The sequence below is a fragment of the Delphinus delphis genome, chromosome 8, assembly GCF_949987515.2.
Source record: "Delphinus delphis chromosome 8, mDelDel1.2, whole genome shotgun sequence".
NCBI classification, from domain to species: Eukaryota; Metazoa; Chordata; class Mammalia; order Artiodactyla; family Delphinidae; genus Delphinus; species Delphinus delphis.
The window spans coordinates 32,346,542-32,418,630 of NC_082690.1; the positions used below are offsets into that span (position 1 = coordinate 32,346,542).

At 40.5% G+C, this 72,089-nt stretch overlaps 2 protein-coding genes and 2 pseudogenes across 2 annotated transcripts; 1 reads left to right on the plus strand and 3 right to left on the minus strand.

Annotated features, from left to right (window-relative positions):
- Positions 1-4,772: 4,772 nt before the first annotated feature.
- UBTFL1 (upstream binding transcription factor like 1) lies at positions 4,773-5,906 on the minus strand. The gene is given in 4 exon segments (XM_060019643.1): positions 4,773-5,200; positions 5,203-5,295; positions 5,298-5,552; positions 5,555-5,906. Coding segments are annotated over 4 exon segments (1,128 nt in total).
- A 20,495-nt stretch (positions 5,907-26,401) lies between these two features.
- On the plus strand, positions 26,402-32,298 carry LOC132430222 (tripartite motif-containing protein 43-like). Its single transcript, XM_060019644.1, is given in 6 exon segments — positions 26,402-26,812; positions 27,702-27,797; positions 29,138-29,302; positions 30,023-30,045; positions 30,573-30,670; positions 31,799-32,298. Coding segments are annotated over 6 exon segments (1,293 nt in total).
- Positions 32,299-35,136: 2,838 nt separating this feature from the next.
- Positions 35,137-36,227, minus strand: LOC132430223 (MAU2 chromatid cohesion factor homolog pseudogene; annotated as a pseudogene).
- Positions 36,228-51,311: 15,084 nt separating this feature from the next.
- LOC132429003 (lysine-specific demethylase 4D-like) lies at positions 51,312-53,260 on the minus strand (annotated as a pseudogene).
- Positions 53,261-72,089: the final 18,829 nt, after the last annotated feature.

Genomic DNA, 72,089 nt, shown 5'->3' on the forward strand with positions numbered 1-72,089 from the left:
TCTTGGGTCACAAATGAACCCTTGGTGAATTTAAGAAAATTGAAATTGTATCAAGTATCTTTTCCAACCACAACACTATGAGAGTAGATATCAATTACAGGAAAAAAATCTGTAAAAAGTACGAACACATGGAGGCTAAACAACAAACTACTAAATAACCAAGAGATCACTGAAGAAATCAAAGAGGAAATCAAAAAATACCTAGAAACAAATGACCATAAAAACACGAAAACCAAAACCTATGGGATGCAGCAAAAGCAGTTTTAAGAGGGAAGTTTATAGTAATACAATCCTACATCAAGAAGCGAGAAACACCTCAAATAAACAACCTAACCTTAAACCAAAAGCAATTAGAGAAAGAAGAACAAAAAAAACCAAAATTAGCAGAAGGAAAGAAATCATAAAGATCAGATCAGAAATAAATGGGAAAAAAATGAAGGAAACAATAGCAAAGATCAATAAAACTAAAAGCTGGTTTCTTGAGAAGATAAACAAAATTGATAAACCATTAGCCAGACTCATCAAGAAAAAAAGGGAGAAGTCTCAAATCAATAGAATTGGAAAAGAAAAAGGAGAAGTAAGAACTGACACTGCAGAAATACAAAGGATCATGAGAGATTACTACAAGCAACTCTATGCCAATAACATGGACAATCTGGAAGAAATGGACAAATTATTAGAAAAGCACAACCTTCTGAGACTGAATCAGAAAGAAATAGAAAATAGAAACAAACCAATCATAAGCATTGGAATTGAAACTGTGATTAAAAATCTTCCAACAAACAAAAGCCCAGAACCAGATGGCTTCACAGGTGAATTCTATCAAACATTTAGAGAAGAGATAACACCTATCCTTCTCAAACTCTTCCAAAATATAACAGAGGGAGGAACACTCCCAAACTCATTCTGCAAGGCCACCATCACCCTGATACCAAAACCAGACAAAGATGTCACAAAAAAAGAAAACTACAGGCCAATATCACTGATGAACATAGATGCAAAAATCCTCAACAAAATACTAGCAAACAGAATCCAACAGCACATTAAGGGGAACATACAACATCATCAAGTGTGGTTTATCCCAGGAATGCAAGGATTCTTCAATATACACAAATCAAACAATGTGATACACCATATTAACAAACTGAAGGATAAAAACAATATGATCATCTCAGTAGATGCAGAAAAAGCTTTCAACAAAATTCAACACCCATTTATGATAAAAACACTCCAGAAAGTACACATAGAGGGAAATTACCTCAACATAATAAAGGCCGTATATGACAAACCCACATTTAGCATCATTCTCAAAGGTGAAAAACTGAAACCATTTCCACTAAGATCAGGAGCAATACTAGGTTGCCCACTCTCACCACTATTATTCAACATAGTTTTGGAAGTTTTAGCCACAGCAATCAGAGAAGAAAAAGAAATAAAAGGAATCCAAATTGGAAAAGAAGAAGTAAAACTGTCACTGTTTGCAGATGACATGATACTATACTTAAAGAATCCTAAATATGCTACCAGAAAACTACTGGAGCTAATCAATGAATTTGGTAAAGTAGCAGGATACAAAATTAATGCATAGAAGTCTCTTGCATTCCTATACACTAATGATGTAATATCTGAAAGAGAAATCAAGGAAACACTCCCATTTACCATTGCAACAAAAAGAATAAAATACCTAGGAATAAACCTACCTCAGAAGGCAAAAGATCTGTATGCAGAAAACTATAAGACACTGATGAAAGAAATTAAAGATGACACAAACAGATGGAGAGATATACCATGTTCTTGGATTGGAAGAATCAACATTGTGAAATAGACTATACTACCCAAAGCAATCTACAAATTCAGTGCAATGCCTATCAAACTACCAATGGCATTTTTCACAGAACTAGAAAAAAAACTTCGCAATTTTTATGGAAACAAAAAGATCTCAAATAGCCAAAGCAATCTTGAGAAACAAAAATGGAGATGGAGGAATCAGGCTTCCTGACTTCAGAACATACTACAAAACTACAGGAATCAAGACAATATGGTACTGGCACAAAAACAGAAGTGTAGATCAGTGGAACAGGATAGAAAGCCCAGAGATAAACCCACACACATATGGTCACTTTATCTTTGATAAAGGAGGCAAGAATATACAATGGTGAAAAGACAACCTCTTCAATAAGTGGTGTTGGGAAAACTGGACAGCTACATGTAAAAGAATGAAATTAGAACACTCCCTAATACCATACACAAAAATAAACTCAAAATGGATTAAAGACCTAAATATATGGCCAGACACTATAAACTCTTAGAGGAAAACATAGGCAGAACACTCTATGACATAAATCACAGCAAGATCCTTTTTGACCCACCTCCTAGAGAAATGGAAATAAAAACAAAAATAAACAAAGGGGACCTAATGAAACTTAAAAGCTTTTGCACAGCAAAGGAAACCATAAACAAGAGGAAAAGAGAGCCCTCAGAATGGGAGAAAATATTTGCAAATGAAGCAACTGACAAAAGATTAATCTCCAAAATATACAAGCAGCTCATGCAGCTCAATATCAAAAAAGAAAAACCCAATCCAAAAATGGACAGAAGACCTAAATAGACATTTCTCCAAAGAAGATATACAGATTGCCAGCAGACGCATGAAAGGATGCTCCACGTCACTAATCATTAGAGAAATGGGAAGCAAAACTACAGTGAGGTATCATCTCACACCGGTCACAACGGCCATCATCAAAAAATCTAGAAACAATACATGCTGGAGAGGGTGTGGAGAAAAGGGAACACTCTTGTACTGTTGGTGGGAATGTAAATTGATACAGCCACTATGGAGAACAGTATGGAGGTTCCTCAAAAAGCTAAAAATAGAGCTACCATACGACCCAGCGTTTCCACTACTGGGCATGTACCCTCAGAAAGTCATAGTGCACAAAGAGACATGTACCACAATGTTCATTGCAGCTCTATTTACAATAGCCAGGACATGGAAGCAACCTAAATGTCCATCAACTGAGGAATAGCACATATATACAATGGAATATTACTCAGCCATAAAAAGAAATGGAATTGAGTTATTTGTAGTGAGGTGGATGGACCTAGAGACTGTCATACAGAGTGAAGTAAGTCAGAAAGAGAAAAAGAAATACCATATGCTAACACAGATATATGGAATCTAAAAAAAAAAAGGTTCTGAAGAACATAGGGGCAGGACAGGAATAAAGACGCAGATGTAGAGAATGGACTTGAGGACACAGGGAGGGGGAAGGGTCAGCTGGGATGAAGTGAGAGAGTGGCATGGACATATATACACTACCAAACGTAAAATAAGTAGCTAGTGGGAAGCAGCCGCATGGCACAGGGAGATCAGCTCGGTGGTTTGTGACCACCTAGAAGTGTGCGATAGGGTGGGTGGGAGGGAGATGCAAGAGGGAGGGTATATGGAGATAAATGTATATGTATAGCTGATTCACTTTGTTGTAAAGCAGAAACTAACACACCACTGTAAAGTAATTATACTGCACTAAGGATGTTAAACATATATATATATATATATATCAGTAAACCAAAATAATAAAAGCAGTGTCATATTTGTACATTAATTCCAAAAAGTTTAGTAGCCTATGGACTAAAATACTTATACACACAACACGTACAAACTCATAACGTAATACACATAAATCAAGTGTATGGTGAAAACATTATTCACTTACAACCTGGAGCATGAGGAAGGGATTGGGGCAGAACCAAAATAAATTTAGACATGGCCTGGAAAATTAGTGCCAAGAGTCAAAGGAGACTGATTTTAAGGAGGAGTTAATTCAAATGGAAATGATGAAGTTCTAAAAATTAATTTCTAATTTTTGAAATCAGTAAGAACAATCTCAGTGACAGCTAAGCGATAGATATACATATAGAAATGCTGCTGCTCGCATGCCCCTGCCACTAGCAAGATAGGGAAGGGCCAACTTCTCACTTCACAGAGCAGGGAGAGAGACATCAGGAGCTTGACAATCTTCTTAAAGGCAACTCTCCTACCTCCAGTCAATCAAATCTTCCCATTCCCTGTTCCCATGCAGAAGTCCTAAGGGACAGGATCACAGAGAAGGGAGGAGTCACAGACTCCTCGGGGCTCCCTCACAGCTCTGGCAGCAGAAGGTGAGGAAAATAAAACTTCTCTGTTCAGGAAACTCAGCCTAGTCCAGAGTGTACGGCAGCCCAATCAGATCATTGTTTATTCCAAGAGTATTCATGGCATTGACTGTCTCTGGGGGTGGACTTGGGGTACAGAGAGGAACCAGAAATTACTGCACGAGATGTCTTTTTCCCAACTGGTCATACTTTGTATTGAAGAGGGAAGGAAAGAAGGAAGGCAATGAAAGGGCACAGGGAGAAGAGCCCTTCCATTTGATGAAGATGCCATGGCCTTTTTTTTTTTTTTTTTTTTTGCGGTACGCGGGCCTCTCACTGTTGTGGCCTCTCCTGTTGCGGAGCACAGGCTCCAGACGCGCAGGCTCAGCGGCCATGGCTCACGGGCCCAGCCGCTCCGCGGCATGTGGGATCATCCCAGACCGGGGCATGAACCCGTGTCCCCTGCATCGGCAGGCGGACTCTCAACCACTGCACCACCAGGGAAGCCCAGATGCCATGGCCTTTTGCTGGGGAGTTCTTTGTTCAGGTTGTGAAAAAAGCTCAGCTGGAATCGGAGCCAGAGGATTCCCCTGAGGTAGATGAGCTGCAGCCACTGTCCTCAGACACAATCTTCATCTTCACCTACTGCTGTGGTCTGAGGAGTTGCTGCCTTTCTCCTCTTGTTCATCTTCCTTATTTTCCTCTGATCTCCCTGAGGCAGGAGAATATTCTCCAATCATATCTGATAATTCTGTCTCTGGAACCTGAAGCCCCTGGCCCAGTCTAAGCCCTCCCTGCAGATTCCCTGATGATGGGGACTGCAGATCCATCCTCCTAATCTTGGGATTAGGGTCTCCCATCATGTTCATGTTCTTACGCTTCAAATAGGTTGTCTCTCTGTAATAAGCATGTTCTTCAGGAGACAGACTCTTGAGTCAGAGATCAAGGTCCACCTTGTACTGTTTCTGCAGTTCCTCAGCCTCCTTCTTATAATGCTCCTTCTGGTTCTGTGGGACACGCTGCCAGCATCTACTAATCTCTACCACGTGCTCCCTCAGGGCAACCCTTTCAGCTCCCTACTCAACCACAAATCCTGGTGGAACTTGTGATAGCCATTCGTAGGTGGCTTCTTGGGCTCTTCATGAATAAACTGTTTTGGGGGGAGACCACTTTTTGCACATTTCCCTGAAACTTCTTTGGCACTTTGATTTGGCTTCCTTTGGGGACATCAGATTTCGTGGAGCTCTGGACCAGATCAGGGTGCTGTTCTCTGAACAGAGTCATTTTCTCCTTAAACTTCTGTTTCTCCTTCTAGAAATCTTGACTATATTTCAGCTTCAGCTGCTCTGGAAGCTTCTTGTATTCCTCAGACAGAACCTTGGTCAGCTCCTGGTTGCTCAGCTTAGGGTGTTTTTGGTGTACTGGAGTTGCATCTTTTTGAAAAAGCAGAGGTAAGCTGTCAAGGGCTTCTTGGGTAAATCAGGACGCTTCTTGTGTTTTCTGCATTTGTAAGGATTGTCAACATTTTCCTTTGCTTCCAGGACTAATTCTTTCAAAGTGCAAAACTTTCTCAAGTTATAAGAAATTTCTAACCATTTGAGTTTGCACATTTCCCCAGGAAAATCTTTAAAAGCTACTTTTTCCCAGTCCATCAGTGACTGGGTTGTTTTGAACATGTGCCTGTCATTGGATGGAATGTTATTCACCATATATTCCAATAACTTCACAATATCTTCTTTGGACCTGTCATCCTGGCCTTTAGGCAACACCATTTCTTGTTCTTTGGGATACTTATATCATCCCAGCAGTTCAAACACCTCAGCAAATCTCCAGCTTCTTCACTCTCAAGATTCAGCTGGTGAGTTATTTCTGTAAGTCCTGCAGTGTGTGTGATTTCTATGTTTCTGAAGAGAAAGAAAAAGAAAGGTTCTCTCCTATGTGATACACAAGAAAAGCACACCCTACCTGGGATATGTCCCTTCTATCATTTAATTTACCTTTAAAAATGTAAATGAAAACAGGCCCAAATTCTGAGTTGAGGTTCATGTTGAGCATTAAGAGCTCCTTTCATACAATTAAAAATCCTCAGGCCCTGTTCCAACATGCCTTCCAATCAACCTCACCACAGCTTGTTTTAACTACAAATGAACAAAACTAAAGACTGGCTACTCACTCAAGGGGCATAGGATAAGAGAAAACGAAGGGAACTTTAAAAATTAAAATGCTTGAAAAGGAAAGGGCTTTAAAATAGCAATGAGATACCACAACACATGTATAAGAATGGTCAAATTCCCAAAACAAGGACATCACTGAATACTGAGAGGATGTGGAGAATCAGGAACTTTGATTCATGGCTGATGGGAATGCAAACTAGTACAGGCATTCTGAAAGACAATAAGGCAGTTTGTTACAAAACTAAATATCCTCTTACCATGTAATTCGGTAATCATGCTCCTTTGTATTTGCCCTAATCAGTTGAAGACCCATATTCATTAAAAAAAAAAACCTGCACAGCGATGTTTATAGCAGCTTTGCTCATTATTGTCAAAACTTGAAAGCAACCAAGATGTCCTTAGGTAGGTGAATGGATAAAGAAATTCTGGTACATCCAGACAATGGAATAGTATTCAGTGCTAAAAAGAAATGAGCCATGAAGCCATCAAGACACATGACATATACTTGAATGCATATCCCTAAGTGAAAGAAGCTAATCTGAAAAGTCTACATGCTTCATGAGCCCTACTATAGGACATTCTGGGAAAAGTAAAAATATGATGACAGTAAAATAATCAGTGGTTGCAAAGGGTTGAGGCTGGGGGTACTAATGAATAGGTGATCACAAAAGGTTTTTAGGGCAGTGTAACTCTTCTGTATATTATAAAGGTGGACACATGATTCCACATGTTCACTATACATCAGTCAAAACCTACAGAATATACAACACCAAGAGTGAACACTAACGTAAAACCATGGACTTTGGGTGATAACGAAGTGCCGGTGTAGGTTCTTCAATTGGAATAAATACACCACTCTGGTACAGTGTATGGTGATGGGCGATACTGTGTGTGTGTTTATTTGGAGGAGGCAGGAGGTATATGGGAACTCTCTGTACGTTCTACTCAATTTTACTGTGAATCTAATCTTCTCTAAAACAGTAACACTCCATAGGATTCCAGAGCATAGCTACCTTCTAAGAAGGGTCCTGATGGCCATGGACTGAATGTGCAACTGAGGAGCTAGAAATAGAAATGAGACAAGCCTAGGAGACCCTCCAGACTTGCATCCTGCTCTGAGCACTTCATGGATCAGTCATGAACACTTGAACCTTAAGTTAATGACTGATTTATAGACTAATGGACTCTGTCCATTAGAATAAATGCATTCTATTGAGCCATAATTTTTGTCTTTAAATGGAAAGGATTTAGTGAAAATTATGTAATATTTAGAGTATTTATTTTCTTAACTTTATCAGTCTTTAAGCCATAGTGAAAGCGTTACCTCCTTCAGAAAACTCCCCACAAAATACCTGGTACTTACTAGAATTTAAACAAGTGGAAGAACTGTAACAGCGCACAATTTTCTCGTATCCATTTATCCAATTAGTTGGATAGAAAAGACAATCTTTTCTAACTTCATATCTGTGGTACATAATAAGATCTTGCCCCAAACACCTTGAACAATCTCTTAGGATATTCCTCTAGTGTAAAACTAAGCCTTCTCAGATATATGGTAACTAAGAAAAAAGGTGGAAAATTATATAAAATCACCTTTACAAATGAAAAGTGGAATATTTGAAATTTGAATCTGGAGAGGAAAAATTGTTTTCTTTCCAATTATTGTAAAAGATAAGATAATGTATTTAAAACAATGAAGGTTGAAATACAGTTCTGCTGTAGTTTTTGTGTGTGGTACTTTTACGAGCCAGGCATTTTTCCAAATAGCTTACATTTATTATTATCCCAGGACTTAGATGAGGAAACTAAAAACATTAAGAGAGTTTATTTACTTACCTAAATTACAAAAAAGGTAAAAAAATCCCTAAAAGTAAAGATTTTAAGAAGAGCTTTTCAGTTTTAAAAATAGATTCCATTCATCAGAAAAGCGGGAAACAATTTATCACAGATAGCTCAATCGTTTAATGAACGATTTCATTAAATCGTTCATTAGTTAGGGGATACTAACAATATTATTAGCCTGGTGAGTGGAACCTACAAGGAGTTGAGGTTCCCAAAGGCTTGTAACAGTGGGAAACTGAACCTGAAAGGGACAGACAGCTTCTAGATGAAATTCAGGGATTACTAATATGTTTTTATATCTTGAGAAGAGGTTTCAGTTCAGAGTTTCAGGTTGAGTGTGTGATAGGTTTAGAGAAAGCCACAGAAAATAAACTTGTAAACTGCAGAATGAAGATGTTATAAGAAACAGGAATTGTACTCACAATACAGCTCTTGGCTGAGCTACATCTTTTTTTAACAAAAGAGAATAACTGATATAATTAATCTAACGAACATATCGTGGAAGTACGATAGGGAGGTGAAAGGAAGAGAAGTGTAAAGATGTATGTAAGGGCCAAGGAGCTAAAGACCTAGATATCTCATTTCTGGTAACATCAGTAGACATTGTTTATATTAATGTATATTAAATACAATCATATACAATAAGACAGGTACTCTCTGTTTTGGTAGAGATATAAAGATGACGAAAACATATCTCTCAACGGAAGCTCACAGATACGAACAAATAAGATATCAATAAAAACTGCCATTATGGAGAAATGTGCAGGTACTTTAGGAGCTGGCAGCGGAAGCACTTCTTTGCATTTTGTCTCCTGCACTGATACACAAAAATAGTCTTCTTACCACCCATTGATAGAGCAACTTGAGAAAAAAAAATGACATTACACACACAGTATACCTACACTAAACAAAATTATTGTTCAATATTCTATTCTATTAAAAACTCATTCCTATCTATCACTAATAAAAATAATTCATTAGCAGTGTATTAGTCTCTTTTTAACTACAACCTTCAGTTTTGAGAATTCAAACAATTGAATTTTCTCTTCTCGTTGACATTGACACCCGTGAATTTAAGTGACCTTAATGTAAAGGGAATCCATTTCTTAGACTAGCAGATCAATATATTGCCAATCATATCAGATTGACTATCCTATCACAAGTGTTGTCCCATTTGGAAATATGAAAATTCCAAGTTAAAATAAAAACCAGTGCCATCTGATATACCGTGCTTTCAAATAAATGACAGAAATTAATCAAAATTCCCACTTCTATATCAGAGCGAGTGCAGAAGTTCCTCTGCTTTCTGGTATTCAGTGTGTCACCAGTGTTACATTTTCACAGCCATCACCAGTTGCTGGATTGTCATGGGGCACTTTAAAGACCGAAGCTGCAAACTTTCCTGAAGAAGCATTACTCTTCACCTTCTACAACGCAGGTTCCCAACCAAGTTTTAGGTATCATGCCAAATGGAAAAACTACCTGTCTAGGATTTCCTCTCCAGAAACCCACATCTTACTTTTACACCATAGAAATCATAAATTAGCAGAAACATTTGTATTCCTTTATAAATTTCAAACATTTGTAGGGATTATAATTCTATGGCTCCAGAGTAAACTGAAAGTAATTACATAGTTTTTATTAACTAGGAATATTTCATACACCTGAGAAATTCTTAAGTCTGCTGTTAAATTAAAAAAATTTTTTTATTTTTAAGGGAAAGAAATATGAATTCCTTTACTCAGAAAATTTTACTCACAAGAAGATTGTAGAATGGGTCTCATCAATGCTGGTAGGAAAATCCATCCAATCAGGTCAGGGGTTCTATCCTCTCTTGGATGGGTCAGCAGCTGTAACTTTCAGAGTTTTCCATAGTCCAGCCAACTCCAAATGACTCTGAACAGAAGAAACATTGCAGGTTAGTCCTTGAATGGAAAATAGAGGCTACAGCCCTGAATTCTACCTCTTTTCCTTTCTCACCTTGACTCTATGGAAATTGTCACTTGCAAAAACACTGCTCAAAAAATAATTGAGAATTATGGGTACTACTTATGTAACTATTTTATCTTGTGCTTTTTGGTTGGTGCTAAGGGGAAATAGACTTCTGCCTATCCCCTTCTGAAATACAGAATAGGTTTTGGGTTAAATTTATATTTCCATAATTTCATCCACAGAATTAAATTACATATATTATAAGTGGATTATAGTAACCATAGAGTAGGATCATTCATCTTTAAATTTCTATTATAGAATTAATATTTAAAAGGCATCCATTTTTTTGAGATATATCACAAAATATTATCAGTCAAATCAAATATCATGGGCAATAGTTAAACCTTTTCATATTTTCTTCCTTCATTATATACACACACACACACACAACTCACTGTCATATATATATGCACTCATGCATGCCAATTAAATATTGTAGAGGAGAACTTTTAATTCAGTTTCATCCAGATGCTTCTGCTTTCCTTGGTGCTAATACTGAGAAAATGATATTTTTCAACACAAAGAAAAATCATTAGTTGGGTATAATATTCACTGATGGGGTAATTTTTGTGGTGTGTCTGTCCTATCCTTCTTAGCAAATGATTTCTTTCTGTTATTACCTCCAATACTTGGGGGGAAATGTTGACTCTTCCTTTGTATGTTGGTCTGTTATGAATTAGGGACCCATTGTTAGTATTGCTAGTATTTAATTTTTAAGGACCAGCCTTAGTGCACTGGACACAGAAGACATTGGATGTCAGAACTGGTGCTTATCTTGAGATCTCTCCAGGTTCTGCTGTTTCTTTGCTGTTTGTTTCACTTTATGACACAGCAGTTCCCACAGGACAATACAAAGGGCAGACATATAATTGTTCCTTCAGTTACCCAAATATTAGTGGGAGTCACTCTGCTTCTTTTTTTTTTTTTAACATCTTTATTGGGGTATAATTGCTTTACAATGGTGTGTTAGTTTCTGCTTTATAATAAAGTGAATCAGTTATACATATACATATGTTCCCATATGTCTTCTCTCTTGAGTCTCCCTCCCTCCCACCCTCCCTATCCCACCCCTCCAGGCTGTCACAAAGCACTGAGCCAATATCCCTGTGCCATGCGGCTGCTTCCCACTAGCTATCTACCTTACGTTTGTTAGTGTGTATATGTCCATAACTCTCTCTCGCCCTGTCACAGCTCACCCTTCCCCCTCCCCATATCCTCAAGTCCGTTCTCCAGTAGGTCTGCGTCTTTATTCCTGTCTTACCCCTAGGTTCTTCATGACATATTTTTTTCTTAAATTCCATATATATGTGTTAGCATACGGTATTTGTCTTTGTCTTTCTGACTTACTTCACTCTGTATGACAGACTCTAGGTCTATCCACCTCATTACAAATAGCTCAATTTCGTTTCTTTTTATGGCTGAGTAATATTCCATTGTATATATGTGCCACACCTTCCTTATCCATTCATCCGATGATGGGCACTTAGGTTGTTTCCATCTTCAGGCTATTGTAAATAGAGCTGCAATGAACATTTTGGTACATGACTCTTTTTGAATTATGGTTTTCTCAGGGTATATGCCCAGTAGTGGGATTGCTGGGTCATATGGTAGTTCTATTTGTAGTTTTTTAAGGAACCTCCATACTGTTCTCCATAGTGGCTGAACCAATTCACATTCCCACCAGCAGTGCAAGAGTGTTCCCTTTTCTCCACACCCTCTCCAGCATTTATTGTTTCTAGATTTTTTGATGATGGCCATTCTGACTGGTGTGAGATGATATCTCATTGTAGTTTTGATTTGCATTTCTCTAATGATTAATGATGTTGAGCATTCTTTCATGTGTTTGTTGGCAGTCTGTATATCTTCTTTGGAGAAATGTCTATTTAGGTCTTCTGCCCATTTTTGGATTGGGTTGTTTGTTTTTTTGTTATTGAGCTGCATGAGCTGCTTGTAAATTTTGGAGATTAATCTTTTGTCAGTTGCTTCATTTGCAAATATTTTCTCCCATTCAGAGGGTTGTCTTTTGGTCTTGTTTATGGTTTCCTTTGCTGTGCAAAAGCTTTGAAGTTTCATTAGGTCCCATTTGTTTATTTTTGTTTTTATTTCCATTTCTCTAGGAGGTGGGTCAGAAAGGATCTTGCTGTGATTTATGTCATAGAGTGTTCTGCCTATGTTTTCCTCTAAGAGTTTGATAGTTTCTGGCCTTACATTTAGGTCTTTAATCCATTTTGAGCTTATTTTTGTATATGGTGTTAGGGAGTGATCTAATCTCATACGTTTACATGTACCTGTCCAGTTTTCCCAGCACCACTTATTGAAGAGGCTGTCCTTTCTCCACTGTACATTCCTGCCATCTTTATCAAAGATAAGGTGTCCATATGTGCGTGGGTTTATCTCTGGGCTTTCTATCCTGTTCCATTGATCTATCTTTCTGTTTTTGTGCCAGTACCATACTGTCTTGATTACTGTACCTTTGTAGTATAGTCTGAAGTCAGGAAGCCTGATTCCTCCAGCTCCTTTTTTCGTTCTCAAGATTGCCTTGGCTATTTGGGGTCTTTTGTGTTTCCAAACAAATTGCAAAATTTTTTGTTCTAGTTCTGTGAAAAATGCCAGTGGTAGTTTGATAGGGATTGCATTGAATCTATAGATTGCTTTGGGTAGTAGAGTCATTTTCACAATGTTGATTCTTCCAATCCAAGAACATGGTATATCTCCCCATCTATTTGTATCATCTTTAATTTCTTTCATCAGTGTCTTATAATTTTCTGCATACAGGTTTTTTGTCTCCTTAGGTAGGTTTATTCCTAGATATTTTATTCTTTTTGTTGCAATGGTAAATGGGAGTGTTTTCTTGATTTCACTTTCAGATTTTTTGTCATTAGTATATAGGAATGCCAGAGATTTCTGTGCATTAATTTTGTATCCTGCTACTTTACCAAATTCATTGATTAGCTCCAGTAGTTTTCTGGTAGCATCTTTAGGATTCTCTATATATAGTACCATGTCATCTGCCAAGAGTGACAGCTTTACTTCTTCTTTTCTGATTTGGACTCTTTTTATTTCCTTTTCTTCTCTGATTGCTGTGGCTAAAACTTCCAAAACTATGTTGAATAATAGTGGTGAGAGTGGGCAACCTTGTCTTGTTCCTGATCTTAGTGGAAATGCTTTCAGTTTTTCACCATTGAGGATGATGTTGGCTGTGGGCTTGTCATATATGGCCTTTATTATGTTGAGGAAAGTTCCCTCTATGCCTACTTTCTGCAGGATTTTTATCATAAATGGGTGTTGAATTTTGTCAAAAGCTTTCTCTGCATCTATTGAGATGATCATATGTTTTTTCTCCTTCAATTTGTTAATATGGTTTATCACATTGATAGATTTGCGTATATTGAAGAATCCTTGCATTCCTGGAATAAACCCCACTTGATCATGGTGTATGATCCTTTTAATGTGCTGTTGGATTCTGTTTGCTAGTATTTTGTTGAGGATTTTTGCATCTATGTTCATCAGTGATATTGGCCTGTAGTTTTCTTTCTTTGTGACATCCTTGTCTGGTTTTGGTATCAAGGTGATGGTGGCCTCGTAGAAGGAATTTGGGAGTGTTCCTCCCTCTGCTATATTTTGGAAGAGTTTGAGAAGGATAGGTGTTATCTCTTCTCTAAATGTTTGATAGAATTCACCTGTGAAGCCATCTGGTCCTGGGCTTTTGTTTGTTGGAAGATTTTTAATCACAGTTTCAATTTCAGTGCTTGTGATTGGTCAGTTCATATTTTCTATTTCTTCCTGATTCAGTCTCGGCAGGTTGTGCATTTCTAAGAATTTGTCCATTTCTTCCAGATTGTCCATTTTATTGGCATAGAGTTGCTTGTAGTAATCTCTCATGATCTTTTTTATTTTTGCAGTGTCAGTTGTTACTTCTCCTTTTTCATTTCTAATTCTATTGATTTGAGTCTTCTCCCTTTTTTTCTTGATGAGTCTGGCTAGTGGTTTATCTATTTTGTTTATCTTCTCAAAGAACCAGCTTTTATTTTTATTGATCTTTGCTATTGTTTCCTTCATTTCTTTTTCATTTATTTCTGATCTGATTTTTATGATTTCTTTCCTTCTGGTAGCTTTGGGGTTTTTTTGTTCTTCTTTCTCTAATTGCTTGAGGTGCAAGGTTAGGTTGTTTATTTGAGATGTTTCCTGCTTCTTAAGGTGGGCTTGTATTGCTATAAACTTCCCCCTTAGAACTGCTTTTGCTGCATCCCATAGGTTTTGGGTCATTGTGTCTCCATTGTCATATGTTCCTAGGTATTTTTTGATTTCCTCTTTGATTTCTTCAGTTGTCACTTCATTATTAAGTAGTGTATTGTTTAGCCTCCATGTGTTTGTATTTTTTACAGATCTTTTCCTGTAATTGATATCTAGTCTCATGGCATTGTGGTCGGAAAAGATACTTGATACAATTTCAATTTTCTTAAATTTACCAAGGCTTAATATGTGACCCAAGATATGATCTATCCTGGAGAATGTTCCATGAGCACTTGAGAAAAATGTGTATTCTGTTGTTTTTGGATGGAGTGTCCCATAAATATCAATTAAGTCCATCTTGTTTAATGTATCATTTAAAGCTTATGTTTCCTCATTTATTTTCATTTTGGATGATCTGTCCATGGGTGAAAGTGGGGTGTTAAAGTCCCCTACTATGAATGTGTTACTGTCGATTTCCCCTTTTATGGCTGTTAGTATTTGCCTTATGTATTGAGGTGCTCCTATGTTGGGTGCATAAATATTTACAATTGTTATATCTTCTTCTTGGATCGATCCCTTGATCATTATGTAGTGTCCTTCTTTGTCTCTTCTAATAGTCCTTATTTTAAAGTCTATTTTGTCTGATATGAGAATTGCTACTCCAGCTTCCTTTTGGTTTCCATTTGCATGGAATATCTTTTTCCATCCCCTTATTTTCAGTCTGTATGTGTCTCTAGGTCTGAAGTGGGTCTCTTGTAGACAGCATATGTAAGGGTCTTGTTTTTGTATCCATTCAGCCAATCTGTGTCTTTTGGTGGGAGCATTTAGTCCATTTACATTTAAGGTAATTATCGATATGTATGTTCCTATTCCCATTTTCTAAATTGTTTTGGGTTCGTTATTATAGGTCTTTTCCTTCTCTTGTGTTTCTTGTCTAGAGAAGTTCCTTTAGCATTTGTTGTAAAGCTGGTTTGGTGGTGCTGAATTCTCTCAGCTTTTGCTTGTCTGTAAAGGTTTTAATTTCTCCATCAAATCTGAATGAGATCCTTGCGGGGTAGAGTAGTCTTGGTTGCAGGTTTTTCTCCTTCATCACTTTCAGTATGTCCTGCCACTCCCTTCTGGCTTGTAGGGTTTCTGCTGAGAGATCAGCTGTTAACCTTATGGGGATTCCCTTGTGTGTGATTTGTTGTTTTTCCCTTGCTGCTTTTAATATGCTTTCTTTGTATTTAATTTTTGACAGTTTGATTAATATGTGTCTTGGCGTATTTCTCCTTGTATTTATCCTGTATGGGACTCTCTGTGCTTCCTGGACTTGATTAACTATTTCCTTTCCCATATTAGGGAAGTTTTCAACTATAATCTCTTCAAATATTTTCTCAGTCCCTTTCTTTTTCTCTTCTTCTTCTGGAACCCCTATAATTCGAATGTTGGTGCGTTTAATGTTGTCCCAGAGGTCTCTGAGACTGTCCTCAGTTCTTTTCATTCTTTTTTCTTTATTCTGCTCTGCAGTAGTTATTTCCACTATTTTATCTTCCAGGTCACTTATCCGTTCTTCTGCCTCAGTTATTCTGCTATTGATCCCATCTAGAGTACTTTTAATTTCATTTATTGTGTTGTTCATCGTTGCTCTTTTCATCTTTATTTCTTCTAGGTCCTTGTTAACTGTTTCTTGCATTTTGTCCATTCTATTTCCAAGATTTCGGATCATCCTTACTATCATTATTCTGAATTCTTTTTCAGGTAGACTGCCTATTTCCTCTTCATTTGTTAGGTCTGGTGCATTTTTATCTTGCTCCTTTATCTGCTGTGTGTTTTTCTGTCTTCTCATTTTGCTTATCTTACTGTTTTTGGGGTCTCCTTTTTGCAGGCTGCAGGTTCATAGTTCCCGCTGTTTTTGATGTCTGTCTCCAGTGGTTAAGGTTGGTTCAGTGGGTTGTGTAGGCTTCCTGGTGGAGGGGACTAGTGCCTGTGTTGTGGTGGATGAGGCTGGATCTTGTCTCTCTAGTGGGCAGGTTCACGTCTGGTGATGTGTTTTGGGGTGTCTGTGGCCTTATTACGATGTTAGGCAGCTACTCTGCTAATGGGTGGGGTTGTGTTCCTGTTTTGCTAGTTGTTTGGCATAGGTTGTCCAGCACTGTAGCTTGCTGGTCGTTGAGTGAAGCTGGGTGCTGGTGTTAAGATGGAGGTCTCTGGGAGATTTTTGCCGTTTGATATTAGGTGTAGCTGGGAGGTCTCTTGTTGACCAGTGTCCTGAAGTTGGCTCTCCTACCTCAGAGGCAGAGCCCTGATTCCTGGCTGGAGCACCAAGAGCCTTTCATCCACACGGCTCAGAATAAAAGGGAGAAAAAGTAGAGAGAATTAGTAGAAGTATGAAGAATGAAAGAAAGAAAGGAGGGAAGGAAGGAAGGAAGGAAGGAAGGAAGAAAGAAAGAGGCAAAGAAGGAAAGAAGGCAAGAAGGAAAGAAAGGAGGAAGGGAGGGAGGGAGGAAGGAAAAAAGATAGAAAGAAAGAAGATACAGTAAAATAATTTAAAGTATAATAAAGTTATTGAATTAAAAAATAATTATTTAGAAAAAAAAAGGGACGGATAGAACCTTAGGACAAATGTTGGAAGCAAAGCTATACAGATAAAATCTTACACAGAAGCATACACATACACCCTCACAAAAAGAGGTAAAGGGGAAAAAATCATAAATCTTGCTCTCAGAGACCACCTCCTCAATTTGGGATGATTCGTTGTCTAAAGGAGTGAAGGAAGGAAGGAAGGAAGGAAGGAAAGAAAGAAAGAAAGAAAGAAAAGTATAATAAAGTTATTATAATTAATTATTAAGAAAAAAATTAAAAATAAAAAAAACCATGGACGGATAGAACCTTAGGACAAATGGTGGAAGGAAGACTATACAGACAGGATCTCACACAGAAGCATACACATATACATACACATTCACAAAAAGAGGAAAAGGGTAAAAAATCATAGATCTTGCCCTCGAAGCCCACCTCCTCAATTTGGGATGACTCGTTGTCTATTCATATATTCCACACTTGCAGGGTACATCAAGTTGATTGTGGAGCTTTAATCCGCTGTTTCTGAGGCTGCTGGGAGACATCTCCCTTTCTCTTCTTTGTTCTCACAGCTCCCGGGGCTCAGCTTTGGATTTGGCCCAGCCTCTGCGTGTAGGTCGCTGGAGGGCGTCTGTTCTTCGCTCAGACAGGACGGGGTTAAAGGAGCCGCTGATTCGGGGGCTCTGGCGCACTCAGGCCGGGGGGGAGGGAGGGGTACTGCGTGTGGTGCGGGCCTGCGGCGGCAGAGGCCGGAATGACGTTGCACCAGCCTGAGGCCCGCCGTGCGTTCTCCCGGGGAAGTTGTCCCTGGATCACGGGACCCTGGCAGTGGCGGGCTGCACAGGCTCACGGGAGGGGAGGTGTGGAGAGTGACCTGTGCTCGCACACAGGCCCCTTGGTGGTGGCAGCAGCAGCCTTAGCGTCTCGCGCCCGTCTCTGGGGTCCGCGCTTTTCGCCGCGGCTCGCGCCCGTCTCTGGAGTTCCTTTAAGCAGCGCTCTGAAACCCCTCTCCTCGCGTACCAGGAAACAAAGAGGGAAGAAAAAGTCTCTTGCCTCTTCGGCAGGTGCAGACTTTTCCCAGGACTCCCTCCCGGCTAGCCGTGGTGCACTAACCCCTTCAGGCTATGTTCAAGCCGCCAACCCCAGTCCTCTCCCTGCGCTCCGACCGAAACCCGAGCCTCAGCTCGCAGCCCCGCCCGCCCCGGCGGGTGAGCAGACAAGCCTCTCGGGCTGGTGAGTGCCGGTCGGCACCGATCCTCTGTGCGGGAATCTCCCCGCTTTGCCCTCCGCACCCCTGTTGCTGTGCACTCCTCCGCGGCTCCAAAGCTACCCCCTCCGCCTCCCGCAGTCTCCGCCAGCGAAGAGGCTTCCTACTGTGTGGAAACTTTTCCTCCTTCACAGCTCCCTCCCACTGGTGCAGGTGCCGTCCCTATTCTTTTGTCTCTGTTTTTTCTTTTTTTCTTTTGCCCTACCCAGGTACGTGGGGAGTTTCTTGCCTTTTGGGAGGTCTGAGGTCTTCTGCCAGCCTTCAGTAGATGTTCTGTAGGAGTTGTTCCACGTGTAGATGTATTTCTGGTGTATCTGTGGGGAGAAAGGTGATCTCCGCGTCTTACTCTTCCGCCATCTTCAAGGTCCCCCCCACTCTGCTTCTTAAGAAATAGAAATATTTGGCTCAAAATGCTCCATGCAGATAATGTTCAAAGTCCTCCCTAACATTTCTGCTAAATCTGTGGGACTCATCTTTTCTTAGACAGAATCAGAATCTGTTCAGGCTCTGGAACCTATCATAGACCTAAGTTAGCCACAACTGTTCAGAATTATCCTAGCTTCAGATAAATAATAACTCCCTTTCTTTGATTTCAATATTTAAAAATCACAAAAAAGTCTTCTAAGCACATAAAATTAAAAGTATTACCTATTATAATTTTTATATTGTCCCATTATAGCTTTTCCAGATTCTTGGTACTCACCGCCTTCCCCCATGGTGCTTGGCTCTCCTCTCTTCAAATGTCCCCTCTGCTCTTTCCACAAACACAGATCCCCACTCTTTTTATTTCTAGGCAGTTATTGTTGTCCTTATATCATAGGCACTGACTCATAGTCACGATTTAGGCACTGAAACATAGTACGAAATATTACACACAGAAGACAATCCCATATGAGATTTTAGACATGTCTTTTTTTCTGCAGAAAGAATTGATTCTCAAATTTGATGGGACTAAGCTGGACACAAGTCATCCCTGAGATCTTCACTGAGAGGATTTAGCTGTGAATGTATCATCCCATGAGGATCTACTCGCAAACCATCACAACAGAAAAGAGAAAATGCCAGGCAAGTGCAACGTGAAAGCCTGCTCCTGAAGTGACATCCTCGATAGATACCGCAAAAGAGAAACAGGGGCATAGAGCAGAACTGAGAGGAAAAGCAGACCCAGCTGTGGAAATTCAGAGACTCAGGTCTGAATCAGGTTTCCACCTATCACACACACAAAATTCGTGGTAGGAAAACACTGATTTATGTGGATATTTTGCAGATACTCAATTATGTTATATAAACCCTTCCAGAATTTGCCTTTTTCATTAGAGAAATATGTCATGAAGTACTTTCATATCAGTACATGCAAAGATTGTATACTTTTCATCTTCTATTTAACATTACACTGTGTGGATTTAACAGTTCATATGGAGATTCAATTATTCATGTGTTTATCTTTTTAGTAAACTTTTAAATTTTACTCTGGATTATTTTTAGAATTGCAAAAAAGTTGAAAAAAAGATACAGAGATTTATCATATACACCCTCACGTAGTTTCTTTTTCCCCTAAAATTATCATCTTTTATTTTATGCAACATTTGTCAAAACTAGGAAATCAACATTGACTACTATTATCTCCAGATTTTTTAATTCCAAACTTTATTTAGATTGCACCAGTTTTCATATTAACATCCTTTTCCCATTCCAGGATCCCATCAAGGATGGTCCTTTGTGCTCATTCCTCCTCTGGTTTGTGACAGTTTCTTTTCTTGATTTTCATGACCTTCACAGTTTTAAAATATACTGGCCAGGCCTTTTGTAAAATGATGCTCACTGTTGGGTTTTCTCATAATTAGACTGGGGTTATGTTTTCGAGAGGAGCAACACAAAGGTAAAACATTCTTCTCATCACATCCTATCAGAATTAAGAGGTATCCACCTGACATGACTGTTGATGTTAAGCATGATTACTTGGTTAAGGTCGTATTTGGAAGGTTTCTTTCCTGTAACGATTTTTTTCCTCTTTTATTACTCTGTTTTATGGAATTGAGTCACTAAGTCCTTCCTATCCTTAAAAGAGAGGTAGATTATGCTTTGCTTTCTGGGGCATGCATATATTAATTGGAATTCTTTTCATAAAATATTGTTGACAAAATTTTATACGATTTCTTGCGTTGTGGAGCACAGGCTCCAGGCGCGCAGGCTCAGCGGCCATGGCTCATGGGTCCAGCCGCTCCGCGGCACATGGGATCTTCCCAGACTGGGGCACGAACCCGTGTCCCCTGCATCGGCAGGCGGACTCTCAACCACTGCGCCACCAGGGAAGCCCATATATACTGTGCTTTTTAACAGTAAATAAAAATCATTAAATGAAAAAGTCTTTATGCAACTTAACTAAGAAAAAAGAGTGAAGGCACAAATTATTAATATCAGAAATGAAAGAGGAGACATTATGACAGATACTATGGACATTAAAAGGATAAATAGGAATGTTTTGAACAACTCTATGCAGATTTGGTATCCTGGAGAAAAAGTTAATTTCTTAAAAGAACCAATTTATCAAAATCCAAATAAGAAAAAAGAGACCATTTGAATAGTCCTACATCTATCAAGGAATTTGAGTCAAGGTTTAGAAACCTTCCAAAATAGAAATCACAAGGCTCAGATGGATCCACTGGTGAAATCTACCAAATTTTAATGAAGAAGCAATTCTCTGCTGCCTCTTCCAGAAGATAGAAGCAGAGGGAATATGTCCTAACTCGTTGTATGAAGCCAGCATTCAGTACCCAAAGACCAAAAACAGACAAAAAGATCACAAGAAATGAAAAGAACATATCAATAAATTTCATAAGCATAGATACAAAATTCCTCAGCAAAATATTATAAGATAGAATCCAACAATGTATAAAAGAAATTCTACACCATGACCAAGTGGGCTTTATCCCAGATATGCAAAGCTGGTTCAACATTCACAACAATTAATGTAACATATCACGTCAATAGTACAATGAAGAAAAAAATGATATGATTGTATCAACAGATGCAACAAAAGCATTTGACAAAATTCAGTACTCATTTATGGTAAAAAAAAAAAAAAAAAAACCTCTGCAAACAAGAAATAGAAAGAAACATCCTCAACTTGATAAAGACCATCTACAAAAACGTACAGCTAACATTATACTTAATTGTGAGAAACCAGAAGACTTCTGGTAAGATCAGGAAAAAAGCAAATGTGTTTTCTCTCACCACTCCTTTTCAACATTGTATTTGAAGTTGTATCTAATGAAATAAGGTGCGAAAAGTTTCTTCTGCTTTGGTTCTTCTGGAGCCAGGATCTAAAGCCCCAACATACCGAGGGAGAGGAGGTTGAGGTGCCCAGCTGTTTGCTCCTGGCCCCTCACCTCTGCAGCAACAGCAAAGCAACATGGACTTCAGTCAACAGTGGAGCTGCTAATAGAGCTGCTATGTGGGAGTGTTTATGTGCAGGAGCAGGGGTTACAGAGAGAAAGATCTGGCTGAAATTCTACTCTCCCCTCACCAAGGGCTTCAGTCCTTTCTCTAAGCCTACGGCCAGTGTTTCCCATGTCACCTAGGAATCCATTCTCCTCCACCCTGATAGGTGTGACGGCCCTGGCCTGCCTGCTGAGCTTCTTGGTCACTTGGTCAACTCCATCTTCCAAAGCCTCTGTTTTATAAGGACACTCTTCTCAAATTTGTCCCAGAGCTTCAAAAAGGCAGATGCCTCACAGGCGGTGCTGCCCTGGCTAAGAGTCCTGAGGAGCTGGCTGGAGACCTGCAAACCCTGTTCCTTCCCTGGCTCTGAGCTGTGTTCATCCCACCACAATTCTCATTCAGTGGGAGGCTGAGGAAACCTGTTCACAGTCCCGCGTCCATTCAGTCACAGCAAGACCATCCCACTCCGATTCAGGAGAGTCCACTGGCAACTATCGAAAGCTTATCTCGGGCTTCCCTGGTGGTGCAGTGATTGAGAGTCCGCCTGCCGATGCAGGGGACACGGGTTCGTGCCCCGGTCCGGGAAGATTCCACATGCCGCGGAGCGCCTAGGCCCGTGAACCATGTCTGCTGAGCCTGTGCGTCCAGAGCCTGTGCGCTGCAACAGGAGAGGCCACAGCAGTGAGAGGCCCGCGTACCGCAAAAAAAAAAAAAAGCTTATATCCACATATCCTTTTAACTCAGCAACATCATCTTGAACATTCTTTCCAATAGAAATTCTCAAAAACAAGGATATATGTACAAAAGAATGTATTATGCTGCATTTTCTTTTTTCTTTTTTTCTTTTTTTAAAGATATCTTTCTTTTTTTTAATATTTATTTACTTATTTGGTTGCTCCAGGTCTTAGTTGCGGCAGGCGGGCTCCTCAGTTGTGGCATGCGAACTCTTAGTTGCAGCATACATGTGGGATCTAGTTCCCTGACCAGGGATCGAACCCAGGGCCCCTGCATTGGGACCTTGGAGTCTTATCCACTGTGCCACCAGGGAAGTCCCTATGCTGCATTTTCAATAGCTAAATCAATAAATAGAAATCAATCAAAATTTCTGAAATGCTGGATATTTCTGAACAAAATATACTACATATTATTAACCTGTTACGTCAGTGACAATAGCTGGTAATTACTGACTTAGTCTATGATCTCTTGTATGTTTTCAACCAATGGATTTTTATTAATATTCTAAAAGAGCTGATTCCACATGACAACAAAAAAACACTGCAAAACAATTCACAATACTGAATGACATAAAATTAAAAATAGAAATTCACTGATGTCAGTCAAGTGCACAGACAGTAAACTTAGAAGCCAAAATGTGAGTTTCTTACCTTTGCAATCAGAAATGTGTAGTAATATAATCAACTTATTGAGTTCCAGAATGTATCAATATATCTAGGGCATTCATTCTGTGGGTGGTCTTGAATAATAAACTTAAAATAGATCAAGGAGACTTATTTTTATGTTTGATAACTTTTGCAGCATATAACCTCATGATGGCTTCTTGACATGCCAACTTGGCCGGGCTAGACCACAAAGGGGGAAGTGAGGGCAGCAGCATGTTTGAGCATGCACACACCTCTGATTATTCAATCAGGCACTAAACTAATCCAAGTGATACCATGAAGCAGTTTTGCAGACGTAAGTCAAGTCTTTTATCGTGATTTTAAACTAGAGAGCTTACACTTATGTGTCTTCCTAGCTGCTGCTTGAGGGGCAGCCTCCTAATTAAACACACACTTACAGGCCCAATGTCATCCTCTCCAGGGAACTCTGGGCTAGTGCTGTCTTCAACCTCCTCCACTGAGGAGATCCAGAGTGTCAGTGTCTCCTGAAGAGGAAACTGTACATTTGCATCTGGTGCTCTGATTTTAGTGACTGCTGCAATATGTAAAATATAGAAAAACAGAGAAATAAAATAAAATCACTTTCATGTCAGCATTCCCAAAACCACTTTATGACTAATTGGGAACACAAATTATTATTGTAGTAATTAACCTATATTGCCATACTTCACTTAGAAAAGAAGGGTGCTAGGGAAATCGGTTAAGAATTGAAAAATAATGACCTTGGGAATGCTTGTAACAATTGTGGTCCCCCATGAGAGAGAGGTTGTGCTTTTGCAGTTCAAGGTCATTTTTAAATCATGTTCATAAAGATTTAGGAGCATCAACCACTGGAAACATATATATATATATATATATATATATATATATATATATATATATATATATATATATGGTACATGTATCTTGGAAGACTTCAAGACAGGGTCATGATTCTCCCTCCTTCCAAAAACTCTGCATTCTCAAGTTGATTATTCAGTGAGAAATATATCAGGAAAGGAAGGGAAGGGTATGTGTTATTTCTTCAAAATGTTTCTTTGTCCTAGTTTTCCCATTGTGGTTATTGTTGTTTCTGTTTTGTTCCAAAGCAGCCTATAAATGACATTGTCCCAAAGGGGTCTCTGTGCTGGGGCCTTTCTCTACTCTCCGCCCTGAGCTGGGTTGCGGAGCACCAGGCAGAGAATCTCCTGTCCTGTTGTTGCTGGGAGACACTAGGGAGCTTGATCAGATTTCCAAGTTTTCCAAGACATTTGCTAAACTCTCTAAGTGATGAAATCATCTTTCCAACTTCTTTGGTAAGTTAAAAATAAAAATCCATGATATCTAGAAACACATATGAAGGCCCATTTGAGGGTGGCTTTGTGGTATAATCAGTGGTTCTTGGTGAGAAGATGTTTGCAGAGATGGGTTTATGAAGATTATCCAAGGTGTTAAAGCAGTCTTGTCCTAGGTTTCAGGAAATCTCATCATCCACATTAACCCTATTAGAAGACTGGTGAAATGCAATCACTTGGAAAAAGCAGGTGTGGTTCGGAGCTCAATGTAAGGACACTAAAGGAGCCAAACTCATTCTTCTCCAGAACTGAGAGCCAGTGTTTGGAGCTCACCTGGCTCTGGAGACTTCTGAGAGCTACCACCACCACCCTTGGAAGCCTTGATCCCCGAGCGAACATTGTCTTATTACTTCTCCAGCGAGGATTGTTTCTACAGCACTTTCAGTGAGTACACAATTCACCATAGAGCAGTTCTGGGGACTCTCCTGAGGGGAAAAAAACACAATTTCCTAATGTTAACAGAAAATTGAGGCTGTTTCATTGAAATAATCTTGTGTGCCAACTTAGTGAAATGACTGCATTTCTGTATTGCCATCTTGTCTTGGCACACATGTTGGAATTAATATGGTGATTAGTTTTAGTTATCTGATTTTGTTCATCTCTTAGTTATTCCTATGCATTACAAAGACTCAGAAAGTGGTTGTCTGATATCTTATCTGTTTGTGTTTGATGCAGAGCCTAAAAATAATGTTTAGGACTATTTGACTTCAGGTGCAGTACCTACTACAGTCTACTTTAAAAGTGGAGTGTACCTGTATACACAGGAGACATAATATTGTACACAAGAGAACTAGGTAATGCATGCAATAATCTGGGAGAAAATATTGTTTTAAAGTGAAGTAAACTTTGTCTCTTCAGAAATGTGGGTTATTCTGACTGAAATTTTAAAGAAACTAAGAAATGATTGGGCAAGAGAAAAGTGACACTTGCGTACATGCAGAAATATAAGAAAGTTGAGGAACCTCTGTACTTAACTAGTAGAGACAGTAGGACCCAATATTTTAGCAAAATCAGTTTTAAAAAGCATGATTTGTTTTTTGGCGCTGATTATTACCATTACATGCAAACTGCATCTTACCAAAAGGTGAAAGGGGTGCTTGATAACAGTCTTTTTTTTTTTTTTTTTTGCGGTACGCGGGCCTCTCACTGTTGTGGCCTCTCCTGTTGTGGAGCACAGGCTCCGGACGTGCAGGCTCCGGAAGCGCAGGCTCAGCAGCCATGGCTCACGGGCCCAGCCGCTCCGCGGCATGTGGGATCTTCCCAGACCGGGGCACGAACCCGTGTCCCCTGCATCAGCAGGCGGACTCTCAACCACTGCGCCACCAGGGAAGCCACTTGATAACACTTTTAAAGACTGAGAAGATATAACCATTCTCTTTCATTTTTGGTTTGATTGATGAGTTTGGTACAGATAAGACAGGAAGGCAAACTCAACCGATTACTATATCCATGTAAGTTGCTTCTGGTTAGAATAGGATCCAATCTGACAATGTTTAGGGTCCTCTTCATTATCTCTGAATTATTCAGAAAGTGTTTTGCAAAGAAAAAAAGTGTTTGTGGATCTAGATTCAGAATGAGATAAAAAAGGACATCCAAAGAAAAATGCCTGACAATTATACGAAATAATAAAAATACAAGCTTAGTCAAGTATGCGGCACTAAATCAATGACTGGCATTGAGCATCATGATTGATTGTTTAGGGCAATCAGGACCCACCACACAGAGCTATAAATTAGGTCAAACTCCTGAGGCTCATGTTGTCTAGAGGAAAATAAGATCTCAACAAACCTGAGGTTCTCCTTTAGGTAGGGAAAGGAGGGCAAGAAGTGTTGGTTTGGCAGCTGAGAAAATTTTCTGCAGCTCTTGAGAGTTCTCTTTGTGTCTCAGTTTTCCATTTCTGTCAAGTGAAAAATACTTCGTAAAGCAGTGTAGTATTCAGTGACAATCTGTGTCTGATATTCCTTGGGCCTTTTTTGTCTTTGGGGTAGAGGAATAAACTCCTGATTTCCTTCCCTCAGAAAAATGGACTCAGACATCCCAGAAGCCTTCCAGAAAGAGCTCACCTGCCTCGTGTGCCTGGATTACCTTCTAGACCCACTCACCATAGGCTGTGGACACAGCTTCTGTAGGTCCTATCTCTGTCTTTTCTGGGAGCAAGCTGAAGACCCTGCCAGTTGCCCAGTGTGCAGACAATGATCAGAGCAGACAAACCTCAAAACCAATTTTCTTCTGAAGAATCTGGTGTCCATTGCCAGAAAAGCAAATCTCGGGCAATTCCTGAACTCTGAGGAACATGTGTGTGGGACCCATAAGGAGACAAAGAAGATCTTCTGTGAAGCCAACAAGAGCTTGCTCTGTTTGGTCTGCTCTCAAAGTCAGGAGCACAGGGCTAACAGACACCATTCCACTGAAGAGGCTGCTGAGGAATGCTGGGTGAGTGATGTCTGTGTGAGCACTTAGAGAACTGGAGGATGGTACAGCCAAGAGATTAAAAGAATATTACAATCAGGACTTCCCTGGTGGCACAGTGGTTAAGACTCCATGTTCCCAATGAAGGGGACCCAGGTTCAATCCCTGGTCAGCGAACTAGATCCCACATGCATGCCCCAAATAAGAGTGGGCATGCCACAACTAAGGACCCAGCGAGCCACAACTAAGAACTGTCACAAAGAAATAAGTAAATTAAATATTTTTTAAAAAAGGATATTATGATCACAATGATGATTAAACCCTCTCTTTACTGAGTGCCAGGTACAGACCTAGGTAGCAATGACAAAGCTATGAAGAAAATCCTGCAGCATACCTCCCTTTATGGAACTTGTATCCAATGGCTGGGTGATAAAGTTAATTGAAATTCTTTGGGTGATACATTATTATGCTCAAGGCTCTATGAAGCCTTCATTTTGAGAAAGAGTCTTTGTCTCTAAAATCTACAAGTGCAAAAAGTCTTTTCCATTGGATACAGGTTTCCTGACTCTGGACAAAGAAGGAAGATGCAGTACATTGGAATTAGCAGGCAGCGAGCATCACTACATCCAAATTCTACTGCTAGATGCCAAACTACCTGAAAATTAGCCATGCTCAGGAAAATCCTGTTCCTTTCCCTAGATCTAAGATTCCCTGATGGTGTGTGGTTCTGTAGTGTGGAATCTTCTAAAACTGATCCATAGCGAGCAAGAATAGGGGAATGTGGTGATCTGTTCCCATCCTTCTAGTCTTCCTCTAGGTCCTGTACCTGACATCCCTGGGTACACTCCATCGTTTGGGGTCTGAAACCTCAATCTATTGGCTTTTCTGGTGTTAAAATTCAATTATTTTACAGGAGAAGCTGGCAAATGAAATGAGATCTTTATGGGAAAAGATCCAAGAAATTGAAAGAAGTTTCAAGAAAAATGGCAGAGGAACTGACCCTCGGATGGTAAGTATGGGAATGTATTTCTCTTTGAAAGAAGTTGAGGCATACATGCTAGAAACTTATCCCCGAATAATTTGAGGTGAAATCATCATGTGCCATGAAATTCTGAGAATGGGTTGAACACCATTTAAAAACATTGTCTATGTACCATTTGAACCCACAAAACCCGCCTCTTGTGTTTTTTAGAATCTAATGGATCAGTAACCACAACAAAAATCCACTAGAAGAATGTGCCACAAGTGCTAAGGTGGAGGCACATGGAGTGATGTGGACGATTCCACGCCCATGATTCGGGATCCCAGGGAAAATTTCTCATGTTTAAGATCAGTCCCACGTCTGAAGATCAAGTGGGTGTTTAAAAATCTGTGGGTTATTTCAGGCATAGATTTCTGTAAGTCATACATTCCAGAACGTAAAGGGCATATCATTGGGAACCACAAGTACTTCAGTCTGATTAGTACATGAGCCCAGGTGATACAAAGGAGACATGAACAGGAATTTAAGGGGTGTGCCTGTCATCGTGAGAAGCGACAGCTCACTAGCTAGAGAGTGATATTAGTTCAAGTAGGAGAAAATGTGACATGTGAAAGAAAAACCTCAGGGAGAAAAGGAACAAGGAGAAAGACAGAGATGGAGAGTGAGAGAGTGAATCCATCAATACTGAGAGGGAATATGCAATGGAATGAGGATGAATGACCTTCCAAACAATATGGGAAGGAGGCTGTGGCCTTAGAGGGAGGACAGAACCTGTTTATAGAAAAAAGGAGGGCAGAAAGAAAGGGCTATGGGCATTGGCACCTGTTTGAGGACAGTAGGTGAGATTCTTAGGAAGATCTTTCCTGAGGATACTAACCCTGAGAGTAAAATGGAACATGGCTGCTTCAGAGAGAAACTCAGGCTGTGGAGTTGGGGAGGATTGAGATGAGAAACGAATTTACTTATTAACATTGAGATGAGGATATTGCATATGATGTATGAATCACCCATACATTTCAATTGCTTGCATGGGGTCTTTCAGATTTGAAAGCAGGCATATGAAAGAAATGATCCATGAAAAGATTTTCTCCAGATGTTTCAGGAACTCATGAATTTGATGAAAGTGGTTTGAGGAAAGGGTGGCTTTGGCTCTTGATGTAGTTAAAAACAATGAAAAATAAGTGAAGGAAAGAGGAATAAATTGATTTCTTAGAAGATACGAATTTGGGATGGATGTAGCTTCTTGGGAGAGAACATGAATCAGAGCAATCTAAATGCGGTTGAAATCCATCTCACAAGAGTTCTACGTGTATCGATATGGAGACATGATTAGGAAAACTTATCAGATGGTAACTCCATTTCTTCAGGAGGAAGAAAATTACTACTTAGGGAGTATTATAAAAGAAAGCCAAAAGATTTGTAAGCAAATCAGAAAAAGACAAGAGGAAATGAGTGGAAAGAAGACAGACCTCAAAGTAATATACAAAGAGCTCATGAAAATGTCCTATAAACCAGATGTGGAGCTGCTCCAGGTAAGAACTGAGGACTGAAAATATTTTATCTGAAGCTCACACCTTCAATGACCATTAAATGGTACCAGGGGGATATTTATTCATCTCTTGCATCCTAAGGTGGGAGTCTCTCCTAGTTGGAAATATTATAGATGAAATGCAACTCATCCAAACCATGATTGAGCAAGCTTTACAGAATTGTTATTGTGGAGACTCCCCAGGAATATTCCCTTCTCAAAATCTCCTTTTGTAGCTTGCTTCTGTCAAAACCAGAAAGGAACAACTTATGTATTGTCATTCAGTTTTTTGATCTCCAGCTGGGCAATGGGAGAAACTTGTCAAAAGCTCATGTGTTTCCACCTCCTGTTGGGATATCCTAGGTTTGAGTTGCCTTTTTGGAGGGGCATATTACCCTTTTGGACAAGCCCTAGGAAAGACGAATTTACAGAGAGCTGAGGGTTGCAGCAATGCACAATCACTACCTTTGTCCTTTCTCTCACTCTCTCTCTCTCTCTCTTGCTCTTTCTCTTTCACCCTCAGGTTTGTTAATTTATGAAGAATTTAGATTCTTTCAACACATCGTGCCAGTATTTTCTTTAGGGAGAAAAAGGAAAACGGATTTTCCAGACTGTTTTCTTGTGGTGGTGATTAGATCTCTTCTGAAGTTTTCCCCAAACCAAATCCTGGTTGGCTATTTATGAAAAAGTCTAATCTTATACTTTTTAATTTTATTTTTGACAGGAATTGGGAGACAAACTGAAATGGTAAGTCTAATCTTGTGATGCTGACCAGGGCTCTGTGAAAGAGATCAAGCTGCATTTAACAAAGGGAACACATAACTTACTAGATAATACTACATCGCTTGTGTGTGCATGTGTGGTGCCTGTTTTGCTGAGTATGATTTCCTGTTCCGTTTGAATCAGAACTTAGCATCAGAAGTTTGCTCCTGTGGCTTAGAGGGGTATGTGCTGCAGAGCTCAATGCAGAAGTTTCTAAAAGGCCAGTTTTTTTCTGATTTAAATTTCAAAATCATAAACACACTGAAGTGCAAGAACTAGTACTTCCCAGGCATTAGGTGAGAGTGGCAAGTATCTCCGAGAAATGGGGGTGAAATCAGGTCGTGAATTAAAGTGAGAAAAAATTTCCTAAGAACGGCATGATCCCATCCCATGATTGTGGAGAGAAGGATTTTGATAAGAGAGTTGAGCTGAAGGATGCTGACTTTTTCTTAAAGGCTGTGGTTAAGAAGTCCTGGCCAGCAGAAAGTTTAACCACATCTTCCTCCTTACAGGAGCGAGTCAGCACAGCTGCACATGCCTCAGCCTCTGCTGCCAGAACTCCGTGCATGACCCATCACTGGGCTGATGGACTGGCTCAACCGCTTCCGAGGTGAGTGTCACCCCATCGGTGTGTTCACCCTGCAAGGTCCTTCAATAATGTTTCCACAGACAATCTTTCCCTCTTCATCTCTCACCTTGTATAGAACAGCCTGCAAATAGGCATGTATAGACATGTGCAGTCACAGGGTCATTAAAATCCTTACAAAATACATGCAGGCTGGTGCAGGGATAGATGTGATTCAGGCCTTATAAATTACTTATAAATCTGATAAATAATTTTTATAATGAAAAAAAGGACATGATCCAAAAATGGCTCCTTGAGCCCTAGAAATAGCATCACATACAATGTCAGTTGTTCACTGAATTCTAGAAAACGGGTTATTAATCCAGGACATTCCAATTTCAGGGTCTAAGTGCAGTTACTTAGAGGTCAAAAACATTTTTGCTTGAAAGTTTCTTGGCAATTGAATGTATGATGTGTTTTTTTCCATTGATATAATCAGAAAAAAATATATAAGCTACAAAAATTAGATGCAGAGACCAGGATTTGTGAACAACAACAAGGAAGCAAATCGGTGGTTGATGAGCCACATAGAGCTTCATGATCAACCTAACTCTGGAGGGTAACGTAGCAGGAAGTGGAAGACTAGGCCTCACGTTGGAACCACATATCAAAGGCGGAAATTCCTACAAGGAAACCACTTTTAAGAAGCCATCCTTAGGCTTTGTTTCTGCAGTGTCCATTTGCTAACTTAACTGAGATGCTAGAATGATCACCAGTTCTCTACTCTACAATGTATTTTTTTTATCTGAGCAGTGGTAGTGGAAGTGGAGGTGAGTTATATTGTCATGTTCTTGGAGGTGATCAGTGCCTGGTGTCCAGTCTTTTAGATGTCAGGAAAAGTACCCAGCCAGAAGTAGCCATGACCTCCCTATCCTGTATAATCTCTGAATTTTTAGAAAGTGTTTTCCATGCTAACTAGTTATCTGTTTCCTCAGCAGATATCCTGGCAACATTTGAATCCAATGTTTCCAGTTAGAACTGCACTTCTAATAACCTTAAGGTTTTTTTTTTTTTTTTCTCCCAGTGAGACCCTAAGTGGACCCTCTTCTCTCATAGACATAATTTTATTTTTAACATTGATTTTGACTGCAGTATTCTCTCATCTCTCCACAGTAACAATTTCATTCCATAATGAAGTAAGCAGACAGCACATCAGGCTGTTTGATGATGCAAGAAGTCTGAAGTATGAGCGTGACAGCCTCTATGTGTCTTTGGATGGCAGAACATCGCAGTATTTTGCTGCATGGGGATCCCGGGGCTTCACCTCTGACAAACAGTACTGGCAGGTGGATGTGGACGGCTCTTGGGACTGGGCTGTAGGCATCTGTAAGGATTCCTGGACAAGGAAGGATGACGGCATACTGAAGGAATCCAACAGGGACAACTTTCTCCTTGTGTGTGTGAAGGAGGGTCATCATTACCGTCTCTGGACCACCATCCCGAACACTCCTCTGTACACAGAGAAACCTCAGGGCAGGGTTGGCGTGTTCCTTGATTTTGACAGTGGGAGTATGGGTTTTGTGGACGTTGCCGGGCGCTCCCTCCTTTGGAGGTACGAGGATGGCCTGTTCACTTTCCCTGTCAGGCCTTTCATTTGCACTGGCCACACGTGAGAAGGGCTAAGTCAGGACCCGGACTGGATGCTCAGGACTCCTTCTCTGAGGGAACCCTTCTCAGCTGCAGCAAATCAAGGTTACTTCATTGTCTTTAGGCTCTTTCTACTGTAATGGAACCTCCTTTTACTGCTATTTGTTATAAAGATAGTGTCAAATGCAAACTTCTGTTGGTGTCTTCCATCTTCCTGACAATAAAAGCTTGCCTTACAGACATTTGTCTGGAATATGTGACGTGGCTGTTCACCTGTGTTGTGAGCTTGCTCAACTCACCAAAGTGTGGGCGTGTGCTTCCCACTTCCTGATACCAGTACAGGAACCCAGGGCTTACACAGCATGGACAGACCTGGTCACCAACCAGACCCACGTCAGCCCCCAACTTTCTCCTCCTTCCTCATGATCTACTCTGTCCTACACATCAATTCACCCTCAGGGTGAAAACCGATTTGACAGAGAAATCTCCACTGGCCCTGGAGACAGGGATAAGTCTTCTTTTCTAAGAGAACCCAGAATTTGCAGGTCCCTTACTTTTACAATAATATAAGGGAAAAGACCTAAAGAATGGAAGTGCCTCATGAGGGGCACTGAACAAATCTTTGCCTGAATAAATTAATAAATAGACAAAACAATTATGTTATTGGAAAGGAGCTTTGCAATAAAAGTTAGGGACTAGAATCTAAAAGTTTAAAGTTTCAGGATTTGAAGGTGGATGTCAAAAACTGATTAGATTACACACATTGAGCTTGAGCCCAATTGATTTTTAATTATCTTGGAAAAGTGCATCTGTGTGTTGGAGGCTCTGTTAGTGTAGATACTAGAAGTGTGAGGGTGATTGTGTGTATTGCAATCAAGGTGGTCTTACATTATTGTTTTATATTATTTTAATTTAACTTAGGATCATCACCTAGGCCACGAAGGATGAGATGGTAGGACAGGGAACATTGTCTGTTCCCATTTTACCATCATACAATAGAGCATTGGTTTTTGATTTAAATGTTGCTGTCCCACACTGAATTGTATATTCACCATTGTAATTCCACCACTAAATATACTTTCTGAATATATTATGATAAGTTTTTCAATACTGGTTAATTAAATTTACTATCTAGCTTACGTTATAAACCTTACTAGATCCTATGGCTTCCCTGGTGGCGCAGTGGTTGAGAGTCCACCTGCTGATAAAGGGGACACGGGTTCGTGCCCTGGTCCGGGAAGATCCCACATGCCGTGGAGCGGCTGGGCCCATCAGCCATGGCCGCTGAGCCTGCGTGTCCGGAGCCTGTGCTTGGCAATGGGAAAGGCTACAACAGTGAGAGGCCCGCGTACTGCAGAAAAAAACAAACAAACAAAAAAAAACACAACAACTTACTGCATCCTAGTAGCAAGAGCTTCCTGTATTATCTGACATTTGAAATAAAAAGAATCATGTCTTTGGCACTAATTTTACAGATTTCATGTTGAGCAAGGAAGCAAATTGTATAATTTGCAACACGGTTTTCCAAATACGTTCAACATTTCAGCCAAGGATCGAACCTGCATCCCCTGAGTTGGAAGGAGGATTCTTAACCACTGGACCACCAGGGAGGTCCCTGTTTTATTTTTTGATGGTTCCCGAAAGTTATTTTACTTTGAATATACAGGAAAAGAAATCCACAAACGAGAAGCTATGTTCTATGGCTATGTCTTTTAAACAATGTTTTGCATTTACAAAATTTTTTTTCTCCTGATTAAAAGCACCAGCTGAAGATACAGGCTGCTAAAAATATAAGACAGTGGGCTTCCCTGGTGGCACAATGGTTGAGAGTCCGCCTGCCGATGCAGGGGACTCGGGTTCGTGCCCCGGTCCGGGAAGATCCCACATGCCGTGGAGCGGCTGGGCCCGTGAGCCATGGCCACTGAGCCTGCGTGTCTGGAGCCTGTGCTCCACAACGGGAATGGCCACAACAGTGAGAGGCCCGGGTACCACACACACACACACACACACACACTATATATATATATACATATATAAATAAAATGTTACAAACCCATTAAAAGAAGTATGCCAAACATGCTTATTAAAAACCCTTTAAGGAAACAAAGAAAATGCAACCAACAAATTTACCCACTGTGCCCAGTGGCTCTTTCCGATTTCCCTGCCTGCGTTCCCAATAACTGGAACTGGGAGTGCTTACCCCAGTGGGAGGACCCTGGCCTCACCCACGGGCAACTGTGAGGACCCAACAGGGGAAGGCAGCTATGCGTCTGTGACGGAACCTGGCACCCCTGGACCAGCGCCTCCAGAACCTTAGACCCTGAGGGCCCCACTGCCGATAGGACGAAGTGGGAGGCGCACACGAGGGGTCTGACCAGCTTTCAATAATTTACCTGCCAACAGGAATCTTTCTGCTACCCCCTCACACTCCTTTGTGCTTAAAGTTTGGAGTTTTATTTATCTGTTTTTTGTAAACACTTAGCTGTATGACACTAGCTGTAATGTCTCCCTGGGGCCTCCCTTGCTGGCTGTCTTAAGTTCTTATGATTGAGAAACTGTGAGGCTCTGAATTTGGACTCACAGGAAGGTATATACAACAGCTTTATGTAATCGAAAGATGCTGCAGTGAAGGGGAGGGTCAAAGCCCGCACACACACATGCATGCACGTACACACGGGTTGGCTTCCATAAAGCTAGAGTGGAATATTAAATATCAAGTACTGAATTTTTAACTGTACACTTAAGAACTTATCCTTAACTTTACATATACATAGATAACAGAGTGGTCACTAAACGCACCTTAACATCAGGACAGACGGTAAGTTTTGAGGTTCTTATTTCAACTGTTCTATGTACAAAATGCCCTAGAAGCAAAGAAAGGCTTCAAGAAATACGCAGAGACAAACATGATGTAAAGTGCGACTGGCCTCCTCATAGCGTCCCTGGAAGATGAAGAGCCTAAGCACTTGGAAAGCTGCCGTTAGCAGGCAGTGCGAGCTGACAGGGAAGCTGTGGTCTGCACTGATCCTCTCCGACAAACTGTATAGTACCTCTTGGTGTCTACTTCCTTCCCTTATATACACACTCAACAGGTTGGTCACCATGAAGGCCCACAGCTCCTGGTGACTGGTGAGCCGCAAAGCTGTGGTGAACTGGGCTTTAGCATTGTCCATGCAGTTGACACAGACACAATACAAGCCCGGCAGTGTATGCTGAGTGGTTGGAGCAGAGCCAGGGGGGTTGCTGGCACAGCTGACAGACCTGGGACACCTCCTGCATGCAGTGGCCTTATGTCCTGTCACGAGCCTGCACGTGATGATGTGTGCTCAAGCAGGATTACTTGGAAGGAGGACAGGATGGGGCTGCAGTAGAGCACCTTGTGCTTCTCCAGCTACATGAGGACCTTGTCTGTGGACTTCTGCACTTTCTCTAAGTAGCCGGCTTGCATGGAGTGCATCACAGTCACCAGGTAGAGAAGCAAGCACATGTGTCCCTTGGGCAGCCAGTGGAAGAGGTTGGCGTGGTTGCTGGGCACTATCTTCTCATGTGCAGTATGGAGATGGTGTGGAGGCACTGCTGCAGCTGCTTCAGGTACAGCTTCACGGTCTTTACCTGCCCGGTACTCAGGTAGTGGGTAACCTGGAGCACCAAGAAGAAGACACACAGAGACTCTTTCTGGATGGGGTTCCCATGCCAGTTCTCAACTATCTGTCCACAGAGAGTCAGCAATGGGTGGACTTCCTGCAACTTACACTCCATCAGCTGCAGCATCCCTTTGCTGAGCAGGACCAGTGGCCGTGTGTACTCAGATCCCACCACCCGGAGGGTTCTCAGCCTCCACACCCAGGAGGTCGCAGGCTGACACCAAGTCCTCTTGGTCCTTGGGCCTCTTTTGTGTTGGGGGAAGAGGAATAAACTCCTGATTTCCTTCCCTCAGAAAAATGGACTCAGACATCCCAGAAGCCTTCCAGAAAGAGCTCACCTGCCTCGTGTGCCTGAATTACCTTCTAGACCCAGTCATCATAGGCTGTGGACACAGCTTCTGTAGGTCCTGTCTCTGTCTTCTCTGGGAGCAAGCTGAAGACCCTGCCAGTTGCCCAGTGTGCAGACAACGATCAGAGCAGACAAACCTCAAAACCAATTTTCTTCTGAAGAATCTGGTGTCCATTGCCAGAAAAGCAAATCTCGGGCAATTCCTGAACTCTAAGAAACATGTGTGTGGGACCCATAAGGAGACAAAGAAGATCTTCTGTGAAGCCAACAAGAGCTTGCTCTGTTTGGTCTGCTCTCAAAGTCAGGAGCACAGGGCTCACAGGCACCGTTCCACTGAAGAGGCTGCTGAGGAATGCTGGGTGAGTGATGTCTGTGTGAGCACTTAGAGAGCTGGAGGATGGTACAGCCAAGAGATTAAAAGGATATTACAATCAGGACTTCCCTGGTGGCACAGTGGTTAAGATTCCATGCTCCCAATGAAGGGGGCCCAGCTTCGATCCCTGGTCAGGGAACTAGGTCCCACATGCATGCCCCAAATAAGAGTGTGCATGCCAGAACTAAGTAGCCAGCGAGCCACAACTAAGACCTGTCACAACAAAATAAGTAAATTAAATATTTTTTAAAGAAGGATATTATGATCATAATGATGATTAAACCCTCTCTTTACTGAGTGCCAGGTACAGACCTAGGTAGCAATGACAAAGCTATGAAGAAAATCCTGCAGCATACCTCCCTTTATGGAACTTGTATCCAATGGCTGGGTGATAAAGTTAATTGAAATTCTTTGGGTGATACATTATTATGCTCAAGGCTCTATGAAGCCTTCATTTTGAGAAAGAGTCTTTGTCTCTAAAATCTACAAGTGCAAAAAGTGTTTTCCATTGGATACAGGTTTCCTGACTCTGGACAAAGAAGGAAGATGCAGAACATTGGAATTAGCAGGCAGCGAACATCACTACACCCAAATTCTGATGCAAGATGCCAAACTACCTGAAAATTAGCCATGCTCAAGAAAATCCTGTTCCTTTCCCGAGATCTAAGATTCCCTGATGGTGTGTGGTTCTGTAGTGTGGAATCTTCTAAAAGTGATCTATAGTGAGGCAGAATAGGGAAATGTGGTGATCTGTTCCCGTCCTTCTAGTCTTCCTCTAGGTCCTGTACCTGACCTGGTTCCCACCTCAGGATCTCCATCTACCCCACCCTATTTACCCTTCAAGTCTGTCTTCAAATGCCACTCCCTTACACTAGCCTAAGTTTATACTTCATTTTATCTTCCTTTAATATACTCCCTTTTTTCCCCTTTCATTCACTGACCCAAATTTTAACTACAATTCCTGGAGCATTTATTCAGTTCCTTGCTCCCTGACTATAGCCTTCATAAGAGTAGGCATGATGTCTGTCTTGTTCATGGCTACTCCTCAGTACCTAAAACAAGTGTTAATAAATAAGCAACAAAATAATCAAGGAATGTATTCAGATGTATTATTCACAGTATTGAAAATATGTTTACAGATTGAAAGGCAGAAAGTCTCAAATCACAGTGACAAAATTCCAAGTCAAAATACTGTTTGCTAGTAGATATGAATTTAATCATCTAGAGTGATTGCAGGGAATCCCATATAAATCTTAGACCGACAACATTTTATTTTCATTCTTAGCTTTCCATCTATTCCTGCCTGTTCTCTCCTATTACTGGCTAATTAAAAGTCTTACTATTCACCTATATCAAAATTTTCTAGTTCAGGGCTTCTTCAATATCAGAACAATTGACAGTTGGGACTGGTTTTTTCTTTCTTGTAGGTCTGCCTTGTAGGATGTTTAGCAGAATCCTTGGTCTCTACCCATGAAATATCAATGGTAACTTCCAATTGTGACAACCAAAAATTTTTCCACATATCAACAATTGCCCTCAGAAAGAAAAAATCACCCCCATTTGAATCCAGTGCACTGGTTGATGGAAAACCGTAGATGAGACATTGATAATGATGAAATAATATTTGTATTTTTAGGTATGACAAGAAAATTTAAACATAAAATTCTCTTCCTGTGTTTGTTTGGGTCTCCTCTCTCCCTCCCTCATGTGCAGTGTGCATCTGCATTCCACACTAACTAGACCTCCTCAAACACAGGGGTGCCCACTCGAGCATAAAGATCCTTTGCTTCCCTTTCTTCTAATGTTGGCAATGTAACTTCTTGAAGAAGAACATTCTTTCTCAACTCTGTAAGGGATCATAACGACTTGCTGCTAACTTTGTATGAGTTACCTGGACTGTATATCTTTGGTGAACTTTATGTAAAATATCAATATGTCATTTTGATGTATGATCCCTTTGTCCTGAAAAGTTATGTGACTGTTCCTTCCATTTCTAACAGGTGGAATAGTTCTCAAAGCCCCTGAGGGTCTGTCTCCTGGGTTATACTCCTCAGTTTGGCTTGAGTAAAATGCTCTTTTTTTCCCTTACCTTGACTGTTAATTGAATTTTCATTGACAATAAGATCCATAAAATAGTTTATATAGATATGCTAACTGATTCCTAAAGTTGTATACAAAATCTAGAGCATGTAAGGCAGTAACACAGAGGATAGTGGAAAACTTGCTTATAAGAATATAAACATATAAACAAATAAATAATAATATGGAAGAGAAATACAAATTTAAAATAGTTATACAGTACAGCCACACATTTCCTAAAAAAAGACATACTTTTTGATATATACAGAATTACAGATTTGCGCTCAAGGATAGGATGTTGAGGGGAATAATAGACTCTATGGTATGTTTTTACCTGGTTGATGAAGAACAATGTTACTACAGAATTGTTGAGAAATGATGTCAGATTAGTCTGAACATTTACTGAGGCAATGGTTCCTTCACTCCATATGAGAAGCTTCCCTGGACTCTAACTCTCTAGAAACTGTGCTGATATTCCAAGTACAAGGCTCTACAAATCAGACAAATTTTTCTTCATCATCCTTTTTTGATTTTTACAGGCTGCTTCCTTTCAGTAAATGTGATTTTTCTACTTAAAAGGATTATGTTAATGCAGGTTAGTTGTGGATGTTTCCCAGGTATCTTGGAAATGAACCATCGGTGAGGGGAGAAACTCACATAGGAAGAATTCCTCCTGGCTGCAGATAAAGTAACACAGAGTGAATGATGCTTTTCCTCAAATGGGATTGAAGGAAACAATTGCTACTTATCTCCTTTCCACATAGCAACAAGTCTCTCTTCTTCCAGTGTTTTGTAGATTTTCTTCCTATCTTTTGAATAAAAGGTACTTCCTTATGATTTTCTCTAGTAAGAAAACAATAAACTTAAGCCCTTCCCTTTAAAACAGTGGCATGCTTGTACAATTCAGACTCCCCCAAAGTTTGAACGTTTTCATGCTCTAAAAGACAAATGTTTTAGGTGGACAGAAATTAAATCCTATAAAAAAGATAGAAAATTAAGACATAAAATGTTTAAAAAATATAATAAAATATCAAAGAGATATGAGGAAATTTGATCAAAATCACACATCAGGAGTTGAGCTGGGGATGAAAATCATATTTTCTGCATTTTTCATTATCTACTAACAGGAACTATATTTAACATAATCTTGAATCCTTAGTCACTAGCAAGGAATCAAAGGAAAGCCGACAGGAGGAGAACCTGGGCAGTCATCTCCGCTAATTCTTAGTATCTTTAGCTGCAGTGATAAAGGTCAACTATATGGTGCTGGTAAAATCGAGCTCACATGGTAAGCACTCAGTCTATGCTTTCAAAGTACCATTTATTTCCTTTATTTTGCCATTATTCCTCTCATTTTCCTTAATGTTTCTTTAAAATTATAGCTTTCCCAGGAATTTATCATGGGCCATGTTCTCTTCTCACTTTATACATTCTCCGTTTTACATGTTTATTTCCCTTTTTAAACTACACATATGCTGAATTTTCTGTATCAGTTTTTTTATTTCTATCGATAATCTTCTCTGAAGAATTTTTTTTTTTTGAAGAATCTTCTTTTGAAAAATCTCTGACACAAAATAAGAAGAAAAAAGTGACCAGCTAAATAAATAAATAACCTCTTCAGGAGATGAGAAGACTCACATGATGGGTTTAACTGGCAATGTTCCCAGTGGTCTCACCTTGATTTCATTACTCAATTGTAAATATGACCCAGATGACATTAATTCTAATAAAGGTCATCAAAACTGAAAGATGTAGAAATGTCTTTAGAATAAGAAATTCTTGATATTATAACTAAGAAAATGTATCCAGTACACATTTTCCTCACCTTCCAATCAAAGACAAGTCCAAAGGCCCATAGTAGCTAATTCTGCCAGTATGTACAATTAAATGCAAACTAAATAAGAAGAATATTAGCTAGAAAACTTTCTTTGAAAAGGGGCAAAATTAAGCTTATGAAATTCAAGGTGTAATGACTGTTGCTCACTGAAATTTTAGTGTCAACAGCAAGCACTCAGGAATTTTAGGTGGGAATGGAAAGAAGTGATGAGTTGAAGGCAAATAAAGTAAAATTACACAATCTGAGATCGCCTGGAGAGATGCAGTTTGTCAAAAGAAGCTGATAAAGAAATTTGTTAGTTAATGAAGGGCTACATGAAACAGGGGAGAAGAGTAGAGAGAACGTGTTCTATGAAAGCTAGGTAATATAGATGGACAGAATAAGGGCACATTTCTGATAAGTATTTCCAAATTTGGAGAATCAATTCTGACTCAGTCTTCTATTTCAGAGATTCAAAGATAAGTAGATATTCCTTGTCCATGACCCTTAGGAGCCAGATGCTGAAAAGGTAAACACTCGACATCTTGACGATGGTGAAAAGCACAGTTTACTCTTCTGGAGAACTCATTCCTGGTTCTAACCCAGAACACTATGACATCGTTCTTGTTGAAGATCAGTTTATTTTCATGGAACATAACCTCATGTATATTTCTTCTGCTGTTCCTGTCATTGAATTTTTGTCTTCGAAACCAAACCAAACCAAACCAACAAGAGCTTTTAATGTGCATCCAGCACTTCCAGATAAGTTTTGAAGCTTGGTGTGTCATGTGCCTAATCTTGACCCAATAGGGTGGAAACACAACTGCTTTGGAACACAGTACATTATTTTCTTACACTTAGATCCCCTTGCTCAGGATATTTTCTCAGGATGGCTAAGAGATGGCATCAATAAGCTCTTTTTTGTGCACTTAGAAAAAAGCCAGTTATTGAAGATATCAATCTTCCTCTTGATTACCTGTTATATATGAACGGACACGTGAAAGAAAAACAGCCTCTGGGGACTTCCCTGGCGGTCCTCTTCCACTTCAGTGTTCCATCTTTGGTCAGGGTACTAAGATCCCGCATGCCACTCAGGGCAGCCCCCGCTAAAAAAAAGAAAGAAAAAAGAAAAACAGCCTCTGAGTCACAGTCTTTGTTAGAGCAAATCAGCCTGTCCCCTAACTCATTTGAGAGATTTTCCCTTGCCCTGAGTATCTGAAAGAAGTGAACTCCCAGTCTCATGGAATTTAGCACATTACAGTTTATGCAATTTTTTCACATTTCAGTCATCATTTATCCCATGACCATACACCAAGGTATTTTCTTTGTTTTTCTTTCTTGGTTTCTTTCTTTTCTTTGTTTCCTTCTTTATTCAGTTTCTTTTTCTTCTTTCTTACAGGGTATATGTATCACTCTATTTCTAGAAATGTGAATTCTCAATCATGTGTGTTACTCTTTCAAATGCAAATCTGTTTTGCTTTTGTCAGTGCATGATGTTTATATCACCTAATGCTAAGTGATTTTATATATATGCCTATTTAAATCCTGTCTCATGAAAGACAAATATCATGTGATACCGCATATATGTGGAATCTAAAAAAAGGGAACCAATGAACTTATCTACAAAACAGAAATAGAGTTACAGGTGTAGGAAACAAACTTATGGTTACCAGGGGGTAAGTGTGTGGGAGGGATAAATTGGGAGATTGGGATTGACATATACACACTACTATATATAACATAGATAACTAATAAGGGCCTACTGTGCAGCACGGGGAACTCTACTCAATACTCTGTAATGGCCTATATGGGAAAAGAATCTAAAGAAGAGTGGATATATGTATATGCATAACTGATTCACTTTGCTGTACACCTGAAACTAACACAACATTGTAAATCAACTATACTCCTATAAAAATTTTAAAAATAAAAATAAATCAATACAAATAAATCCTGACTGTCTCATTCTAAGTCTTGTTTTCTGTTTCCCATCACTAGGAATATTTATCTTCCACTAATATATATTTGCCATCCTGAGGAAATCTCAAAATCCAAACTATAGAATAAAATTACAGTATAGTCATTTCAAGTCTCAAAATAATAGAATTTCCTCAGCCTATGAATCTGGAAATCAGTTTATTTCTTACATTTTGTTGACATTATGATTTATTATTTTCAGTCCTATTATGTTACCTGTATTTTGGAAAACTTTGTTAATGCCAGAAAAATATTGTTTATATTTGCTCTTTCATTTATTTATCCATTCATTCACCACAACTTTATAGTATTCTATGTTTTAAGCATGTGTAAGATAGTGGAAATATAGTAATTAAAAAAATACTGTCCTTACCTTCTTAGTATTTTCAGTCTAGTAGTATCCAAGCATCTAAGCATCCACCAATTTGATGAGAGAAATGGAGAGAAACATATGGTATCCTGGGCACATACTTGGCCTTCAATAGACAATGGGGGTCAACTAAATTACTTAATTCAGTAAGGGGACATAGCAGGAATGGGGTGAAACCTAGAAGCAGTGGCCTTATATTCTGATAGAATTCTCATTCTTATTCAGCACATTTCAACATAAGTACACTTTAAAAATTAAGGTTAAATTGGATATTTAGCAAAGTTTACAGTGACCAGTATCCTACTCTCAGACAGAAAAATCTGCTTCTCAGGTGGTAGGACAAAGATTTAAGCACCAATGCTACCTAGCCCTCTCTCTGAGAGTCATGAAAATTATTGATTTTAATGAGTCAGGGTCCCAGTACATGAAAGTTAGACAGCTTTAATAGACACGCTACTGTCAATGCCAATCTGGCAACACAGGCAGGACGGGGCCACATTTTCAACTCAAAAAGAATAATGCATATGTGTGCCAGGTGAAATTAGATGTATAATCAAAGAAATATTGTGCCAGACCATGCCATATATAGGTATATATGGAACTCTGTTTAATCAATAACATATTATCTATCAATATATCAAGTTCTGAGTAATCTAATTTCAAAAACTGTGGAATGGTGAATGTACATATAGAAACGGAGGAACATTTTAGGTTTAAATCTGGACAATGGTTCTCAAACTTGACTGCACGTTAGAATCACCTGGGGAGTTTCTAAAACTCCCCCATTTTAAGCTATGCCCCGGAACATTACATCAGAACTTCTCTGATGGGACACAGGCATCGCCGTTTTCCAAAAATCCTCACGTGATTCCAACGCTCCGGCAAGTTTGAGAATCAGTGGTTTAAAATTCTTCACACATCCCCTACTCACCTCAAGGTGGAAGATTTGAATGATCAGGCATCAGCACTTACCATTTGTTTTTTTCTTCCCTTTGCTCTACCTCAGTGATGATCAGGCTTTATGTGCCCCGGGAATTACTTCATAGCATAGCAGACTCAAGTCATAGTTAATTCATCACGTATCTTGTTAATGGGTGTGTGGGGAGGAAAAATTTTTCTTTCTTCTCTTCTAGAGTCTTTGGCTGCTCTAATAATTAAATGGACATATGGCAGATCAACTGGAGAAAAACAAATTTAATTCGTATGTATGGGAGCTCATAGAAAAATGAGACTCAGAGAAGTGACCCAAGTAGGCAGCTTTTATACCTTTTAGACAAAGAAACAATACATTTGTGAAAAATTGACAAAACAAAGAAGTTTTGTCTTAGGGTATTAAATTAGTAAAATAACACAGTTTGTTTATGCAGCCTTCTTAGCTTTCAGTTTCCTATCTTTGGTGATTAGAATATCTTTTTACATTCTGTTAACAGGAGGATACCTTTTGTATGGGAGATTTATTTCCTGCTTTCAGGGGGACAACGAAGGTTCAGAGTGTCCTTCTTGGTTGTCTCTTAAGTATAACCAATATGTCAAAGTGGCACATTTTGGGGTGGCCTGCACTGAACCACATCAAGTGATAAGTTCAGATGTACTAGGAACACATCCTATTACCACCATATGCAAAATTTTAGATCTTCACTTCCTGACAATTATGAATTCACTACACTCTAATCTTAAATGATCACACTTAAAATTATGAAGAGGTGAGTAAGAAGCATCAGAAGCTCTGGTTAACGTGTAATGCAGATGCACACCGCACATTGTGGAGAGAGGAGGCCTAAACAGACACTGAAAGGGAAATTTATGTTTAATTTCTCTTGTCCTGTCTTAAAATATAAATTTTATTTCATCAGTAGTTACAGAGGACAAAAGCAATTTTCAAAGAAGCTGGACGGGGAGCAGGCACTAGAATGGGAAGAGGTGGGTGTCAAAGGAAAGCTCCACTTGATGACTGGTACAGGGTGCCCCCAGCTGGTTCCTCTGACTGTCATACTTTACCAAGATTTTTTAAAATACAAAATATTTAAAAAAAAAATAAAAATATTTATGGGGTCAGAGCAAGAGTACAAATAGAGGTCCACATACCACATGTCAAATATTTAAAATGTCTAACTACGGCTAGCAAACTGCTAATAAATATTCTTATCCTCACACTTTGGCAAACATTTAAGTTTATAGAGACATGGAAGGCTGGTTGATATTTATAGTTGTTGGGCCTTGTCATGGTGCTGACATGGTTCATCTGGGGAAAAGCAATCCAGGGAGGAAAAGCTCAGCAGCCCCCGGTTCAGGTGGGAATTTGGGAGTTCCTGATAGGAGAAATTCTAGGAGGTAAAAAAATGTGCAGACTCCTCTACCTGTAGGATTGGATTGGGTGTATCTGGAGAAGACCAGAGAAATGCTCCACTGCCCAGACACAGGCAACTCTTCCACCCATCACTGCTTTTTTTCTCTGAATTTAAGAAGGAAGGACTTCCTTGGTGGTCCAGTGGCCGAGACTCTATGCTCCCAAGGCTGGGGCCCCAGGTTCGATCCCTGGTCAGGGAACTAGATCTCACATGCTGCAACTAAGACCCGGCACAGCCAAATAAATAAATAAATAAACATATTTAAAAAAAAAAAAAAAGAGGGAAGAATGTTCTGTTCAGCGACCTTGACAGAAAAAGTGCTCTGCCCCCATCCCCACAACTACTAGGCTCTCACTTCCCTTCCTTCCGAATTCCCATAGTCCACACCTTGCCCATTTTACTGACTCCATGCAGTGATGTTGGAGGGTCAGGAGAACTGGGGGACTTGCTGCTTCCAAAAGGTAACAATCCATTTTGCCCACACTCTGCCCCATGAACAGTTACCTGCTCAGCTGGGTCTCCTCCTGCTGAGGCCCTGTCCTATGGCCCCAGAACCAAAAGGCACCTCCTGCCCTATCCCTTAATAGCTAAACCCAGGAAAACTCCCAGACCTCAAAGGAAGCAGAGGAATGGTGACCTCTTAGGGGAATCATGCATATGCACAAAGTGGGACATCCTGGAAAATGGGGCTCCCTCCCTCCATCTCTCATCCAGCTTAGACTGTTGCTGGACCCAAGGGTTTCTGCATAGCCAAGGCAGTGCTCTAAGAACGCTGTGCCAAGCTCTGAGCTGATTCTTCAGAATCCACAGTTTGGTTTTCTGTGACTGCATGAAGAATATTTGGAACCAGTGGTAAATAGGATGGAGGTTTGCTCAAGGTGGCAAATAACTCCCCGTATAAACAGAGAACTAAATGGACTGAGACATAAGTCGATATAAACTCCATACATGAGTACAATGCCTCTTCCCTTCCCTTGGCCCAGAGGGTCGCTGAACTGGGGCATCTCATCCTTTCTCTACTGTTCCCCCTTAGCTGGCATAAGGAGCGCCAGGCAGAGAATCTCCAGTTCTGCTCTCGCTGGGAAGCCTTGAGGGGCTTGATATGGAGTGTGAGGGACATTCTGGTGGCCAAAAATGCTGTTACGTTAAAGTCTTACACTGAAATACAAAAATAAATCAATCAATAAAGCGCATCCTCCAATACAGAATATAAACAAACCTCAGGTAAAACATTTCTGACTTTTCCAACAGGTTTTCTAAAGTCACTAACTGATGAAATAATGTGTTCTAGCTTTTTTGTAAGTTGTAAAAGTCCTTGATGTCCAGAAATTTAGATATACAGGTGGCATTCATGGGTGGGTTTGTTGTAAAATCTGTGTCTCTTGATGAGATGATGTTTGTGGAGCTGTGTTTATGAAGATTAGCCAGGGTGTTAAATAGATCTTTCCCTCTGATTTTAAGAGATCTAATTACCCATATTAGCACCCATCCAAAGACCTCTGAAATGTACTCACTTGAAAGAAGTGGGTGTGGTCTTCAAGGACTCAATATAAGGAGATTCAAGGAGCCAAATTCATTCTTCTTCAGAACAGAGTGATGGTGTTTGGAGCTCACCGACTACAGTGACTTCTGAAAGCTTCCATTACCGAACTTGGAAGCCTTGATCTTGAGCTGACTTCACATTATTACTTCCCCAGCAGGCATTGATAAGACTACATATATATATTCCTTAGGTAAATACACAGTTTACATAAGAGGAGTCCATGCTACTTTCCCAAAACAAACAATAATATAATAATCTTAATTTATCAGCAAACTGAGGTAGTTTCTATGGAATGCTCTCATTTGTCAAATTTTAAAAATTACTACATTCTTTCAACCATTTTTATGAATTATTTTGCCATCTTGTCTTGCTATATATTTTTGGAATAATTTGATGATTTTAGGTCTATTATCTATGAATTCCTTGGTTGTTTATATAGATTATAAGGACTCAGAAAGTAGTTTCCAGGGATCGGGTAATTTTTTACTTAGTGTAGATCCTACGAATGGGTTAGGAGCATCTTGTTCTACTCATATAAATGTATTACAAGTGGTAATATGTGTGTATGTTAGAGAATATTTGGCAAAAGATAAGTAGATAGTGCAGTAAATTATCTGAGAAAAAAACTGTTTTTGAGTGTTGGTAAATGACTCTTCAGAAACCTCTGACTTAGAGCAAGCAATAATGAAGGTGTCTACAGAAAACTGACATTTGTAACTGTGCATAAGTATCAGAAATTAGAGTGACCATTCATGTGGTATAGAAATTCAGATCAAATAAATATTTTTTACAAAATAAAAGTTTAAAAGCATTATTTGTTTTCTGGTGTTGATTTTCATTACATGAGAGTTACATCATTTCACAATGGGAAGGACTTCTTGATAATAGTTCCAAAGAACTTAGAATAATCCCTTCTCCTTAACTTTTTGTTTTTAAATACAAGGATGTCAATAATAAAGGTAGGATGACAAATTTTAAAACTTACTATACTCATATAAGAAGACTGAAATCTGACCCACTTTTATAAAGATTAATCCTATTAACTCATATATTCAGAAATTGATTTTTAATGGTGATTTCTGTTTGAGATAAAGGATATCAAAGGAGAATATTCAGTTTGTGACTGTGTCTTGTATATGCACATTTTCATGCACTTTAATCAGTGAGTTGCAATAAAGGCAGTTTCTAGATCATGGGTGAGGGACAGACGAAGTGGCATTGTGTACATTTCTTCGTTTTTACAATCGTGTTTTTTTTTAATTTTTTATTATCTCTTATAAGGATGCTGTTTTATTAGCCATTACATCCCCAAGCTGACAGATTGTTCCTTGAACTGTAAATTTACCAGAAAATGCTTGTTGACTCAATTATCATAGTTACTTAGAGAACATGTTGCTTGCATTTTGTCTCATTTTGGAAACCTATGACTTGTGGATTTTAATTTGGTCAAAAGTGTGATTTCTGGCTCCCACATTTACCAGCAGGGTAATTTTGAACAAGAAATCCTGATAGAATGGTTGTGACACTTAAATGAAATAATGAAAGTAGAAAAGTTTAATTAACTATGCTCTTTTAAGTCAATCGCTGGCTGGTACTATTACTGATTGATTTTTCAGACCAATTAGGACACACTGCCTGGAGCTATAAATGAATGAAATGAATGAATGAAACTCCAGATGTGCAAGCTATTTGGAAGAAACTAACACCACAACAAAACTGATTTTCTTATATGCAGAAGGAAAACTGTTGGAGAGGTGGATGACTCTTGGTTAGGAAACCTTTATAGGAATTTAAAAACTGATTTTGACTGGAATATTCTTTTCTCCCACAGAGACGATTTCCTTCAGTAAAGAAATAAGCAATCACAATATCTAGCTGTTTGACAATGTGAGAAGTTTGACGTGTAGACATGACCATCAAGATGTTTCTCTGAATTCTGAAGGATCCAAATGTTTTTTGGTATGGTCCACTGTATTGTGAAAGAATTATTATTATTTTTTACTTGAAGTATAGGTGATTTACAATGTCAGTGTTAGTTTCAGGTGTACAGTAAAGTGATTCAGCCATATTTTAATTTAATTAAAATATGATTTTAATTTATTTAATTCATAATTTAATTCAGCCAATATTTTAATGTATTTGAAACATCATAAAACATCACTGATGTGCTCCCCGAGGAGCGGCGGGGATGCACAGAGGCGCAGGAGGAGAAAGAGGCGGGGAAGAGGAGGGGAGTCGCCGCTTCCCAAACACTCTCCGGGGGGCTGTGCGCGACGCCCGCCGCCGGGAGTCCCGACCCGGCTGCCCTCGGCCCCTTCCCTCCCGCGCCTGCAGCCCGGGAACAAAGTTGCCGAGAAACAGCGGGCCGAGGGCGCAACCGGGCGGTGCTCTGGCCTCTGCGCGCGCCGCTTGTGGTAGGCGGCGGCGCGGCCCGAGAGGAGGCAGCAGCAGTTGGAGGGCTTGGCCGAACGCAGTAGACGTAGCCTCGGCGCGGCGGGAACGGCGGGCGAGGCGACCCGACTTCGCGGCGCCCGGACCTGAGCCCGTCCTCAGACGGCAGCCGCGGTGCCCGAGTGCTTCCCTGGGGCACCGGGCGGCGCCGCGAGTCCCGGAGAGGAGGGGGCGATCCTCCGCGCTGAGGAGCGGGAGGCTGGTGCCCCCCACCCCCGCATCCTACCTTCTCACCGAACTCTCTAAAAATAACTCCGGCCCGCTGGGGCCGGGAGGAGCCACAGCCGCAGTCCCCGAGAGAAGCCGGGGAGGCGTGTAGAGCCAGGGTCCGGAGGGAGCGTTCCCGGCCGCGCGGAGCGAAGTTGGCGGAGGAAGCAGGAGCTCCCGGCCGCCGGGCGCCGCGCGACCCTCGCCCCGCCGACCCCCTGCCGCTGAGGTTTGGCTGATTGGGCCGAGGCGGGCAGGCGGAGCACGCAGGGCAGAGGCGGCGCCCGCGGGCGCAGAGACACCCTGGCCCGGGCCGCGGGGGCAGATGGTGTCCTATGTGGATAACAGCTTCCGCCAGGCGGTGATGGAGAACCCAGCTGAGAGCACCCCCCCCCCCCCAGTTGCTGACTGGATAATGACGCATTCTCGTAAGCGTTGGGATGGTAACGACAGGGGATCGTGCTGCCAACCGTCTTCAGAAAAATAAGCCCTCCTGATCCTCCTGATCAGACAAGATCTAACGCTTGAAAGAGTTGCTTCGCATGTTAGGTATTGGATGCCATTCAAATCCAAATGCTCTCCTTCTCTGCCGCTGTTACTGTTTAATGAGGGGAGAAGAGAATAAAATAGACTCTTCCACTGGCTGCCTTGGGACAAGGCCCAGGAATGGCACCTGGTACCGTTATTTTTTTTCTGACGGAGCCGTCACATCTGGGGATCGTAGATAGATTGCACATATTTATCAAACGTGTGAAAGATGGATGATAATTTTACAAGGAAAATTCATTTCACAGTGTCTCCAGAAAGTTCCTATTTTAAAGGGTTGCTTTATCAAAAACAAGGAATATCCTGCTTTGGTCGTGTTGCACTGCCTCGCATGGGCCTTCTGCGTCTGTTTGTTTTACAGTTGTCAATCAGTCAGTCTTCTGCGTCTGAAAATGCACGTTCCATGGCTTCCCTGGTGGTGCAGTGGTTGGGAATCCGCCTGCCAGTGAAGGGGACACGGGTTCGATCCCTGGTCTGGGAAGATTCCACATGCCACGGAGCAACTAAGCCCATGCACCACAACTACTGAACCTGCGCTCTAGAGCCCACGAACCACAACTACTAAGCCCACGTGCCACAACTACCGAAACCTGTGTGCCTAGAGCTCATGCTCTGCAACAAGCCACTGCAATAAGCCCACGCACCACGATGAAGAGTAGCCCCCCTGCTCGCCACAGCTATAGAATGCCCACACGCAGCAACAAAGACCCAATGCAACCAAAAATAAATACATTTATTTAAAAAAAAAAAAAGACGATATTTTTAGGCTGTACGAAGATGGGCAATTAAAAGAAAAAATCTTACTGGAATGCATAAGGCTGGAAGCACACTGTGAACTTGCTACTATAGCTTTTTATGGTCTGTGGTGAAGAGAAAGAAGTGGTGGAAAATGCAGGCTCTTTTGCCTGTACAGCTACAGTGCCTTAGGAGAGGTGCAAGATGGCCACTATGCAGTGTCCTTAGTTTGCAGGGCCCAGAAGATGAAGCAACAAGGTACACGGCTGGTGTCCAGGGGCCCAGGCAGCCCCACGTTTGGACCATTCCCTGCCATCAGAAGCAAGCAGTGTCCATACCATCCAAGCTAAGGCAGAAGCCAAAGGACCATCAAAGTTCAGCAGCGGGATGAGAATACCTGAGAGGTGCAACATTCTATGGCAGCTGTCCTCGTGGGAAGGTCCACTTCAGAGGCTGCTAGGAGCCCTGGTTGTCATGGTAGAAAGCATCTGGCAGCTTGAGAAATGTGTCATTTCTAGGAGATAAAAGCATCTCCACTGAGGACAGGCCCAGCCCAGATTGTTGCTTGGCTGGGAGCTTCTGTGGTTTCTGGGGTGGAGGGTCAGATAAAGTCACATTTAGCAAAGTCTTCAGTAGTCATGGGCTCACAGATTGAATACCATGCATTGGTGAGGAATTCCTCGCAGGACTCAAGAGATGCAGGTGCCTCTAGCTTTAGCCCCAGGGGATCACAGTCAAGGGTGTGCGGGAGACTGGTCTCTGCAGCTGGGACAAGACTCTTAGAGGCATAAGAGTGGTCCAAACTTAAAATCTCACAGAAGTTCACGGGGGCCCTGCAGTTCCCAGCATCGTCCCTGGGAAACACTCTCACAGTCCCAGGAACGTTGGGAGGAATCAAAGGGAGGCTGTCAAGGACACTGGATGTAATACCCTCCAGAGATGGCAGGCATGGGCCAGGGTGCATCGCATTTTCGGGATCCAATGGAGGACCCAAGGGTTGAAGATCAGGGGCGCAACAGCACCCGGAAGGCTTAGAAGGATGCTGCAGCCATGGGCTCAGCAATGCAGGGTTGTCCATCAAGGGATCGCCGGCAAACGGGAGCTGAGCTTCGAAGTCCAGAGATGGGTGCGTTGTGTCTAAGGAGAGGCGCCTCTTAGTCCGGGCCCGGACAGTCGGATCCTGAGTCACCTCTTCCCGAGGACGACGACGAGGACTGTATCGTCCAGGTAGGGGGAGACCCGCAGCAGATGGACCTGCAGTCAGCGGCGGAGTCAGGCTAGGCTCCGCGGAGCTGTAGGAAGCCGCAGCCCCAAACTGGGCAGCAGAGCAAGAACCCCGGGCCGGCAAGGGGGTCGGGGACGCAGGATCCACAGGGGCTCGACAGTGGGTCCCATGGCAGGCAGCCACTGGCGGACGGCAGTGCGAGGCGCTGCGGGACGGACAGTGCCTCCGGCGGAGCGTGTGTGCCCCAGGTAAGCGGACCTCCCTCCAGGCATTCAGGAACTGGCTGCTGGGCTCCGTGGGCTGCGTGTGGTCCACAACGGTCTGGTCCTGCCCGCGTTTCCACAGCTTGTAGCGCTCCGGTTGCAGGATGTGCACGAAGGCGTCCATGGAGAAGGCGACCTGGGCCTCCCCACAGCTGCACTACGATGCCACTTTGCCATAATCGATTCAGCGCAGGTAGGCGAAATTGATGGCTTCTGCGCAGTTAAAACCATGGTTGAAGCCAGAGTGGTAGCCATAGGGAAACGTCACTATGAACTCTCCAGCCTCCTGAGTGACCCGACTGAAGGGGATGCCGTTGTCCTGGAGGACCGTGGGCGAGATGAGAGCCACCTTGTGCCACAGGAAGGCCTCACAGCACCGCGAGCTGCCCGGGAAAAGCTCCCTGGCCAGGCGTTCCAGGCGCCGGCCGTGCTCCAGGGGCACCGCATACCAAGTCTTGGGCTCCCCAAAGTGCAGGTAGTTGATGCTGTAAAGTTCCATGTCCTCCACGTGCCAGGCGAAGGCGGTCTTCCACATGCCGAAGTAAAGGTAGGGGGTGTTGACACCCTCGATGACCACTCCGCACTCCTGTTCCAGCAGGTCCTGAATGGTTCCCAGGTGTCCAAGGCTCCATTGCGTTGTGTTTTCATCGAATGAGGAGCCACTGACGTCCGCACCATATACTGGTGAACCATAGGGGCGTGTTTTCCAATATTTTCGCTCCAGATCCTCAAAATTAGAGTAGAATGGAGTCTGGTGTGTTTCACTGTTTGTTAAGCGGCGATACTCGCTCACGGTCATGGCTTTCTTCTTTTTGTGGTGCTGAGTAAACACACCTGCCTGCCCAGAAATCACCTGCTGGAGGGGAGCGGCTATTAAGATGTCATCGATGTCATCGTAGGTCTCTCTGGCTTTCCAGTCCTGGGGTGGAATGATCTTAGCCAGGCCTGCTTGGATTCCATATAAGCAATGTATTTATTGAAATCATTAAACTCTTATTTGGTTGGATGAAATACCATTATGCTACAACTTGGGTTCTGGGCCCAGTTGGACTTAGACTTCATAGCAGACTTCATAGCTTTCATTAATAAGCAAGAAACTCTCAAGATTTTACTTATGTTCTGGATAGGTGAGGATGCTGGAAAACACTACTTTTTCAAAAATGGGTTGGAGTATATCAGCAGGAACCCCCTGTAGACTTTAATGCAATGAGTTGATAATATTTCTTAGGCTTGCTGATTCTGCAGGGGACTCCACGCTGGGCAGAAGCCTTGCTCAGGACTGATGCTGGCTGAGCCTGCAAGTCTGTGATGTCCTTGGTCGACACTTGGCTCTGGCCTCTTGAGGTCTAGTGAATCACCCAGCCCTGGGTGGGTATCCCAAATGTAGTGTCTTCAGGGCAGTATTGGAAACAAAACCTAAGAAAAAAAATACAGACAGGTTGCAAACTAATGTTTGGAGATAGTTACTAGGGAACTACAAATAACACACCACCATGGAATATAATTGCATATTCAAAGAAAGGCTAAAATTTCATAAGATTGACAGTACAAGAAATGGTGTTGTTGTGAACAGTGGAAATTCCTGTACTCTAGTAAGGAGAATGGAAATCATTACATTCACTTTGAAAAACTATTTGGACAGTATCCACTAAAATTGAACTTACCCATGTGCTATGATTCATGCCTAGGATGTGCGTATGTCTGTGCAATGAAAGTCAAGTCCAAGAATGTTCAGAACAACATTATTTCAGTAGCCAAACACTGGAAACAACTCAAATGCCAGTCAACATTAGAATGGTTAAGTACACTGTAGTATATTCATACAATGGAATACAATACAGCAATGAAGATAAACAAGAACTACATGAAAATATAAGAATAATTCTTTAAACAGAATACTGAGCAAAATTATCCAGACTCAAAAGAATACCTATTCTTTGCTTCCATTTATATAAAGAGAAAAAGGAGGCAATGTAATCTATGTTAGAAGTCAGACCAGCGGTTACCTTTGTGAGAGAGAGAGGTTGTGAGTGGGGGTGTGAGGAAGTCTCTAGAATAATTTGAATATTCTATCCTGAAGCCAGGTGCTGGTTACACAGCCATCAGAATGGTTCATTGTCATAAATCATCAAGTTATGATGATATTTACAAATTTCTGTGAAATATTTTTTTAATTTATTTAAATTATTTAAATAAATTTTAAAATATAGTTTAGGGTGAAAAGCATTAAAGGATACAGATATCTTTCATCGTACCAAAAGAAAAAGCAAGGGTGATTAAAAATATATGAACTAAACATTCAATTGAAGAAGCTATAAAATAGAAGAAGAGAAAGAAGGGGTAGGAGTAAAAAATAACTAAGAATAAAGACAAAGTTAATGAAAGAAAACACATACAACACCAAACACTGATGACCAAAAGTATTCTTGGAAGAAATTAATGATAGCAATAAAACATGGGCATAACTGAGCCTAAGAAAGAAGGGGAAAATAAACCACTAGGAATGAAACAGTGCACGAAAGAATTTTTAAGATCTCAAAAGAGAATCTTAGGAGAAACGTGACAGCAAGATTTTCAAAAGATAAGAGAAAAGAATAATTTTCTGGAGAGGAAACATATCCAAAATGGATCCAAGAAACACCAGAAAGCTTGAATAATACCCCAGTATAAGAAGCTGTTTCAAAGTATGACCCCTGAAAGTCCAGGAGACACATCATTTTATATGTGAATCTAGAAAAGTTGAAAGAAACAGTTAACTCTTATTGTGCAAATTGTCTCAGTATAGAAAAAGTTGGAAAGCTACTCAGATGAGGCTATTCTTACCTCTGATAACAAAACGAAAAAGGAAAATAAAAAAATAAAGCTACAGGCCATCTTTATTTATAAGCATAGATGAAAACATAAAATGGAATGTTATCCAAAGAAATACAGCAATATAATAAAAGAATAATTCATCATGACCAAATAGAAAGGAAGGATGATTCAACATTGGAAAATTTAATGATATAATTCAGAATATTAACAAAGTAAATGAAAAATACCATCATCTTATAGGTACCAAAAAAGCATTTGATGAAATGCCAAATCCATTCATGATTTTACATTCTTACTTGCAAAGCATCAAGAGAAACTTCTTTTGTAAGATAAAGAATTTCAAGGTAAAAAATAGCAAGGATCATTCTTAACAGTGAAACAAAAGTAACATTCTCATGAAAGTTAGGAAAAAGACATGCATCAACATGAAAAGCTTCTCAACATCACTAATTATTAGAAAAATGCAAATCAAAACTACAATGAGGTATCACCTCACACCAGTTAGAATAGGCATTATCAGAAAATCTACAAACAACAAATGCTAGAGAGGGTGTGGAGAAAAGGGAACCCTCTTGCACTGTTGGTAGAAATGTAAGTTGATAGAGCCACTATGGAGAACAGTATGGAGGTTCCTTAAAAAACTAAAAATAGAATTACTATATGATCCAGCAATCTCATGAGTGAGCATATACCCAGAGAAAACCATAATTCTAAAAGACCCATGCACCCCAATGTTCATTGCAACACTATTTACAATAACCAGGTCATGGAAGTAACCTAAATGCCCATTGACAGACGAATGGATAAAGAAATCATGGTACATATAAACAATGGAATATTAGTGAGCCATAAAAAAGACTGAAATTGCGTGATTTGTTGAGACGTGGGTGGATCTAGAGATTGTCATACAGAGCGAAGTTATTTGAAAGAGAAAAACAAATATCGTATATTAACACATGTATGAGGAACCTAGAAAAATGGTACAGATGAACCGCTTTGCAGGGCAGAAGTTCAGACACAGATGTAGAGAACAAATGTATGGATGCCAAGTGGGGAAAACTGCAGTGGGGTGGGGATGGTGGTGTGCTGAATTGGGCGATTGGGATTGACATGTATACACTGATGTGCATAAAATTGATGACTAATAACCTGCAGTATAAAAAAACACATGAAAACAGCTAATACTAAACTTTCTTTAGGTTATTAGTATGGAAATACATTAAAATAAATGTTTCAGACATTACACAAAACTTCTAAATATCTTATATGTTCTGGTATAATGTTATAAGTCATAATACTAGTTATTACTTTAAAATGTATATTTCAGAAATAACTAAATTTCCTTGTCAATCGCATTATTATGAACTTTCATCAAATCTTTAACCGTGGTCATTTTTAAGTCTTTTGTCATTTACAAAGAGTACTGCATGTACTGTGATGCTTTTGCAAAAATGTTCCTATAAAAGGGTTTCATTTTCAAGGAATTCATGGAAAACACTTTGACAAGTACAGGTTTTTGGTAACTGACTATACTGTGGAACTGAACGAATGAGCATTTTCAGAACTCTAATGGCAAACTGATGAATTCATAACACTGCCTTACAAAATATCAAGAAGAAAAAAAAATTAATTACATGTGAATGAGAGAACTGATGAGGATGATAATAATTTTTGTGACTTTCTGTTTAAAAAAAAAAAAATCCCACAAGGACTCAGAGGCAAAAAATATACAAGTCAATTTTCACTGCAAAGTAAAGGAGCTGTTACAGTGGAAGATTACTGGACTGAATGTCACTATTATGACATAGTATGAGTGTGTTTCGTGTTTGGTAATTGCAATCATTGTTGCTTTTCTTGTGTTCATCCATTTACAATGCTTTCTGTCAGTTTATTTATCTCTTGTAAAAATAAACTACAGTGTGTGTGTGTGAAAACAAAAACATATTGAAAACAATGTCAAAAATAAATTTCACTATGTATACTCCATGTTCAACTTGAACTCTATGGAGCATATGTAATAGTAATAATTTTAGGACAGAAAATATGTGTACAAATAAAAAAAGAAAAAACAAACAAAGCAAACTATCTCATTAACCCAATTTCACGTGCTCCCTTAATACTGTTTCCTAATCCTGTTAAGCCCCCCTCATTTCCACCGTTCAAATATTCTTTGTTTCCCCTGTCTTCAAACTTCAAGCACACCTATTCCACCCCTCTTAGAATCCTTTGAATGTCCTAAGAGTCCCTAAGTGATCTGGCCCACCATCACCTCTTGATCTCACCCCTTTCTACCCTGCTCCTTGCTCTCTCATTCCAAACACATTCCTGGCTGTGTCTCAAAAAAGGCCGGTATACTCTTGTCTGATGGTCTTTGCACCCAGGCATCTCTCAAGCCTCAGCCCAAACATCAACTTCTCAGTGAAGTCTCCTCTGATATTCTTGCTTTGGATAAAAGAAGAGACAATTTTCCTTCCAAGAAAACAGGTACTCTCTCAAGAAAAGATTTCCAAATGAAACTTGAACTGATGGGCAGTACCCATGTATCTCTTCCAGATTCTACTCAAATCAGCCCCACCCTAACTCCATCATTCCTTATTCCACACAACTGAATGCAATCAGCTCTTCCAACTGTCTAGTAAAAGGCCTCATTTTTAATGTTATCAGCCCACAAAACACAGGTATTTTGCCTGAAATATTTTCTTTAAGATTTCTTGCAAGAAAATATATGAGATCGAAAGGTTATAAAAATTTCAGGATCCTTTTAGGTACAGAGGGTTTTCCCTGGGAAAGCTGCCAGAATGGGAGGAGGTAGCACAGTGGTCAGGGCATTAAACACCACTAGTATATGGTGAGCACAAGTACCAGGGAGAGGAGAAGAAAACCATGCTAAAGAAATCCGTGGCGAAGAGATCAACTGCCTTTAGAGAACAAAGGCATTGAACCTTCCTCACCCTGTAGTCTCCCCAATAAGGCTAAGAAAGATCAGCTGGCCTGCCACTGTTCCAAGTAATAGAAACTCCCCACATCTCCTATGGTCTGCAAGAGGTGCCAGAGGTCCCTATACTTATCTGGGGTCCATTCAAGACAAGAGGAAGCTGGGGCTGGGGCCCAATCCTCTAATACCCCTCTGTCCAAAGAGGTCACCACAATTTGGCTTAAACATAAAACCTTTATCCTTTGCGTCTGGGATCAGGGACAAAAAATATAACCAAGGAAGGGCTTGCTCTATGTGACCCCTGCTGGTAGCTTTTGAAGAGTGCATCAAACGAATGTTTGCTGCAGACCGGAATACTGATGGCAGGGGCCCTTTGAGTGAGCAGTAGTAGCTCTTTGTACCTCTGCCCTGGAGCCTCATGCACCATGGAATATGCAGAAGATAGGTAATGGAGGATCAATGCACTCTTCTCCTTTTCCAACTTTAATGTCAAAGGATAAAAGAAACAATCTCGAGGTCTCTATAGAATGTATTGGTAATAAATGGTGGGGAGGGGAAGTGGTTGACAATCTAGCTCATCCCTGAGGGAGTGTGACAAATGCAGTTAACTTAGCCTCTAAAAATTGGGTGGAAGTCAAATAATCTCTCTCTTCCTATTCCAGAAACACCTGAGGAGCACTCAAGGGTCTTGGGGATAGATTGTTATAAAGGAGAAGCATTGTTCAAAAATGACCCTAGATGTTCATCCTAGGATGCCTGAACAGTAGGCTAGCCTAGACTCCTTCCATGACTGGAGGGCTATAGCATCCAAAAGGGCCCAAGGTCCCCAGGTGCCTCCTAACGTACAGGGCTGCTGGCTTTCCCAGACAGCTCCTGTAAATGGCTGGCATGATATCTAGGCAGCTTAATTCCCCAAGCAGTCTCAAGGTCCCTTTCCTAATAAAGTGGCTGTCATCAAAGCCCTATATGAAGGAAGAGCAATGGGGAAGGGGCCTCCACTACAACAAAGCCCTCCTCCACATGGGATGCCTCTCCATGTAGATGCTGAAGAAATGCAGAGCCTATGTGTGCCTTGGTCTGGATGTGTTTCCTGAACTCATATTGTATGACTTTGTGGAATTTTCCTCCATGCAGAAGGGGACTCAAAAGATGGGAAGAAAGCAAACAGTAAGGTTTCATCAGGGTTAGGGTTTTCCAGCCATGTGTATCTCAAGGAGAGAGGAACAAGTGTCTTGATGGATTGGATGGAGGGATAAGAGAGTGATTAAAATGATGGGCCAGTAAATTTATCCTGGGTAAAAAAGGAAATGAGAACATGAGGGCAATGATGGAGAATGAAACAGTGTTTGATTCATGGGCTGAATGTCTCCATTAGGTCAAATACTTCTATTAGAACACTAGGAAATGTAAGCTAGAAAGAGAATGGAATGCTTGAAACATAGGTGGTACTATCATTATTACCATTTTATGGAGGAAGAAACTGAGGTATAGAAAAATTTATATTTAAGTTAATACCTTGTATTCTCAATCCCTAGAGTTATTTTTGTACTTGACTTACCTTCCATATAAAACTACTTTGAGAGCATTGTCTAGGCCTTTTTCATCATCATATTTTCCAAGGGATCTTGGTACTTCATACAGTGCACACTCCAAAAATGTTTATTAAAAAAATAAGTAACAAAAATCATTTGGCACACACTGCAGTCTCTCTCCTCTTGGTTACACCCCATCTTTCTTCCTACTCTCCTGTCTCAGGGGAAGAGAAGTTACTCCCCCTCTCCAGAGCTAATCTTGCCATTTAAACTCCTTAAATAGACACCTCCCATGCATTCCAAAACTATGCTCAATTAAATGATCACTATCACCTCTGTAAAGAGTTAAATCATCAGTCATCAGTCTGTTTCCTGATTTAAGCTGCATCCATTCTCTTACCTTCATTTCAATACCCAACATGTGAAAACATAAGCAAAAATAATCCACCTTTACAAAAACATTTCCTCATCTCTCTTGTTTTCTGATTCTGACCCCGCTTCTCCACTGAAATTCATCTCTGTAAATCATCACATTGTCTCCCAAGTGCTGCTCCATGGGTTACCCTTTATCTCTCCACATCACTGATTCATGGCGCACCTCCTTCCTCCTAAAATGTCTCTGACCTCCAGGGTACTGATAGTCTTCTCCGGTTCTTTTCTTTCTCCTTGGTTCCACTTCTTTTTCTACTACACAAATGCACTCTTACTTCAAAGCTGAATTCTCATCTCTCTTTTAACTCTTTTTATTTTTCCCCTTAAATTTCCTTTTTATGTTCACGGCATTCTTTAGTATCACACTCTCTCTCTCTCTTTGAAGATATTATTTAGTGCCATAGCTTTCTCGAATAGCACTGACTTTCTCCTGCGCTTCTGATTTGCTTTTCCTTCTTGACTGGCCACTGGGCCCCTGAAAATCAACTTGTTTAGTACAAAGTGATCATCCTTCTCCTGAAATTGACTTCCTCCTTTAGAAATCTTCTTTTCTAAGGATGGTAAGACAGTATTCTAGTTACCATTGGCTATTACATCTCCCTCTCCCTAGACATAGAGTCAGTGATGTCGGGGGATCCCACGACAGTCTACAGTGAGGCCCCAGGGACATCTGTATACCCCAGGGAGGCTTCCTGTGCTCTCCTTCCTTATATAAGGAGCCAAGGATCCAGCTTGCCTTCCTCTCCTACTTATAGCTGTCACCACTCAAGCTAGACCCTGAGGATCTACAAGTACTGCTCATCTGTATCATGTGATAATCTCCCCATCTCACCCTAATTTATAATCTTAAAAATTCTTCTACAATGATTTTATTTAAAACTATATAAAAATATAACCAAATTTTTCATTCTATATGAAAACTTCCTCTAAAGAAGTGAAAAGAGAAGAGTGAAACAATTCAGAAGGAAAATTAATGTCAAAAATTTAAACACCATGCTAAGGGTCTTTCCTCTAATAAACAATAAAATGCTGATTACGAATAACAAACAGGCCCTCATTTCTTATTGAATTATTAATAGGCAACTAAAACAAGTCTTGAGTTGAGTTTTTGCTTTTCTTATTTTTTGGTTTTGCACGTGGCATGTGTGATCTTATTTCCCTGACCAGGGATCAAACTCGTCCCCCTGCAGTGGAAGCAATGAGTACTAACCACTGGACTGCCAGGGAAGTCCCCTGAATTTGCTTTATAAACTAAATTATTTCCTTTTTACATTTCTAAGGATCCTAGGAGGAATGATGCTGGGCTACCATGTATATAAAATAAATAATCTAGATACAAATTAGTCTTCAGATATTGAGCATCAAAAGGAAACACTCTGATTTTGTAAGTGTAACTCTGTGCGCAAATCAAAACTTCTCAGAATTTGCCGATTACAATCGGAATTTGCCGATTCCGGTGATCCTTCAGTGCTCCAGACAAATGTCTTCTCTATGGGTCTCAGATGGTTGCTTTTACTGTGAAACCGCCTCCATGCTTCTTTCAATTGGAGCCACAGGTACTAGTTGAGAATAAGTACCCTTTCGTTTCAGTTACTCTTCCATTTTACCCTTATTCATGGTATCCCCAGTAACACAGAAATTCTTCATCTAAGGAAACTTGACAATTCTGACAATTGAAGAAAAGTATTTTTAGCAGAATGATTAGACTTGATGGACTTCTGGAAATTCGGAGTCTTTCAAAAATAATTCCTCCAAGCTTTCCAGGTGTGTGTGTGTGTGTGTGTGTGTGTGCGCGCTTGCGTGTGCGTTTGCGTGTGTGTTTTAAACTGGGGAAGGTAAGAAGTGAAGTCAGTTTAATAAATCCTCTCACTGTGGCCATTGTCCAGTTTGCTTATTGTACAGATTGCTCAACAATTTCAGGACAGCAGGAAAGCCTTCTTGTCTTTTACATTCCGTGCATATTTCAAAGCTATTATTTCAAATGAGGATTGTTGACAGAATGCCTCAGACGTTAGCCATTGTTTCTGCTGACAGCCAATATCTAAATGCTGTGTTTAATAAATTTCCTCTCAAGTTAGAAAGTCTACTTACCGTTTACTGAAAATAATTATACCCATATTATTTGATGGCAAAATAAATTCTATTTGATGGAGATAAGTGACTCAACGTTCCCCCTATTATCGGACAGTTATTTTGTTTTTTACTTTTCCACAAGTATTACTAATCCCCTATAAATATCCTATACTTCAGTACCTAGATCAATATATTTGGTAAAACATTAAATAATGAAATGCCTTGGATTAGATATCTAGAAATGGAATTACTGCATTGCAAGATTTAAACATTAAAAATACTTATAATGTATCGCCAAACCTTTCCAGAAACATATCACTTTACATCCTCACCATTAATTTTACACTGAAAAACAATCTTTAATACTTTGTTAAGAAAATAATTGTGAAAAATTTTGGTGAAAAAAACAATTGGTGAAAAAAAATTGTGAAAAAATTTTGGTGAAAAATAATTCGTTAAGAAAATAATTGTGAAAAATTTTGGTGAAAAAAATTTTGGTGAAAATTTTTAGGTGAAAAAATTTTGTAGCTCAACTTTTAATTTATACTTGTTAAATTACAACTAAGATTGACGTTTTCGTCTTCAGTGAATCTAGCCATTTGTATTGCTTCATATCCTTTGCCCATTTTTCTCTAATATGGTTCTAGTGTTTTTTCTCATCTACTGACATCAACATTTTATATATTATGTGACTATTTCGCATATTTTACACAGTATATGAACATTTTACAAATTGCTCATGTGAATACTTTACATGTTAAACCCTTTGTTTAATCTGTTCATAGTTCTTTCCCAGTTTGCCATTTCTTCAATTTATATTTAATTTTAATTTTAAATGGTTTTGGCAATATTTCAGTTTAATATATTAAAATGTTGAGTGGGTCTTTTCCTTTGTAATGCCTTTCATGGCCTTTATGTTTAGAAAGTTAGAAAGTTATTTGCCCATCCAGAGACAGAGAAATATTATCTTATGGGGTTTTTCCTCTTTCTACGGTAGTTGTACTTTTAATTTGGATTTTAGTTATACCTTTAATTCTAACTGGCGTTTCTGGGTTTGTTTTATTAACTTTTTTTATTGTTTTGCGTGTATGGTATGAGGAATAAGGGAGATGTAAGTATGATTCCTAGTCCTAGTTTGTTGTCTTCCTCTCTATTAGTTTATAGGAGCTTTTCTTTGTCCCAGTGCTCTTAAATTTCTTCCGTCTCAAAATTCTTGTTCTTTAGTTTTATAAAAACTTTTTAGCTCCTTCTTTGCCAACTTCCTCTAGTTTTTCCCTCTGTACATTTTCTCCTGTATTTGGATATCAGACCTCATGGACTGGACCTCCAATTCTTGTGTCTTTTCTTCTTCCAATCTTCTATCCCCTTACCACTATGCTTTATCTTCTGAAATTTTCTCTCATCCTTATCTTGTAAACCTACTTCTATTGTCTTTTTCATTTCTCCTATCAAACTTTTAATATTCAACAGCTCATTTCTGTCCCCATAGCTTTATCAAGTGTACATAGCTTCCTTATCTGCCCCCCACCATCGTCCTATTTTTATTTCACAGGTGCACTTATTTCTTCTCTCAGAAAATACTAAAACCCGGACCCATACTGTGAAAACAAGCTTCATGTAACAATCCTTATGCTTAAAATTGACATTGCAATCTAGTATTTCCGCTGTGTTCTATTTTGTTCCCCTTTAAAAAACATGCTGCTGGTAACCCACAAAGTTGTTTCTATGACCCACTAATGGCTCATGTCCTGCAGTTTGGAAAGAAACATTATAGACATCATGTTGAGGCTTTTGATCTTTCAATGTCAGAGACACAATCACATTTGTTTTCTGTGCAGAAATGGACAGACTGGAGTGGCCCAGAATAAATGAAGACAAACATTTAAAAAGATCCAGTTGAGAGATGGTACCTTTACTGCGGTGGTGGTAGAGACAGAAGCAGATTGCCTACTAGGGTGCCTTCACTCACATCTTATTATATAATCTTATTTCCTCAGTGTGCCACGTGGGAAACTGAACCAGAGCGTTCAGATGCTTGTCCAAGATGGCATAATCAGTGAGTTCTGAGCCAGATTTGAGCCAGGTCCGTCTGTTTCCTAAGCCTGGCCTTTCCTCTAAGTCACAGCAAATCCATGAGGTGAGCCTATAAAATAGGAGAGAAATTGTCAGAAGAGCACATTTTGGAGCTTAAGAACCAATTCCTTGGAGGCTTCAATACCTGAAAAGGTTGACTATGTTTGGCCTCTGAAATGAAACCTAAATTTATTTCTTACTTAAAAAAACAAAAAAAGACACATACAGTGTGATGTCACAGTAACAACCTGACTTGGAGTCCCCTTTGATCTCGAGTTGATGACCCTGGTCATGTGGTACTTGTCCCTCAGCCAGGTCATCCTTATCCTTGTACACCTCTGCCATGTCCTCCATGCGAGGCTGTGAGGATTAGGGTTTTCATGGGATTTTTTAATATTTATATTACTATCTAGGATTATACATGCTCCCCAATGTCGATTCATGTTGTCAACTCTAAACACAAACAACTAGAAATCAATCCCTCTCTTTCTCATGTTCTTTATACATGCTCTATTATGCTACTTGTCATGTAAGGGTATTAATCGTTCCTCTGTCTTCTCTACTAGATCATGTACTTTGGGGGACAGCGTGGTCCCTTCTTAGTCTCTGGGTCCCATTGGCTACCACAGAGTCTGGAGTGATGGATGTCAAATTTGATAATTATGTTGTATTTGAAAAAATGCAGAATATATAAATAAATTCTCAGTTTTTATGACTAAAGCACTTATATGACTTTAATTCACTGTTTTTCAAACTTTCTTGATCCCTGCTCCCCACTTTGATAAGCATAACTATCTCTGCCACTACTCCCCAACCCGCTTCGGCAAATTCTACTTTTTCCCCAGACCCCTGTCAGTGACCAACATGCACATAACACAGAACATTTGCACATCCCACAGCCAGGCTGATTTTGTCTACTTTAGTTCCTTTTACTTTATAGTACAAACAAGAAAGCTTCTTTTTGTTTGCCTGCTTTCCAAAGGGAAGTTATATGATGATATTGAGTTTACTTTTGCAAATTACAAATGTCCTCACCCCAAGATTCTAGAACACAGTACGTCATGGGAGTACCTTGATCTAATTAAAGTTTTTACTGACAGCTCATTCTAGGGGAAGCCTGTCTTTCCCAGCATCTTTATGAGCCATAATTCACTGTCTCCATTTGGTCACCTCTGGTCCCTTTTCTTTGCCACTGACTCTCTTCTCCTGGGGACGAGGTTTCTAACCAGATCCTCTTAGGCCTCAGCACTCACACCCATGCCAATCCAACATGTGTCAATAGCTGTCAGCAAAGACCTGAAGGGGAAGAATAATGGCTGATGTGGAATAAAATGACATTCTACTTGGATTTCAGTGGGTTGGTTGGTTCTTTTCTAAGCTGTTTGAAGACATGAGTCAAACTAGACCCTTCTCCAGCCCTGCAGTCCTCACGACCTCTTCTCTCATACCCAGTTTTGAATCCCTTCATCCCCGTCAATCCATTCTGCAGCTGGAGTGACTTCCTAAAATAAATCTGATGACATCATCCTACTCTTACAGCCCGTCAATCGCTCTCCATGTGCCTTAGGATGAAACCCTGCTACCTCCCTGACCCCCAACACCACTGAGATCTGATCCCTTCCTCTTGGGCCTCACCTCTGGCCTGTGCCACCTGGCTGTCTTTGCTCTGAGCAGTACTATTCAACTTCTTGCAGTTTCTACCACAGACAGTGCTCTCTCTTGTCCTGAGACTTTACATCATAAAATACTTCCCTCGGCCTGGAATTCTCACCTTGTATTCCCATCTCTTCAACTCTTTCATTTACCTTTTCCTTTTTTTTTTTTTAAACACAATGCAGCCAAACATTAGGTCCTCAACTCATCCATCTTCCTAACAAGCATGTCCTCACTCACCCCTTGCCCTCCTCCTGCCCTACGTGATGTTAAGAGCCCTGACTGTGCCTTTTTTTTTTTTTTTTTGCAGCTTTTGGGACCTTAGCTCCCTGACCAGGATTCGAACCCAGGCCCCTACAGTGGAAGCACGGAGTCCTAATCACTGGACCACCAGGGAACTCCCTGATTGTGTCCATTAATCCCAGTATTTCCCCTGTATCTAATTGCTACCTTCCCCCTCATATATATACATAGTGCCTGCTATACAGTAAGTATTCAATACAGGGATTAAATAAATGAATAAAAGAAAGGGAGAAAAACCCTTCCATGAAATTTCACTTGGAGTCTCTTGGCTCTAGTCCATTCATTCATTTTCAAAATGTTTTGAAAACATCTACCATGAGCACCGGCTAGATGCCGAGTATCCAGGGCGGAACGAGCTTAGACTTGGTCCCTGCTCTCAGGCCAGCACCTCGCAGGGCTCCATGGGTAACCAGAAAAGAAAGCAGAAGTTAACTGATGCTCTGCCTGAGACAGGGAAGGACAACGCTGGGGAACTTTCACGCCACCAGTGAGTTCTGTAACGTAGACTTCAGGCTGTGTCACCTCTAGCCCAGGGCAAGACAGATACAGAACTTGGTACCTCAGAACCTGAAGTAGGTAGGGAAGACAGACAGACAGACAGACAAGAAGTTTCGATACAGTGTGAGAAGTGCTCTTTAAGAGAGCTATGTGCTATGAGGGCAGAGAAAGGTCGCTGAAGCTAATCTGGGGAGAAGTAGCTCTGAAAAAACAGTAGCAATGGTGTAAAATCATACTTAATGATGAGATATGTTGAAACTGTGGCTTCTAAACTAAAATAATGATTAAATTTCTAGGTTCCTGAAGCTACTTCTTTGTCACTCCTCTCTGTTGATTGTCAAACACTTGTATGAAATTGACAGGTAGTGAGGAAATTAACCACATTTGCATTATGAGGAGAGGCAAGGAGGCTGAGGAGTAGGTGCTATTTGGGTGAGGATGCCTGATTCATTTTCCTCATCATGACTAAACCTAAGAAAGGACACCAGGCTCAACCCTCAAGTGAGAAGCAGAAGGCATCAGAGTCAAAAGGGGTGGTTGACACCCAAGCCAACAGGAGGCTGAATCACGCTCTCCTGAAACTGTGGGGAGAAGTGTCTTCTCTCTGGCAAAGCTAAACCTTGGATGATGTCTAGAAGTAATACTAGACAACCTCAGTCCTCACAGAAGCAGCCATGTGTCCACATACACACTCACCCCATGAGCTTGCACTAAAATAGACATATGGTCCATAGAACTCCTGAGCACTTCCGGATTGCTCAGATTTTGGATATAGATCCAGATGTTAGGGGACAACTGCAGACAGGAATAACTTTGAGTCTCCTCATGCAGAGAAATATTTAAAATAACTTTTCTGAAACTTTTTTTTTTCGGCTTTCCTTATCTGCAGGGAGAACAGTGTAGTGGTTATGAGCTGGGCCCTGGAGTTAGACTGTCTAGGTGCAAATGCAGTGTGCTCCTGGGCATATTGTGGAACCTCTCTATGCCTCAGTTTCCTCATCTACAAAATCAGGAGAGTGATAGAACCTACCTCCTAGACAACATGCATTAATATACCATGTTTCATTAATTCTAAGCCATGCATTTTTCCCATTTTAACATGTCTGAAATTGAGGTGCAATTTACAGTCGATAGCATAGCAGAGTTTAGTTGCCTCAGTGGTAGGAAAAATAATGGTGTAGCTTATAATCAGTGGCATCTTAGATGTGATGAAATTCAGGATACAAAGAGCTTAGAAAAATACATAGCACATAAACAGTACTAAATGAATATTTAATAGATGATAGAGATATAAAATATATATAGCTCTTCTAACTTCATCAGAGCCAAACTATATAGCTCATTTTTAAACCAATGTCCCAGATAGCAATGGCAAATGATAGCATGACTGACCCATTTCCCAGGAAAGAGAGAAGCTGCTCTTAATACTTGGCCTGGAGTTGGTGGCAGCATCTGGTACCCATCCCTTTATCTTAGCCAAGATCTCAGAAAGGTGATATAATTGAGACCTACTGAGATGTGGATACCTTGGACAGGTAAAAGTTTGATGCCTCTTTAAGTCAACATTCTTTTCCTAATCATTTATTAGAGCGACTGGTACTCTGAGACACAGCAGAGAAGTAGGAGCTCTGACAATGAGGCTCAGAAATCCAGCTCTCACCCCAAACCTGCATACAGCAGGGAACAAATCCAAAGCCCTAAGTTAACCAACTGCTCTTCTTAAGAGGATAGTGATCCTTGGACTACCATTCCCCAAGTGACTAATGAAAGTCTTGTTTTCCAATTGTAGACCCTGCTATCCCTAAGAGAAGATGCAATGAACACATTTTTTAAATACCAGCAAATTTCCAGTGATGCTCTAGTGCACCTTGGAGACTAGTTCTATAAGCAACTCCTAAGCCTCCCCGACCAACATTAATTCAGCTCAACTCTGGGCCCCAAAAGGAGTTTATTCAGATGGCAGACACACAGACATGAGTGAATATTATATATTTCGGCAGGGGATCAAAAGGAGCTTCCCTGGCCTTTTGTTTCTTGCTGATTGCATGTCCCCTTTAAAATGTATTCGACTGTCAACAGGAGAAAGCAGAACATTCTGTTTTGAACTTCAACATATATTGCCTTCGTATTATGAAAGTTTTTTTTAATTGCCAGGAACAAAGGAAAATGAAGTTCTATCAATATGTTTATAATAGAAAGAATAATTAGAAAAATAGAATAAAAAACTTATGCATGGTATGATCACAGTGTGTGAACATACGCAAAGGATGATGAGAGACTGATAAAAGCTCAATAACTGCCTTTGCACCACAGGTAAGTAAAATTATTGTTACTTTTGTGAATATAAAATTTTATACAGAAAAACTTACAAGAGGGAAAATGAAATTCGTTTTCAAAGCAAATAGTATTAAATTCAGTTGAAGTTTGGAAACCACTGTAGGTTTCGTAAATATACATTTTTTAAAAACTCACAGGAGTATTTCATTTTCACTAGTTGTTCACAGATCACCAAGGCCCTGAGTCATTTTATAATACAAACAGGAAATGGAGGTTCTCATGAAGCAAGATGACCAAAATCCACCTTCTCCAGATATGGATAAACTGCTCGGCTTGGCTCTCTTGCCTAACCGCTGTTAATATTATTTAGTATTTTCATGGTCCTTTCAGGATGATATAACAAAATATCACAGTGGCTTAGAAACAAGCATTTATTTCTCACTGTTCTGGAGGCCGGGAAGTCAAAGATCAAGGGGCAAGCAGAGGCAGTGTCTGGTAAGAACCAACTTCCTGGTTCATAGATGGCCGTCTTTTTGCTGTATACACACATGGCAGAAGGGGCAAGCAAGCTCTCTGTGGTCTCCTTCTAGAGGCACTAATCCCTCTCATGAGGGCTCTCCTCTAATGACCTAATGACCTCCCCAAAGCTCCACTTCCAAATACCATCACTTAAGTTTCAACGCATGAACTTTGGAGGGAGACAAACACTCGGTCTATGGCAGTAATGTTGAAGACAACAATCTGTTCAGTGGGTGAAGGAGGACCATTTGACTTAAGCAGATGGTCTCTTTTTTTCCAAATACTGATGTGGATACAGGAGACACTTATTTATTCATTCAGCAGACACTGAGTGCCTTCCTCCCCACTGTGCGCTAGGCTCAGGGCTAATTGCTGGAGACACAGAGTATATAAAACATGGTCTCAGCTGTCCTGGAACTCACAATCTCAGCTTTCTACCAGGTCATCTTGATTTTCAATATGGAAATTTAAACATTTATTTCAGAAATCTATTTGCCTAAGTATCTATTCCATTATAACTACTTATGAATTTAAAATAATGGCTGTTTATTTTTAACACTGCAAAACATATTAAGGCAAACATTCAGTCCTATCTCTGTCTATATGTGTCTGTCTTAGTCTGAATAGAACAGCATCTGGCAATTGCAAAAGGACTCCAGAAGTGCAGATCAATGGGAAAAGCAGAGGTCTGGCTATCAGGAGACTTTCATTTAAATCTAAGCTCTGCCATTTACAAGCTTTTTGAGCTCTCTGAGCCTTAAGTCCCTCATTTGTAAAATGGGAATTATAATACCTACGTCACATTTTGGACATGAGAATGAAATGAACTAAACAATGTGAAGCACTTAACCTATAGCAAAACTGAGCAAACACTAGTTTGTTTCTTCCATATAGTTTCACTGTAGGTAGGTGGCCAGTCTTTCATTTAGGGGGAAAAAATGCAATTACAAAAATCTGGATTTTACAAGACAGGTATTTTTAGGGCTCTGGTTTTCTTTCAGAAAGATTAAACTCAGATTATAAACAGGTTAGCTGCAGGATTCACCTTTACAATTCAATTCCAAATCAAGAGAGCACAGAACCTTTGCAGCACAACCCTCCAGAGGCCGAAAAACCCTTGATCCACTGGCCTTGACCAAGTCTCAGGTAGCCTTCCGGGGCACTAGCGCTGGGATCACTGTGGGCAGGAAGTGCTCATTAGGACAATGCCTGCTAGTGTGTGGGCCCGTGTAGCAGGCGAGACAGTGAGATGCGACCTCCACCTCGCTGTGCAATAGTAACTTCGCTAAGGTTCAGGCAACTAAACAAAAATTTGGGGAAAAAAACCCCAACACATCCAGCAGATATTGAAAAACACAACAGTTTGGGAATTTGGGATTAGCAGATGCGAACTATTTTGTATAGAATGGATCAACAACAAGGTCCTACTGTACAGCACAGGGAACTATGCTCAATATCCTGGGATAAAACATAATGGACAAGAATAGGAAAAAGAATGTGTGTGTATATATATATATATATATATATATATATGGCTGAATCTCCTTTCTGTACAGAAGAAATTAATGCAACATTGTAGAGATAAACCAACTATACGTCAATAAAATAAAGATAAAACACAAATTATCTTGCAATAAGAAGATGAGAGAGCAGCAAGGAAAGTCCCAGTGGTCCATGCTAAGATCCAGCAGATACTTGGTATGTGACCACCCTCCTCTGATCTGTCTTAAAAGGCTTTATTGAGAAAAATGGAAAGGAGCAAAAAGAACCACGACATTGGCCATGTTCACTGAACTATCTACTGTCTCCCTAGACTTACTACCTGGTTCCCCTGTCTCCTAATTTTGTCCACCAGTGGTGACTAGATGACCTGTCATTTTAACCACATTACTCTTTGTCTCCACATGCGGATGCCTCTTCTTGATGCTTTATGCTCCCCGCCCGTTTACCCCAAGAGCTCTGCCTATAATTCCAATGGCATTTAGACTGTGGTCTCATTTCCTGTTCTCTCACAAGCCTATCCCCTCACCTTGCCAAACACAGTGTAAGGCCCCTGTCCCTTGCAGCAAATTCTGCTCTTAAAGTCACTGAGTATTTGAGGCCTTTGTCTTTGCATTATTAATCTGCTTCACATGGACCGAGGGCCCAAAAATGAGGGCATCTGTTACAGATCTAATATTACCAACAAACACAGGTCACATCATCTTGTATAAAGACAATATTGAGAGAGAAACATTCGGTCACTAGCAGAGACGTGGCAGCGTTAAACAAGGGGCTCTGTCAAATGCTGCGGCTGTCTGTCATTCAGGGAGGGCAGAAAAGAGGGGAGGGAGAAGATTGGAGAGTGTAACCCGTTCTTTCTTTCGTTCCATTCTGCTGTCCTAGGGAAATACAACTGCCCTGCACAACTCCTACCATATCTGGCCTCAGGTCAGGCAGAGAGGTCCCCTGTCCCCCTAGGAGGACATACAGAGGCCTTAGGTGTGAGTGTCAGAAACAGCCATGCTTAGGCCTAAGGAAGACTTGCCTTCAGCAGAGGGGCTACCAAACTAACAAGTCACTGGATTAAAACCCTTTGGCCACGTGGCTTAGGGGATTCCGGGTGTCTCCCCTTTTCTAACAGCTCCAAACGTCCAGCGAGATCATTTGGATTAGCCTCCATGGCTTGTGGAATCTTTGCAATCCAAATGGGCTCTTTAGAACAGGGGGCAAGTCGGAGCTCCGGAAATGTTTTATTTGGCTATCAGGACTTGGAAGTTTTTTTTTAACTAGCTGTCAACGT